This window comes from Pocillopora damicornis, chromosome 8, assembly GCF_964200805.1.
Source record: "Pocillopora damicornis chromosome 8, jaPocDami1.2, whole genome shotgun sequence".
Classification (NCBI taxonomy): domain Eukaryota; kingdom Metazoa; phylum Cnidaria; class Anthozoa; order Scleractinia; family Pocilloporidae; genus Pocillopora; species Pocillopora damicornis.
In genome coordinates, this window is record NC_142677.1 from 21,673,526 (window position 1) to 21,743,089 (window position 69,564).

General features: G+C 37.1%; 6 protein-coding genes across 8 annotated transcripts in view; 2 read left to right on the top strand and 4 right to left on the bottom strand.

Moving 5' to 3' along the window:
* LOC113668577 (uncharacterized) overlaps positions 1–6,201 on the top strand; it is an 8,088-nt gene extending 1,887 nt beyond the window's left edge. The window contains exons 3-15 of the mRNA XM_089213997.1: positions 1–71; positions 282–440; positions 598–693; positions 818–935; positions 1,383–1,567; positions 1,747–1,875; positions 2,624–2,689; positions 3,468–3,577; positions 3,851–3,914; positions 4,180–4,261; positions 4,758–4,869; positions 5,434–5,494; positions 5,838–6,201. The exon at positions 1–71 is cut by the window's left edge and continues 112 nt beyond it. Of these exons, the coding sequence (XP_089070123.1) occupies positions 1–71; positions 282–440; positions 598–693; positions 818–935; positions 1,383–1,567; positions 1,747–1,875; positions 2,624–2,689; positions 3,468–3,577; positions 3,851–3,914; positions 4,180–4,261; positions 4,758–4,869; positions 5,434–5,494; positions 5,838–5,936 (1,352 nt within the window). The 3' untranslated portion in view covers positions 5,937–6,201. The remainder of the gene's footprint in view (positions 72–281; positions 441–597; positions 694–817; positions 936–1,382; positions 1,568–1,746; positions 1,876–2,623; positions 2,690–3,467; positions 3,578–3,850; positions 3,915–4,179; positions 4,262–4,757; positions 4,870–5,433; positions 5,495–5,837) is intronic.
* Positions 6,202–7,421: 1,220 nt separating this feature from the next.
* Positions 7,422–22,689, top strand: LOC113668573 (cAMP and cAMP-inhibited cGMP 3',5'-cyclic phosphodiesterase 10A). 3 transcript variants are annotated; one of them, XM_027184501.2, is made up of 27 exons: positions 7,422–7,441; positions 8,000–8,165; positions 9,991–10,134; positions 10,623–10,651; positions 10,778–10,889; positions 11,287–11,336; positions 11,952–11,983; positions 12,113–12,212; positions 12,664–12,697; positions 13,497–13,556; positions 14,066–14,124; positions 14,529–14,579; positions 14,942–15,000; positions 15,381–15,432; positions 15,560–15,702; positions 16,311–16,472; positions 16,704–16,759; positions 17,286–17,344; positions 17,695–17,837; positions 18,298–18,387; positions 18,885–19,035; positions 19,250–19,405; positions 20,500–20,672; positions 20,775–20,886; positions 21,014–21,094; positions 21,515–21,603; positions 21,884–22,689. In XM_027184501.2, the coding sequence occupies exons 2-27, from the start codon at positions 8,003–8,005 to the stop codon at positions 22,005–22,007; spliced, it is 2,484 nt and encodes an 827-aa protein (XP_027040302.2). In that variant the 5' UTR covers positions 7,422–7,441; positions 8,000–8,002; the 3' UTR covers positions 22,008–22,689. The 3 variants fall into 3 exon arrangements, 2 of the variants coding, with proteins under 2 accessions (XP_027040302.2, XP_089070122.1); XR_016188981.1 differs by lacking the exon at positions 7,422–7,441 and having other exon boundaries at positions 7,536–8,165; positions 20,753–20,886; XM_089213996.1 differs by lacking the exons at positions 7,422–7,441; positions 18,298–18,387 and having other exon boundaries at positions 7,536–8,165.
* A 262-nt stretch (positions 22,690–22,951) lies between these two features.
* LOC113668575 (uncharacterized) lies at positions 22,952–32,347 on the bottom strand. Its single transcript, XM_027184504.2, has 11 exons — positions 32,060–32,347; positions 30,369–30,535; positions 29,694–29,754; positions 28,919–29,062; positions 28,216–28,293; positions 27,768–27,863; positions 27,140–27,256; positions 26,137–26,262; positions 25,754–25,791; positions 24,195–24,255; positions 22,952–23,352 (listed from the first exon to the last, which is right to left on the bottom strand). The coding sequence occupies exons 1-11, from the start codon at positions 32,178–32,180 to the stop codon at positions 23,057–23,059; spliced, it is 1,305 nt and encodes a 434-aa protein (XP_027040305.2). The 5' UTR covers positions 32,181–32,347; the 3' UTR covers positions 22,952–23,056.
* A 1,654-nt stretch (positions 32,348–34,001) lies between these two features.
* Positions 34,002–42,341, bottom strand: LOC113668574 (uncharacterized). Its single transcript, XM_027184503.2, has 12 exons — positions 42,151–42,341; positions 40,173–40,376; positions 39,842–39,902; positions 39,245–39,384; positions 38,865–38,954; positions 38,323–38,445; positions 37,647–37,766; positions 37,107–37,205; positions 36,166–36,203; positions 35,645–35,705; positions 34,588–34,778; positions 34,002–34,321 (listed from the first exon to the last, which is right to left on the bottom strand). Exons 4-11 carry the CDS (start codon positions 39,306–39,308, stop codon positions 34,615–34,617), a joined length of 759 nt encoding a protein of 252 aa, XP_027040304.2. The 5' UTR covers positions 39,309–39,384; positions 39,842–39,902; positions 40,173–40,376; positions 42,151–42,341; the 3' UTR covers positions 34,002–34,321; positions 34,588–34,614.
* Positions 42,342–44,852: 2,511 nt separating this feature from the next.
* Positions 44,853–50,876, bottom strand: LOC113668623 (uncharacterized). The gene is made up of 11 exons (XM_089214001.1): positions 50,732–50,876; positions 49,694–49,872; positions 49,137–49,197; positions 48,633–48,776; positions 48,200–48,286; positions 47,648–47,770; positions 47,051–47,167; positions 46,569–46,646; positions 46,127–46,164; positions 45,668–45,728; positions 44,853–45,260 (listed from the first exon to the last, which is right to left on the bottom strand). Exons 1-11 carry the CDS (start codon positions 50,838–50,840, stop codon positions 44,974–44,976), a joined length of 1,284 nt encoding a protein of 427 aa, XP_089070127.1. The 5' UTR covers positions 50,841–50,876; the 3' UTR covers positions 44,853–44,973.
* Positions 50,877–59,847: 8,971 nt separating this feature from the next.
* Positions 59,848–64,208, bottom strand: LOC113668678 (GPN-loop GTPase 2). Its single transcript, XM_027184630.2, has 5 exons — positions 63,719–64,208; positions 62,784–62,940; positions 61,775–61,935; positions 61,362–61,498; positions 59,848–60,823 (listed from the first exon to the last, which is right to left on the bottom strand). The coding sequence occupies exons 1-5, from the start codon at positions 64,109–64,111 to the stop codon at positions 60,772–60,774; spliced, it is 900 nt and encodes a 299-aa protein (XP_027040431.2). The 5' UTR covers positions 64,112–64,208; the 3' UTR covers positions 59,848–60,771.
* Positions 64,209–69,564: the final 5,356 nt, after the last annotated feature.

A 69,564-nucleotide genomic window follows, 5' to 3' on the forward strand; every position in this document is an offset into this window, starting at 1 on the left:
CAGTGCAGGATGAAGAGGAAGAAGAAGTGGACGAGGAGGAGCAGGAAAATATCAGAAAGATGAAAGAAAAGGTAATCGCTTGAAATAAACTGTCATTGACTGTATTAATTGATATTGTAATTTTAATTAATTAAAATAATTAAAAATAAAATAATTAATATAATCAATATTAAAATAATTACATTAATTTATATTACATTACTGTGTATTGGCTCATAAAGTTATTGGGACTTTCAAGAAATGTGCATATGTGGTGATTACAGTTGCCTTTACATTTTCAGGAGCATGATGAATTAGTACAAGGTCTTCTGTTATTACGTGACTATTACAAAGCAGAATACAAAAAAGCGTTGCAGGATAAAGTGGATCAGCAAAGAAAAAGCCAACAACAAAGGAAGCTTAAACATGACGAAGAAATAAAAGCTGCAGAACATCAACAGGTACAGCTGTACATGTATGTAAGATTAACTACATGTGGTTCAAATTCCATATGATGTTAACTTTACATTACCACCCAGATTGTTTATGATACTGTGGAATTCCACGAAAAACAGTATATGTATGTATAATTCAACTGCATTCAAATTCTATCCACAGGAAGAAATGCAGCATAAAGTTGTTCGTAAGCTTCCAAGATCCATTGTCATCAATGATGTCCAATTCAATAAGGGTTTACAAACAGACTTTTACAAAGTAAGTAAATCCAGCAAATACTACAAATACAGCAAAGTGATGGAGCGGGCATAAGCTCAGAGAGTAACAGACGTCAGTCTATTTTCAAAACTCTTCATGCCGTTGGTTTTTTGTTTTTTTCCAGATGATCAGTCTTGAAAATCAAATGAAGAAGGAAGGATTGCTAAACAAGAACCATGAAATCAAAGAATTCTGGGACTTTATCACTGTACCAGAAAATTTAGAAGAAGTCCTTGAAGATGGTAAATGTTTGATATGAAGTTCTCACATATGAATATGGTTAATCTTATTTAGTTTCTAGACATTTCTCAGATGCCACTGTTACACATTACTGTATATAAGGGAATTTGAATTCTATAAAATGTACTTTTAACCTTTGACCCCCAAGAGTGACCAACATCTAATTTCTCCTTTCTTCATCACCCCTGATTCATCCATTAAGGTCATGAGAATGAAGAAAATGATCACCAAACTAATAAGCTCTTGATTGTGAAACAAATTCTCCTTTTCAGCACTTGAGGAAATGTATAGAGAACAGTAGGGAGAATATGTATACTGATCTTAGGGTCTGTAAAAGGTTAAATCTGTAATTTAGAATGCAATTGTTTAGAGCATAAAAACCATACTACAGCTTGACATGTTTTAGTGTTCAAAGGATCGTTTGATTTTAAATATACATTATTTTGCAGGTCAACTTTCGTGGGAAAGGATAAGAAACTACCACAAAGAACACAACAAAATAGCATTGCTGACTCAAGATGAAGAAATTGCATCATCTCAACAGGCAAAGAAGACAAGTAAGAAAAAATTTAAAGGTGCAACTGCTGTGTCGACTTGGAGGAGTACTACTCATGGAATTCGTACAATACTTACTGTAAGTGCCATTAGTGAATTATCTTACTAACAGTTTTCAGTCTCAGTTTCTCAACTAACTGTAATTTTCAAACTTGTGTACTAACAAAACAGAACTGGTCAGTTACACTGTACATTCCCAAAGAGCCCCTTTTTCCAATTGCTTTATTGATTTACTTTCTTCTAACTTTTTACTTCAAGCCCTCCACTCCCTGCTCAGGTGTTACTAGAGGAAGCAGGAAGTCAAGTGCACATGTTTCCAGTGGTAAACAGAAAGCAAAGAAGACTCCAACCCCAACAATAATACCAATTGAACAAAAATTCCCCAAGGTAAGTTGAAGGGAATGATTGCTTTTCAGGTAGATATAAAGTAAGTTTTTTTATGAACTGTCAACAGAGAGAGTGGTACATACCATGCTAAGGGAGGAAAGGGCAGATTAAGTTATGGGAAAACACATTATGTATATGCAAGAACGTGACTTTTGGTAGAGAAAAAGACCTCTTCTCCCTGGCCTCCCTACTTCCCCCCCTAGCCATAGTTTCTCATACCAAGACTAGTAATAAGATAATCTATCGATCGAATTGATAAATGTACATTGGCCACCGTAAAAAGTTTCTGAAGCCAACGTTTTGAGCGTTAGACCTTCTCTTCGCACTGACGAAGGTGTTGACGCTCGAAACGTCGGTTTTAGAAACTCTGGACGGTGTCTAATTTCCGTAATCAACTCAGTTAATGTACATAACCAAATTATCTTTTTATGTTTCTTGTATGGACTGCCTGTTGTATTGGCCGTAAGCATGCTCAGTAATTTCTAGCTGTTTATGCCTATTGGAACATTTACGCTAGTTTTCTCAGATCCACGAGAAAACCAGCGTAAAATTTGGGTTGGAAAATACAATTGTTTAATCTTTGCTTTTTTCCTGTCGTGTTTCTTGAACATTTCATTTTCCTTTTCATACTCAAAAGAATTGTTAGTGCGGCTAAATATTTCATGCACGAGTTAAAACAGTACCGACGGAAAATCCGCCATGAATATTGTCGTATGTTCAACATGTGTATCTTCGACTACCTCTCCAGGTTGAGTTCCCTCCATTGGCAGCCTACAGATTGGAGTTTGGTGAGCCAGAACCGGACCCCGAAGAGGTACAGAATGACACAGTTCGTGAATTAGCTAACAAACTCTCTACGGTAGTCAATTTACGCTGTCAATTCAGTTGACAAAGCCAAATCATCTTGTTATAATCCCCACCGGCGCATCACCACAGTTTCTTTAAAAATTTACTCCTTCTATTCATTTGTCCGTCTTAATTTTAGTTGCGAACTCCGCCGACAAAAGTTGTGCTGTAAAATTCCCTACAGCTATACATCGTAGGAGTTCGATTGACTTAGCCGCACATGTCGGTTTTCGTCCTCTTAATTTTTGTTTTATTTTTTTTGTGTTTGCTACGGCACAGAAAAAATGGGAACTGTGTCAGTAGTTTGGGCACATACCCTACCCCTAACTTAATCCAGTTGACTGTTGTTGAGGTAAAGGAGGGCACATTTCTGAAGGTACGCAGTTGCTCAGATACTGACAAAACAATGGTCCTAATTTTAGTTCCTCTGGAACGACTGGACAAAGAGCCTCTTGGTGAATGTACCACTTCCAAATACAATTTCTTTATTTCAGAATTTGTTTTATTTTGCATAAGAACAATGCTCCTAAAACCTGGCTAACTTACAACGGTTTTTTGACAAGTTCGTGTCGTTTGGTCAAGGGCGTGCATCTTGCCGATCTCGGACTGCACCAATAGGGTGAACACAGACCAGTAGCGCCAAACATGGATGTTTTAACAAGTCTTAGGGTGAATTACATGTAGCAAGAAGCTCTGTAAGTTAGAATATTGTTTAGTTCCTATACATTTTTCCTCGTTTTTAACAGGTACGAAAGCAAGAAGAAGTTTATAAAAGGTTACAGGCAAGAAATAGTCTTAAAAGAACGCTAAACACGATGTTCTCACATGCCTTGGCGAACAGAGCTGCTACTCAGAGGTAAACACGAATCACTTTAATTTGATAACGTTCAGCCGTGAAGTTGTATTCAAATCAAATCCTTTTTATGAACCTTTAAATTCCTAAGTTCTCATTGTTAATTCTCTTATCTGGCTGCTCCAAATTTTCTAGCAAATCAGTTACGAGAGTTTGGTACTAGATCAAGATAACCACTTCCACCTGTTAAGTTTGAGTAATCTCATCACCTGTGTGTTGGATAATGTATAGATGATGTAGATTGCGTTTATGAAATGATTTGTTAATTTTTACCAGACTGATGGACAAGAATGAAGACTATAATTTTGAAAACCTTTCTGGAACTTCAAATCTCGATGAAGTAAGTAAAGTTACCCCTTCCTCTTACTTCGTTGTAAACTTTTATGTCATCATATGTAATCTCAAGGCCTGGGGACCAGTCAAGGTAATTGACGTAATGTTTTCCGATTGATTAAGCAGTTCCCTCGAATTCCTCAACCAATCATGGAACGCCGGAAGCAAAATAAAGCCAAACCAAATTTGGTTTGTTCAAAGAACTATTAAAAATGTTAGTGGTTACTTTGGCTGCAGTATCTAACAATTTGTTATTTTTTTTCAAACTTAAGTTTCACGACTTGGCTGGTGTTCAGGTAAAACCCAGAACAAGCTCCGAAACGAAACAGTCGGCAAGGATATCCAGTGGCAAAGGTAAAGCTGACTTAACGAAATGAAGAACATATTGCTTGACTGAGATTTGGTAGTTTTTTTTTTGGTTTTTTTTGTGTACCATCATCACGGTCAGCGAGATTAGATTCGCTAGGTCGTGTGGTTCAAGAAACTATAACCATTGAAAGCGCTTTGTATTAGGCGGATTATTTCAATTTTTTATCTACCCTCCAAAAAAGATAAACAGTTACGAACCAGAAAAAGATATTTTGTTGTCTTGTCATCAGCGTGGGACAAAGAAAAAATTCTGAGTCCCTATGAGGAATCAAACCTCAGACCTGTAGAGATTAGAAGGTCTGAGGTTCGATTTTTTATGGGTACTCAAAATTTTTCTTTGTCCCACGCTGGTGACAAGACGAAAAAAACATCTTTCTCTATTTCTTTACCGAGCTCAAAACTGACCATCTCTCTTATCTTAGTTACGAACCAGTTGCATCTTTTTCTTCCTTTTCGTTACTCTCTTTGGATTTTCTTTCAGGGGATAAGTGTAAATCCGGAAACAGTAAGAGAGCCAGCAGGAAAGCCAAGAGTCCAGAAAGTGATAATCCAGACGGAAGTGAACCCAGAGGTTCTCTCTCTCCTAAACAAGAGTAAGTTTTGCATTTTGTTTTCAATGGGTCAAAGTTTATATGCAAAGAAATAGGAAATCTGAAACATTTATTGCTGCTCGGAACAAAGATTAGATTCTCGTTGAGAAAGTTCGAACGTCAGTTATGCTCGATTTCGTGTTTGGAAGTTCCATAAAACTTAAACGGAATTCGTTGGTGAGCCAGGCCTTGTACGATGTTCTTACTGTGTAGGCACAGACAGACCATCCTATGAATTAGAGCCCAGGTAACATCAATTATTTGATTTTGTTACTGATCCCAAACGTTCCTTGCACAGGTCAATCTCGACTTGATTCAAGTGATTGCTGAAAACTACCATTCGTTACCCATCATCCCCTAAACTCACCCTAAATATAATCAGTTCACTCGCTTTGTTTGGTGGGTTTTTGGGCAGGTTAATTACTGACCTCTTCACTGATGCTCCTCCAGAAACAACAATTTTGAAAGTGTCCTGAGTGGAAATGTTTAATTTTAGATTGTCCCACGTAAAGCAATTTTATCATTTCATTATTTCTTTTTTTTTTTTTTCATTTTTTATTTTCAAAGCTTGGTAGTGGAGCTACCGCCGCTCACTTTAGATCAGCTTTCCACTCGCTGCACCGTCAAGGTAAGTGTGTTTTCAAACAATATAATCTCCATTGATTGAACTTACCTGGTCTATCACTGGATACCTTAAGAAGGTCGACAACGAGTAAATAGAGTCGGCGATCGCCTTGCTAGCCTGTAGAAAAAAGGTTTTACTCGTTCATCGCTTCTTTTCCGTGCATAGCACAGCCTTTGCGGCGCCTCTTTTAGCTCCACGCTCGTGTAGGAATAAACTTAAAAAAAAGAAGGCCATATTCTGCAAACTGACTTTGACGTGAAGAGCTTTTAACTTGCGCTGGTTTAAACGTTTGATGACGCGTAATTCTAACCTCATAACCTATTTGATGTTGTATGTTCTCCCGTAGGAAGCCAAATGTCTGAGTGCGTTTTGGGTCAACCCAACAGCGAAAAAAAAAAACTTGAACAGCCATGAAAATCAGAATTACACAGAGGCTGTGTCGTAACTAGTCTCGGAGAGCAGAGATATTGACAACCTCAGAATGAAAGAGCAGAAATTGTGACTGTAGGTTTACAAATGTACACACTCTGTCACCAACTGTCCAATATACCTTCATGGAGCATCTGAATGACAGGACACTGGAATCGTTTTTGCCGAATGGAATGCCAAGATCCTTTTGGCACCAGCCTCACCCGTTCTATATTCCATATGTATGGACTTGTATGAATAAGTATCGAATGAGAACGAATTAAAAAATATTTTATTTTAAACTGTTTTTCGAATGTGTGTATCTCTCTACCGCCAATTGCATTTTCCAAAGCATGTTCGAGCATATCCAAGGTGAATCATGATAAGGAGTATGCACCCTAATATCGAAAAAAATGGGAAAAAAAGGAGAAGATTTTCATTGTTAGTTTAGACTTGGTTACGAGCATGTACCAATGTATGGTGATTTGGCTTTTTAAAACTAAAAATATGAACCTACGATTTGTAAAGTTAGCGTCGGTTTTTAAAAACGATTCTTTTCTTCTTGGAAAAAAAATAATGTTTGAAAGAGCAATTCTCATCATGCTCGGTCCCAACTTGGCCCACGTAAAAGTTTACACAAGCCTATTAAAGGTAGTTTGATTGCATTTTCGCATTACTTCTTCGATTTTATGTATGATGCGTAGGAAGAGGACGTAAAAACCGTGAAAGATAAGGAAATCTTTAAGTTTTACATAGCTGCATTTTAAAGTCTACTCTCTTTGTAATCTTTATGTACACTGACACGAATTCAATTACGCGGGTGTTAATGGCTTAGCCTTTAGCGCCATAATTTTCGTCAGCTGTTCAAATTAACACAATTGTCAGCATCTTCTAGAATGCTAACGACAATTTGGATTGACCTGTTTGACAAAGAACTTTAATATTCAATATTTTGTCAATCGCACGGAAGCTTTGTACGAGTCGCCTCCAAGAAACCCATTTGTGATTAAGTAACTTTGTCGTGTAATGCCACTTTCTCATTCTCTGTTTTTTTTTTTTTGGTCGTTTTTTGCTTTTTCTCATGAAACCTGTTTATTCTCCATTTCTTTACCTTTCGTTTGGTCAAACATTTTGTTTTCATTGAAAAAAACAAAAAACAAAAGCAAAACAAACGAAGCAAAACAAAAACATTCAAAAAAGCTTTTTTTTTCTAGTCTGGCAAAACCACTGAAAATGCTAAAAGTGGTTGCGATCTTTCAGACCGAGTTTCAAACCAAAGCCAAGACTAGATCTGTCTTGAGAGCTAGCATTATTAACTTTCAGTTTATCGCCCAGTTAAAAATACGATTGAGTAAGGAAACATACATGCAAACATGCTAAAAACACTGGATACCATGAAAACCAATTAATCTTGGATGATAAAGAATACCTTTAGGGTCAGTAAACCCAGGATTCTCTGCGATGAGTCACGTTTTTTACCTCACTGCGAATTAACAGTTTCCGAAAGTAATCAGGGCCGGACACCAAAATTGCTTTCATACAGTGAGTTTCGAATCTGACATAAATTATTTAGGATACTTCATTTAAAATCATATGACAAGTTATTACCTTCGAGAGGGGCACAATTTGCACAACTGTGAGTTTTTGGATGCGTTTCAAAAACAATTTCGGCCGAAATGACTAACGCAAAATATTAATCAGCGCTGAGATGACTGTTTGTCTAAAACGAAACTCGACATGATTCCTGTTGACCATTAGCAAAAGAAATTGGTCAAGAAATCAGAAATCTTTAATTTGCTTCTAGACTTTTTTAGATCTTGTTTCAATCCCGAACAGACCTTGCACTGTTATTTCAGGTTTTCGCAGTATTCGAAATTAATCAAACAACGGTGCAGTACCCTTGTTACTTTTTTCTTCAGTTTGCATCATCTCTCGGTTTAAAACCGGAAATATCTCACCGCATCGCGAGAATCAGCACGCGCGCGCACGCCGTAGTCTAAATTTCCGTCAGATGACGATTCGTGCGACGTAAACAGTGGATGGTAGAGGGAATGGCTTTGGAGCGCGTTTCAGTTGCGGTGTTTTTTTATCATTTCCCAGCAAATGTTCAAGCTTGGAAGGACAATGTCGTCGCCTACAAAGCAAGTTAGTATCCGAAGGTTGCCGCCGCTTCCGAATCAGTTAACACAGAGGAACATAAGAGAAACTGTCAACTCGAATAATGAAAATCACGCCGGAGGCAGCATTAAAACAAAACCTTCCGGAGGTAAACCTGAGAAAGATTTATTCTTTAAATTTTCTTTAGTTTTCCCCAGTATTAAGCAAGGAATAATTTTTTGTACAGTTCTTAATTTTGCCTCTATTAGGGTTTGGGTATTTGTTCATTATTTGTTGTGACACGATAAGCACTCTGTTTGAATATAAATAGATGAAAGTACTCCGAAAAAATTAAAGCCGTCGCCTAGGCCTTACTTTTGATGATAATCGAGTCTCTCCCGGCGGTAAGGTCTTAAATTTCGTCTTTCCTGACGCATAATCCTGGTGAGTACTTATAGGTTTAAGGCAAATAATGCGCCTTTACTTCCGAATAGTGCGTTCAGTGCTTCCTGCATACAGAATGTCGAGATAAACCCAATCATTTCGGATGAGATATGACCTGATATTAATAACAGGAACTTTCTAAAATTATCTTTGAAGACCCCAACTGAAATTAAGCTTTTCAAAATACTGTTGATCAGATGACTAGAAAGTAAACCATTCTGTGTAAACATTTACCGCTAAGCGCGCGTTTTTACATTTTGTTCTGCGTGAAGTTTCTCTGTTTGGACGTGTGCAAATAACGATTTTTTAGTTTATTTTTATTATTACAGTTTCCTGGCCCATTTTTAACGCTTTTTCTTTTTTTCTTCGTCTGTAACCTTATTCATTTATTTTCGTGCAAGCGCCGTTTCTTTCCCTTAACAGGGAGACACAGATCATAGTGTGAATGCAAATCAATTTTGTTTTTCTTCAACTCGAATACGCGACAAATTAACCAAAGGAACGGTTTCATCATTTGTCTGCAGCTCAATTTTCTTATATCTAATATTAATACACCAAAAAGAGGAGAAAACATTATTTACGATCCCTAAAGGTTATTATCATTTTTTTTTAACAACAAATATGAATGTTATTTGCTATGGCTGTTATGTCTTGGGCCGCCAGGAGCTGTCGATCGAAAATAAGCTTAATTAAGGCATATTTTCATTTAAAGCCAGACTATTCATAGAGACAGAATCATTCATTATTTATAAAAAACGTATCAGCTTGAGCACTAAATCTTTTAAAGCTCTCATGATATAAAACAAAACCCGCCACAGGGAGATAACGATAAAGAAATTCTGTAATCAACCACACCAGGTGACGCTAAGATTGAAATTTGACATTTTAGTATAATTATAAGACGGAAGGATGTCAATGTTTTATTCATGTAATTCGGAAAGCTTTTTGAAGCCCTGTGAAGAAAAAAGTTTATTGACACCCCATGGTGTTTTTTTCTTTTCTTTTTTTTATTTGTTCTGTCATTTCTAGTTTTTAGTTGAGCCCTCATCATAAAGGAAGATGGCTTTTAAAAATTTCTTAATTACCAACCACCAACCATGTTTTAAGCAAAATGTGTGCATTTCAAGTTTAATCTCTGAATCATTTTTACCCTTTTTTTTTAACTATTTGCTTAGCTATTTATCGAGTTTTTATCATCGATCAGTTTTCAAATCAAAAAGGGTTCTTTTATTTAAATATTTGTCTTGCTTTTTAGTATTTACGTTTTCGTTATTTTCGTTTAATGATTTATTTATATCAGTTATTCTACAAATTTTGGTGACCTTCTTCAACTTAAACGCACGGATTTATGTGGGATTTCCTTGCAGGATTAGAAACCATCTCTTACCCTGTAAAGTAAACAATAAACAAAACAATAGGAAACTACCAGTTTTATCTTTTGCTTAGGGTTTTTGTAGGTTGTTAAGTACAACAGTTCTTTCTGAAAATTTTTTAACTTTTTCTAACTCCACACAGTTACACTTATTCAGAATGTATTTTTCTCATAATAGTTCTCTCCGAAATGCGTGTCAAAGAATACCTTTTAGCCAACCCACAAGTGTTGGAGGATTTTATCATGACAGATATAAGCCAAGAGCAGCTCGAGAGATGGCTGATCCGAAAGACACAATCCACAGAACACATTAAAGGGGAAGGTAGTATTGGAATGACAATTTTATTTACACGGCCTAATACTCATTCACACCAGAGAAACATGTGAAGTTAAATCAGGTTTAACTGGATGAAAATCGAAAACAGAGAACTGAAAAACTGAATTTCCTTAGGTTTCAAGTTGTCACTTATTTTCCCATTTACTGAATGAATTATAAGTCGAACAAACATCGGTATGAGCAGCTTTTAGTGAAGAAGACAATTTTAAACCGTATTTAACAAAACAGCTTTAAAATGTGTTAAAGCTTTAGTGTTAGCCGGGTATGATTCTTTTATCTTTGTTAAGTTTTAGCCCTTTCAAATGCCTCCTATGGCCTTTTTCTATAAAGACTTTAGGCCTGTAGTCTATAAGATTTTGCTCTTGGCTGTGAATGAAACCCAAAGTCTGGTTTTTTTCTCTCCTTGAGGGTAATTGCGTAGAATTAAAAGTTGTTTAATTTCTCTTCGATACATTTCTTCTCCATTTTCCTAGCTGTGAGAACATCTCTCTCCAAATGGAAGGTAGGAATATTGATTATGTACACATACGCTGATAAATTGAACTTCTACATCGTCATCTGTTCATTTGATCGCACGACGATTTTCATTAATAATAGATTTATGTTTTCTTGTTTTTGGCGTGAGTAGTTTTGTGTTCATACCGACAAGCGCAAAATGCTCCAGCAACTGACGAAAGACATCAATCAACAGCCAAAAAAAGTCAGAGTTATGCAAGAGCTCGTCAAAAGCGTAGCTGCAGGTAATAAAGAATTCTGTCGTGTTTGACTTGCGATGATTTAAAACTACATGTATTGTCATTCCATTTTACTTTTCCTTTCCTTTATTGGAGAGGAAAATTATCTCTAGATAATCACAAGTTGTAATATTGATTCTTCTCCGTCAACGAGATTGATTTTTGCTCATCACTACGCACAGTTTCTGATGTTATTGGAATTTGAGATGTTTCGCACGACTTCTCTAAGAATCGAAGAAAACAAAAACAGCTTCAATGCAAAATAGGAAAAACAAGGATGCTGTTTATCAAGAATGGATGAAAGCCTTCATAATTACATCAGGATGTAGGAATGATTAAAAGACGATAATTATACCAAATGAACCCTTTGTCTATCAACAATTGTCAATATTGTGTTTCCTAGCCACTCATGCAAACGTACATTCACTTTACCTGGTGGACAAAAATGGAAGGGTGAGCTCTTATTGATCTTACTTTCAAAAATCTAACTTCATTATGTTTATCATCTGACATTCATGTACAATCTTGAGTCTAACTACATTTTTGTATATAAACAACAACAACAACAAGAACAGAAAAAGAAATAATCAAAACAGACAAAAAAAACTCACTTCAAGTTTTGCAAACTTCTGATGAAATGGTTTTCCAAATTCATCGGATTTTTTAACGATAAGGTGCATTTAGTACTTTGTGCTGCACGAAAAAACGTGAATCGTTTGTTAGGGTATAAAACTTAAAAAATCATTCATTATTTTCGATATTTCCTGACTGGTTAGGAGCCGGTAAGAGCATAAGGCAAGAATATATTTTTTTACTACTGTCTTTCAATCGTTTGCTCTAAAATATTGGCATACGTTTAGAATGGGAGACATTGTACAATTTTGTTTTTTAAATTTACTAAAAGAAACTGGCAAAGTTCATGTTCACGTTTGCACTAAATCTGTTTTTAGACATAACTTTTATAACGTTTATATAGTTTAATTTAAACTGAAGCACAAAGAGTTATTATGTTTCTCTAAAGTGTTAATGGGATAAAAACCATATTCTTATATTCTCTCAATCTCACAGGACATTTATCTGTATTCAGAGAACAAGCCGAGGTAAAGCAAAGGCGTTCCTGGTTCTCTTAATTAAGTGTATTTATATCGATTCAAATTTATGTACGAACAGCTTTACACTTTCTTCAGCGGTGAATCTGATTTTTTGTTTTTCTTGATTTGGTTTTGTAGATCCCGGTCTCTTTGTCGTCAGAAAATTGGATGTGGTGGCACGATTGCGGCTTATGTCGCTGAGACGGGTCAAAGGCTTTATGTTAAAGATATTCTCGGGGTAAACCTTTTATCAAAGTTTGTTATTGTGCAAAACAAAGACACATTTTGCAGAGACAAATGTAAACTCTGATGTTCTAACCTTATCCAAACTGACTTAGCTTATATTATGGCCTTTTCGTGTAGCTAATGACCTAACCATTTTAAAACTTGACTTAGATTAACCAAATCGAGAAAGCTTTGTCCAACTCAGCCAGCTCCACGTGAGGTGGTGAGGAATTTGATCAATATTAATTCATTTTTTTCGTTGTGCGTTTTCTATTAACCTTTGCGTACTGAATCTGTTGTGAAAGAGCAATAGAGCTAACTCAAGCAAAATCAATGACGACTCGTTACGAGGAATAAGTTTTTTGTGCGAAGTAAACCGACACAACACCTTGTGATTTAAGATTGCCAATTTGACTGCAATCAGACATTAGTACTTAAAGTTATTATCTATTATTTTGTCATAGGACGAGAGATTTCCCAAAGGAATTGGTATTGAAGGTTAGTTGCGCCCAGATTCTTTTAGAGTGATTTTCAATTGAGTTTCGAAAGAAAATAGGGATTGAATTTGTTTTGCTTTACTTTGCACTGCGATTGGTCTACAAAAACTCCAGCCGCTCTCTCTGCCAATCAAATTCAGACGTAAAGAAAATCGCGTCTTAATTATACACGTTTTCTCGCGCTTCAAACCGCTGGGTTGTTTTTACCCTAAGTTCTGATTGGCTCCTTGAGATGTCGCACTTTGTTTTGATTGGCCGTGAAGTTGTTAGATTTTGTTTCTTTGACACTGAATCCAGATGCCCTCAATAAATTAAGTGAGACGTTCCTTAGCATCCTACGGAACAACGAACTATCTTTCTCTCTCTCTTGCAGCAAAATACATAGACGAACATTTAGGATTCTTTTTTCTTTAGTTTTTGGCTATAGCAATTATTTCTTTCCAAACTAAACTAAATTAAACCCCTCTCGAAGTCGGTAGAAGCGTTACCAAAAACCAAACGTAACATTACCAAATATGAGCAAAGCTAATCACAAATAAACTTTCTTCGATTGACTATCTCTGAATTTGATCGCTGCATAGGAGAAATGAAAAAGGGTCGCTGCTTTATTGTTCTCCCAAGTTGCCTTTGTGTCGCGGATATCTTCCAGAAATTGTTTCATATAAGCAGCAATACGTAAGCCACCATTCACGAGTGTACTTATATAAACGATTCAGTCCTCCCCGTGAAATCATTCCCACTCTGTAGAAATGACGGTTATAACTGATAGTCTCTTGGAATTGAGTTTCTTTGTGTTTCAGACAGCACAGCCCAGTCTGTATTGTGTCAGCCTATCGTACAAGCCGATGGAACTATAGTTGGTACGAAAATGGTTCTTTTTCTAATTTTACGCCATTTATGCCAAAGACAAAATTAAATCTAAAGGCCGGGTTGTTCCAAAGGTGTATAACGCTATCCACTGGATAAATCTTTATCCAGTAGATTATGATACACGTTGCCTTAGGAGTAAAGAAATAGGTAACAAATAAATAAAACGAGAGTGATAAAAGTTCAAGGGAACAAATTTTAAGAAAAAATAAGGAACTCAAAGAAGATAATTTCTGCTTAGACCCTGAGAATGAAAGAACTCGATTAATGATGCACACTACGCACTTATGATGGAGCCAGCTCAAAGGATATTTGCTGTAGAAAAAGTTTTGTTCAAAGGCAGCAATTAAATCAATCAGGTTTACAGACCCTTCCATCAAAATTCAGCCTGCACCACGGGAAGGAAACAAATTAAGGAATTCCTTGGTAGAATCACTCTTTATTGTTCATGGCGTGACAAATTTTTGTAGCAAATAGCACGGTATTCTGGTTTTTATTCCAGGTATTGTCGAATTGGTAAAAAAACTTGGCAACCCATCATTTGAACGGGAAGACGAGGAGGTGAGTAACGTAATTGCTTCGTGTTGCAGCATTTTGCCAATTGCGTATAGAAAATGGAAAGAGCTGGAAATCATGGATAAACCAGTTTCTCACTGCAAATAAGTTCAGGGGAGTAAACTCCAAGGGATAAATAAGTCACATTAGACTCGCTCCAGTTTGCTGCGCGCATTCTTCACTGCGCATGCACTAACGAGAAAAATTAGGAGACTGAGAACTACCCGCATGGGAGGAGAGTTTTTCTCACACCATACCAAAGCGCATCAATGACCAAAACGATCATGGAGAGCGAGATTCAGCGAGATTCAGCGGGATTCAGTTCATCATTTCTTCGGCGCTCAGTCATTTTTGCCATTCTTAAACAGCTTCTTGTTTGTTTATCTGTTTTTATTTGTTTGCTCTGTCAGATCGTTAATAGTTATCTTGCCTGGGGTAGTATAGCTATTCATCATGCTGAGGTAAGTACAAGTATAAGTAACAGCTGTGATCTTTTGGGGGAAGGGGAGGTGCATGGTAGAGAAGAGAAACTCAGGGTACTAGGTTGAGTAACAAGGCGCGCCCTCCTTCCATCCAAAGACTCTCATGGGTTACTTTTCTAGCTAAATTATCAGTTATTCTATGCCATTAACATAGACCAGCTATGTAGAACTGAGTTGCATTAAGAATTTAAGCGGCTTTTCTGTCGATGTTCTTGTTTTAAGAGCTACTGGGTTTTCATTAAAACATACAGAGTGCACAAAGCAAAATGCATTCATCGTGAAGCTTACACATGCTGTTTCGAATAATTTACCAATAATTTTTCGTTTGCAATCCCCTCTAGATTTCAAAACAAATGCAAAAGCAAAAAGATCTAAATAGTTTCCTGTTGAATGTTGTAAGGTAAGAGTGTAAAAGAAAATACTTATGATGCATGTCTGTTAATCCTCATGAAATTAGACTGTCACGATTTTTGAAAAGAACATTATCACTCAAGATCCCCTTATGCGAGCCTCGGCCTGTTATCTGAACAAAAGATCTCATTTGTTGGTCGACGACATACCAAGAGCCCTCGACTACAAACGTCTTAATTAAGAACGTTTTCAGGAATAAGACATTGGGGTCTGTGTATAATTCACTCATGGTAACTTTCATTGGAAATAAACAGACAAAGTTTACTTGAGAAAATCGGCGAAAAAAGAGCTAACCTCTACTATTAAATTAAAAGCAGCTGTCCTTTCCGTGAACAAAGAAATGAATAGTGTGACGGTTTCATCTTTCAGATCCATTTTTGACGAAGTTAGTACTATGGATGTGGTAATTGAAAAAATAATGGTGAGTGCATAGTAGAGAGATTTTCCGACAGCTGCTTGCTTTCCGCCCTGATAAGAATTGTGAAAGAAAGTGCACATTTCATTTCCTTTTGACTGTCTTTTGTTACTACTGTCTCTATCACATGCAGGCTTTTGCCAAGCGGTTAGTTAATGCTGATCGCTGCGCGCTCTTCATGGTGGACGCCAAATCCAATGAGTTATACGCCAATCTGTTCGACGAGGGCGACGAGGATGGTTTAGGGTACAAATTTAGAAACGGAGCAGAAATAAGGTATTAAAACAAAGACAAAGACAGACAGGCAAAAAATGCTGAAAATTCTATTAATGCGACCTCTTCAATTCTAATGCACTTATAAGGATCTTTTCATCATTCGCTATAATATACAGGTCAAAATATAACTTACTCCATTCATTTGTAATCAGATTCCTTAACATAGAACAAAAACTTTTAAAATTTGCTTGTTGCTAAATGCTGGATTCCTAACTCTGGGAAGGTAAAGTTTGAATAGAGTGGGTACGCTTCTTAAAGAAACTGCAGTGTTGCGTCAGTGGGAGAGTATATAAATCTTATTAGGCGTTTTGGTGAACGAGTCAACATGCAAACAACGAGTAGATTTGGGTCAGATCTCGACCAAAACCTCCCTTGGTTTTTTCACTTCTCCGCTTCTATCACGCCTCTAATTATCGCGCTTCGTTTTACGGACTGAAAAACTTGAACAGCCTTAGGTTGGAATCCTTTTGGAGCTTGAATTTGGATTGAATTTTCTTTTGGAATTGAATTTTCCAGGCCTAAGTTTCTGCAATATCTTCAGTTACAGTTCATCTGTGAGAATATCTATCTTTCTTATCTTAATGCTTCTTTTAAATTTTATTTTCTAGATTTCCTATCAATAAAGGCATCGCCGGCTTCGCCGCTAGTACATCAGAAACTGTGAACATCAGCGACCCATACCGTGATACGAGATTCAACCGTGAAGTGGACATTAAGACGGGTTATATAACAAAATCCATTCTGTGTGTCCCCGTTAGTTGCAAAGGAAGGCAAGAAATCCTTAACTTGGTCGCTTTTGAGAGTAAATACAAATGTAAAAGTCGCAAACTAGAGAGAAACTTCATTCCTAACATAAGTAAACAAAGAAGATTCGAAGGAAATCTCTTTCATTGAGTTTGAAATCCCATATATCCAGAGAAGAGGCGAACATAGCTTGCAGTGATGCAATATGTTCCTCCAAAATTTTAACACCTTATTCAAATTTGTTCTTTGTTCCGTAGTGTAATTGGTGTCGTTCAGATGGTAAACAGTAAAAGAGGATTTTTCTCAACTGAAGGTAAATGAGAATGTATGCTTACCTCTTAAGGAAAACAGCTCAGCTGTAAAAACTGAAACTGAAACTGAAATTAACTAACTGAAACAATACGAAGGATATCACAGACAAGCAAGTAAAATTTAATTGTCCTAATTATATGACCTATACGGTCCCGCGTGCTCTTATAAAAAGGCATAAAAAAATCTCCCTGTAAGGGCTGTGCACAAATTCTCAAGCAGGGCCTTAGAGAGCCACACGGCTTCACGAACGGTACTGCAACATGCGGAAGGAACGAAGAAAGAAAGAAAGACAAATAACGGGGGTCATATAATGAAATGCCTTTTGACTGAGTTAGGTCGGGCCACGCAAGAAAATTTGTGGCTCTCGCCCATGCTTTAAGACCTTGTTGAGCTCCGTCCTTTTATCATGACCTCATGGCAAACGATTTTCCGGCCGGCGCTCCCACACAGTTGCTAAGTAGATCAGTATTGCGTTAGCATTCTTTCATGCATGTGGAGTCCATTTTTTGTCTGTGATCTCTGTTTAGATGCCAGAGCATTTGAGTTATTTGCTGGTTACTGTGGACTGGCTCTGCATTACAGTCAGGTGGGTCGTATTTAAAAATTTTCATTTTTCGTCGTATCCTATCTCTGAATTAAATGAGTCAGATCTAAGAGTTGAACCGGCCGAAGTCGCTGGTCGACTGTGTAGGTGTCCCACTCAAGTAAACAACGTAATGACCCCGGCAGCATGGCAAGATTCGTTCCTTGACCTATCGATCAGGGTTCCAACTCAAGTCTGCCGGTGGTAATTACACTCTTTAGCCCTCTCTCTCCTCCCCCCCTCCAATAATTCTTCAAATTTCTCAATCACATCGCCGAAAGTTGCGATTGGAAAGGGGAGCCATGAAAGCCAGTTTCCGCTGTCACAAAAAATTTTAATTCTTATGCTACCAGATGTACGGTCAGCTCTTCAGAGGGCAACAGAAGCACCAAGTGGCACTAGAAGTTCTTACATATCACTGCTGCGTATCAGAAAAAGAAACTGAACTATGGCTTGCCTCAGCGACCTCCTGCAGTTTGCCAAATGATTTTTATAGGTAAGGTTGCAAAAAACATCTTGAATCATGAATACATAAATGCTAACAGATATGGTTAATTTTAAAACCGTAGAGTTTATTGTAAAATTTCCATGCAAGATTCGATGATGCCTTTTAAAAATGAGACAAAGTGTAAAGTAAGCTAAAAAATTTTCGTGTATCTTACTCTTCCTTGTTGACTGGTACTTTTGTGTTTTTTTTTTTTTACATATTTCTGAGCACAGATTTTGTATTTTCTCACGGTGATATAAATTTTCTAATCAGAAAATTTCATTGAATCTCTCCAACTACTGAATCCCCCACGCAACCTCCACCACAAAGAGAAAGAAAAACCCTGAGCGCCTATCGGAATAAAGACCCAAAGATAAGTAAGAAACTGTGGTGCAGATTTTATCTGCAAAAACGAGTCTTTTTCTTTCGCAGTTGAAACAAACCTTTACGTTTCTCCTTCCTCTTTCAGCAATGAATTCAATGTATATCAAAATGACGACGAATTAACAAACTATTTCATTATTATGACAAACGAGTTCTTCCAAGAGTGCAATGTCAGGTAACAACTAAAAATGTACGGATATTTTATATAGGTTCAGGAAAGATCGCTGGCACGAATTCAGGGTGTATCATTGGGGCAGAAAGCTGTATTGTTATGTCAAGTGTAACCAGGCCTAACCAATGGAATAAAGGGGGGGGGGGAGGGAGTTTTTAGAGAAACTGTGGTGTTGCGTCGATGGGGGATATAAAAAGATAATTTGGTTTAATTTTATCGACTGAGTTGAGTCGCCTAGTCGTCTTCCTGTTTCCCCCCTATATATACCTTTTTCAATAAGTGCAAGTTATGCAATGGATGACATTGGAAGATTATATTAAGCTTAGGGATTGATTAAGCTAGGAGATTGACAAAAGGGTGTCTTTCCAAATATAAACTCGGGTTGGAGTCGATTTTTAGATTCAGGGTAAAATTACGTAATATGTACTTACCGTCTCGTGTTGCTCGAATGTTTTACGGGACAAAATTCTCGACTGTGGACTTTTCGGCTATCTTTTTAGACTTGATATGGAGACACTCGTTCGTTTTACCTTGACTGTGAGGAAGGGTTATCGTGGTGTGGCATACCACAACTGGGGGCATGCGTTTGCTGTGGCTCACAGCATGTGTGTCCTCATGAAAATGGCCTCCGAGGTGTTTACTTGGGAAGAGGTATTTGTTTATTTATCTATTTTATTTTGTAATTATGCGTTTTGTGGAGGTTTACACTGAAGTTAGTCTTTTTGTAAGGTCTGATCAAAGTTTTTTGTTCTTTTCCTTCGTTCACGAGACATTTACTCATTTTACTATGCAGACCCGCATATAGGATAACGATAACCTAAATGAATAACAAACTGAATGGAACATTCATCTCATTTTATTGCAGAAAATTGCGTTGTATCTTGCGAGTATCATACACGACATCGATCATCGTGGTTACAACAATGCTTTCATGATCAAGAACAAATCCCCGCTCAGTCATCTGTACTCAACTTCAACCATGGAATGGCATCATTTTAAACAAGGAGTTTTCATCTTGGAGGTGAGTGCAATTTCAGTTTCCTCTAATATTTAGTAGGCAAAGAGTTGTTATTCATTCGGAGCAAACAGCTCGCGCTGATATTGGTTTTACGTAGTAGGAATAGAATGTAGGGTACATTTTTATAGATATGGGGCTTCGCTGCGCGCGCTTCGAGCTCTGCTTTCATCATCTTACTCTAAATATGCTTCATTCAAAGATTCATTGTCATTCTGGTTGGCGCCATTGACTCTATTCGAAAGGTCAGGGTTTGAGCCTTTGTCAGAGTTTGCGCCGGAGTCCGTGGGTTCTTTGTCAAGAAACTTAAATCGCAAATTATCTTTCCACAACCTGGGCCAGGTTATTTAAGCACGATTAAGCTAACCTAGGGTTAGCCTACAATCCTTTATTCAATTTTTTTGTCGCTTTACAGACAGTCTTAATCGGATACATTTTTCCGTTCGTTTTTCTGCGACGCTAAGATAAAACCCCTTTTAAAACGTAAGCCCTAATACACACTATATTTTAAGAGAAACCAAAGACAAGTTGAAATTTTAATCCTGAATTATCGCTTACTGCCTTTTGAACAACCGAGCCCAGGAATATTGATGGGAACCAAGAGGCTGTCAAGTAACACCAAACAAACTCTGAGGACACGTTGCGACAGACCAGGATATAACCAATCCTTCACGCTGCAGAAATCGAGCCTCGATATCGCTGCGAGTGAATTGCAACCGCATGCGCACTTTAGCTATTTTGATGACCGCATACTTATTCAGTACAACTTTCCAGACAGTGTTTTGTTACCCAGTCTACTTGATAATGTATTGCACCATCATAAAAATTAGCTCCTCACTGGCCATGGTCCAGCTAAAATCTTAAGACTCCTGGGCCCAGTTGTATAAAGAACGGATAACGCTATTCAACGGATAAATCGCTATCCGGCGGATAAGTGATGGCTTAACATATAGCGTTATCCACCGGATAGAGTTTTATCCAGTGGATAGCGCTATCCAGTCTTCGAACAAACGGGGCCAGAGTTGTTTATTTTTCATTGCGTTGCAATTTTACTGCGTTGTGTCACTTTTGAATCGTACAAATCTTAATTCTATCGACAGACGGCTGGTCATAATATTTTAAATGCACTCTCCGCGAAGCAGTACAAGTATATGTTGGAACTTATGGAGGACGCGATCTTGGCAACGGACCTAATGCTGTTTTTCGATAACAGAGCAAAACTCGACGACATTGTCACGAATGGAAAATTCTCTTGGAGTATACCAGATCACAAGTACTGTTGCTATTTATGGAAAAATTATTGATTTGTTTGCAGTGTCTTTTTAGGGCATTATGTCCAACAATTCATGTAAGCTTACATTGATTGTTGTTGCAGGCGGCTTGTTCGTAGGCTGTTGATGACCGCGTGTGACTTGTCTGCCGCTGCCAAGCCATGGTACATTCACATCAATTCAGTCAAGAGGGTGTTTGAAGAATTCTATCAACAAGTGAGTTTCTTTGCCAAACAGGTCTGTTTATAATTCAGATCCTGCGACTGCTTGCCTGCGGTTTAGGATTCTATAGAATTACTACCTAGATCTTGAGAGTCAAATTATTAAATGTATTTTTCGACAGGGAGATGAAGAAAAGCTTATGGGACTGACTCCTGTGCCAATGATGGATCGAGCAAGAAAGAGCGAACTTCCTGAAAATCAGGTAAGTTTGTGTGGACTATAAAAGCTGTATTCATTCAGTACAGCAGGACAACTAAAATTCTTTTTTGCTTCAGATATTGCGGTAGATTTTCTTAAATCCATCGAACAGAGTGAATAAAAATTTGATTAATTATTTCTATAAATGAAATAATTCGCGTCACGTGGAAGCTATTCCCACTTCTACCTAACGCAGGGTGAAACAGGGGCCTAGCTTGGCTTAGTCGATCATTACGATGTTGAAAGGGTGGTGAATCTGAAGATAACGACATGCATCTTGGGAGAAGCACGTTCTCCTGAAACTCTCTGCTAAGAAAAACCAGGATTGAATGACCACTTATATTCACATTCAGAGGACTAAGGAGGCTAAAATGTAGTTCACTCTAAATTTCTTCTTAATAATTTATGTCTTTTAATCGAACAGGTCTCGTTTCTCAAGGGCATCGTTAAACCCTGTTATTCAACACTTATTAGTGTCCTTCCTATGATGGAATCAATAATGGCCTCCATTGAGTAAGTTGGAAAAATTGGCACTGGTGTAGTACCCACGTCTACCTGAGACCATTAATTTGCTAACAGATCTGTGCGTTTGTCTATTTCTCTATTTGTCGGTGCACCTCATGATCAGTTCATCAGTTCGTCTGCTCGTCAGCTCGTCTGTTCGTCTGTTCGTCTGTTCGTCAGTTCGTCTATTCGTTTGTTCGTCAGTTCGTCCCAGGCTGTTCGTTTGACAATTATATCTACCTAAGTGTGAGTTTTGTGCTTTCTTTGAAACACTGTTTTCCTTTTCCAGTTTAAATTTGACCTCATGGGAAAATCGTCTAAGACAAAAACAGATGCACCCGCCTGGTTCCGGTGGACGTCAACTGCCTGATGGAACAGACGTGAGGGAGTCTGTATCTTTCTTTGATTACTAATCATAAATCCTTTCAAAAGTATTTGTTAATTAAATTCCAAAAAAAATATCAGTGAAAAGATTTAATACTTTTCTTGGTTCTGGTTTTTTTTCTTTTAATCTTTTCATTTCTTTAAATTTTAACTTATGTTCAATCATCAACGGAGGTATTTCGTAAATATTTGAGTTGATCAGCAATCTCCCAACCGTTATGCATTTTACTGATAACGTCAGCTTTTCATGACATCTTATGTTGTTTTTATATATGTGCACATTACAAGTTATCCCAAGTTGATTTAGCCCCATTTCAAATAAATTGACTTTTCTCTTTCGATTTCCTTCCAAAAAAACTACTCCAAGGTATTGCTTTTGCTATCCGAAATGTTATTTGATGATGAGCCCCAAAACCAGATGAAAATTTCAAAGAGGTTAAAATGATCAGAATAAATTTTTATGCGTAAGACAATTTTCGACTGGTCTGAACTGAAGTTACGCAAAGTTTTGTGATATTAAGCTTGACGATGTCAAATTGTCTTGATGGAAACCTACAAGTAGATTCAGCAAGCAATTTTTAACAATTGATTTGACGGAAATTGTACAACTGACATTATCCACGAATGAAATGTCCTTTTTTTTATCAACTATTGTAAATATACTTAGTTTTGTTGTGCCAAACGGAGAAATAAAACAAAATTTTGAAACAGCAGTTGTTTTGAGAAAAGAGTATACAACAACGGTCCCTCAAAATGCTATATTTTGCTGTGCCTGTTTAACAAAAAGTTCAGACCCGCAGCTGAAAATCTACATATACTGAAAATGAATTTTGTATTTAACTTTTCTCGGACCGGAATATGCTGAAACTGATCTTATCAGGTTTACACGTGCTCCAAAGGAATCAAAATTGATGTATATTCGTGTAAAGCTTATTAGCTACATTACGCAACTCAGTAAACCAAAACATAAAAATAACATACGAAGAGCTTTATTCATAATCCTTTATATTTCATAAAGAATAGGAAAAAGCAAACACAGACCCAAGGACAAAATTAAAAGTGCCGCAAGAAAGTACGCTTACGTCCCCTTCCTTTCGGTCCTCCTTTCGGTCCTTCTTTCGGCTCCCCTTTTGGCCCCCCTTTTTGGTCCCCTTTTTGGCCCCCTTTTTGGCCCCTTAATTTTAGGCTCCTTTTCAGGTTCCTTTTCAGGCCCCTTTTCAGGCTCCTTAGAAGTATTCTCAAGGCCATTTTTTTCGATAACGTGACTGACTACCAAGGTTCCTCTCACGATGCTGACCATGTAATTGCCCACAGCTCTGCGGGCTTGAGCCACGAGTCCATTTTGCATGAGGGACGCAACATCCGTGATCAGTGCTAAAATAAGAAAGATAAGGAAAAGTTACTTTCACTCGAGCCCTAATAACAAATTCAATAGTCACCTTTAGGGTTTTTCCCTCTTAGCACCACGAAAATTTTTATTAAAAGAAACCACAATTTTTTTTGCAACATACGGGAGCACAGTCCACACAAATCTAAATAGCCACTAGGGTTACTAGGCCCCATGACTTCCTGAAATAGCCAAAATTTATATGCGATAGATCACTTCAATCAGAATTGTAGTAAAAAATACTCAGGTTTGAAATATTACTGCAATGCGATCATAAGCATCCTCTGAGAGACCTAAGTCAAGGTTGATGCATCTTCAAAAGTTTCGGTTAGCAGAAACTCTTTCACGTTTTTCATTTGCAATCTGTTTTAATCGATCTTTTCGATCCTTATTCATTATTGGTTTATTGGAGCGATGTTTAACTGATGGTAGAAAGTGATCCGGGATTTTTTTGTATTTACTTCGCCCTTTCATTGGTCTAACAAAACTCGTGCCACTCCCCTAACCAATAAAAAGATAAAAACCATTAACGACTTGATCGCACGTGCTTTCCCGCGCTTCAGACAGTTTAGTCGGACTTACTTGAGTTCTCATTGGCTCTTGATGGTATTTTCCTTCATTCTGATTGGCCACTGTGATTGCTTTGGTTTTGATTTTATGTCACTCAATCCAAAAGCGCTTTAATTTATGCTTTGCGATTTTGTTTAATAACCAAATCGAGATATGTTCATTTGTCTCTTTCAAGTTGAAAGAAACCTTGTTAGCAAAAATTGGTTAACGATTTTTCATCTAGCTCTTTTGATTATCTTGTAATCATAATCAAATTTACCTTCTTGTGCTTCTTTCAGGGCGCTGAGGTTTTCTGCCCAGCTGTGTTGAAGGGTGATAGACTGAAAAGAATAAAAAATGTTTCATTTGTGGCATGCAGCGACGTAGTTAGCTTTTGAAGCACAGAAGTGGTTGTTGGGAACCAGTCATTATTTATCCCGGGTGGGGAGGGGGGGGAAGGGTTGAGGGGGGATGGAGGACTCTTTCGGTGACCACATGGTTTTCAAGGGTAATGGAGGGAGGATCAATCATGACCAGAAGGGTACTAAGGGGGGACTAGAAATATTATAGAGAGGAATCAGGTAAAATTTATCGTGGCACAACCCTTAAACCCCCCTCCCCCACTCCCAACAGAAACCCAAATGATAAATACTGACCGGTCCTTTACTCATTTCAAAAAGAAACTGCTTCCTTTGCCTCTACCACAGGCAGACCACACTAAATATGTAAATACCTAAACACCCGTTTGTTAGTGTCTTTTGTTTTTGCCCTTTGGGATTTTTGTAGGTTAGTTCGTCGTGCGTGCGGAATGTATTCTAGCGTGTTAGACGAGTAATTTATTGTAATATATTCGTTAGTATCTAAAGGTCGTGTAAGCCTTTTCGGGTCAGGTTTTTCGCTTGCTATTTCCAAGTGGTCATTTTTCGCCCTACAGCATCCAGCGCAGTTTTTTCCCAGCTCCTAACAAAGTGTCGCTTTGGTCCATCTTTCCGTTGCGTTCACTTGTAGTTCACTTTGTAACGTCCTTTTCTTTGCTTGTATTTTAGTTTTAACGAACCGCAACTACAACATTGTTTCTTAAATAAAGCGCGTTAACACAATGCTGGAGTGTTTGGAGTGTTTAGTCCATTGTTGGAAGTTATAAAATGTTCGTGGTTATTAATTGTTGACATGAGACGAACAAAATCTATGAGGGTTATATATGAATAAAACTCTGAAGTTTGCATATCTAAATTACTTCTCGGTCTGAATATCTCAGTAAAGTTAAATGAAATGTTAATCGATGCATCTGTGTTATTTTTTCGCCCTCACGGGCCGTTTGAAGTGTCTTTTTACGAATTTGCTTTTAGCCGGAGGCCTTTAAGAGAGAAATGGGAGTCTCCCTTAGTGTGGTCTTCCTGTGCCTCAACAACAGAAATTTTCCGCGGTATGCCTAATGCTGTACTCTATCATTGCAAACCTTAAATTTAAAGTTGCATTCTACACAGAGAAGTCGTGATATCCGATTCATATCTGCTTCTTGCCACGGAAACTCTTTAAAATCTGGTAATTAGAGGGCTAAACAATTATAGAGTTTATACGGCTATTGCGATTCCGATGAAACCGGACTCTGAGCTGATATTTCGAAAAAATTTAAACTGCCTTTTTCTTTGCTTTTAGAACCATGACGAGAAGGGTTCCTCGTGTTGATATAGAAGCAAGTAGCATCTTTTTTTATCCCAATAATTCGTTAATCATAAAATCATGAATAGGGATATTGGTAAATACTTCCCAAATTCACATCTGTAATTATATTTATTGCCCCTACTAAATGGATACAAGGACGATAAGACTACTTACTCCTTTAATCACGTCTACAGCCTTCTTGTAGATTTTCACTGAAACAAATGAAATTCAGAAATTATTCTTTTATGATCATATCAGTATAACGGTGGCGCACATCACATGTAGACATCCCTCTGATCGAAGTACGTGTACAAATTCAAAACTCTCCTTGCCAGGAAGAATTAACTTTTTCACTTCTAAGATTTTATAAGTAATTTTCCTCACAGTCTGTGATACAATTCTTACGATGTTAGTTAGCATTGGATCAGCTAATAATCCCTAAATGGATATTTATCGCTATTCTCATCACTTGTTTGCTTGAAATTGTGTTGATATTGTGAGGAGAAATTATGTCTTGGTCACCAATGAGGTCGTATGGTTTGGATGGAAATACACACCTTCGATGCAGTTCCCTGCATGGGGATTCTCAAACACTATATCAATGATTCTTTTTCCGACGTCACCAGCTTCAGATGGTGCAGACTCCTGTATGGCACGTTTGGTAAGAAGATCTTTCCATGGAACTGAAAACGTTGAAAATACGATAAGTCAGCTGAAAAGAGAGATCTTAGTGCTATCGACCTGATACGGATTAGGTTTACAGAACTGTGATAGGGAAGGAAAAGTGCATGAAATGCTTGTATTTTACAAATTTTCAAGACTCGAACACCGCTGATATTCCTTTATCTTGCCCGAAGGTTCTATATGTTTCAAATATGTTCCCTGTAAAGGTTAGATTATCCAAAGGTTGTTCCAATCAGGATGCTATATTGGAAGGTTGCTTGATGAACATGGTCCAGGTGTGTAGGCGTTGTTTGGTTTATAAAGAAGGGACACATCCACAATCAGCGTCAGATTTACTTGACACATCAAGTTTTAGGAGTCCTATTTATGTGTAGAATAACACGCATGTCTTTACCACACTCTAATTCATTGGCAAGACACCTTTCCACTTTCCATTTTATGTAGCTAAAAGATCATGAATCACCATATAAAATTTATTTAGCGGGAAGGGGGGCGAGTAGGTTGACTTAACAAGGACAAAAGAGACAAAATGGAGGTAATATGGGGCTGAAATAGTCGAAGTCAACAATTTCGTCGCCGATTGTAGATCTTTTAAGAGTAGAATGCTGTTCCTGATGAAAAGAGCTGGATGGTGTTCACTTCTACACACCAACTTGTTGGCAGATGTAGTCTTAAAATGCTCAAGCAAACGGTTGTAGAACGAAAGCAATAGATAGACATAATTATTCACGTTGTGTAATAGAAGAGGTGCTTGTAAGAGGAGTATCAGAGGCGCTTATCATTCAAAGATTTTCGGCAGGTCGATTCATTTAATGATGTGGTGAAAAATTGATTGCAGATAGGAGTATCTGGCTCCTGATAAATTACTTAACGTACTTCTTTCACAAAGAGCAACAAGGGTTGCATCAGTATACGGCTCTATTCTGTTTGAAAGATCAAACGTTCCATTTGGATCCTGTTTCTCGATAATCTCGCCAATCTTTTCAATCAGACCTGAACGAAATTTTGAATAAAAATAGATAAATAACAAGAAATACAGTTTTAATAAATTTAGTAGTCAAAAATTTACGTATTTTATCTCATAATGATAAGGTGCCTTCCACGGCAGAGTAATTTTACACTCCTTGAAATTACACAATGATTTAGAAAAATCCCATAGATTGCACAACATATCATTATAAAGTGTTAGCCACCCAAAGTCAATGAAAGCAGCTTATTATAACTACCTGATGGCGTTAAAATTATACGTCTCCTCAGGGATGCCATTTTATTTCTTTAAGAGTACAAACTAGTAAGCTTGCGTACCATTCTGATCAAATAATCAACTGATGAAAATAGGTATCCTCATTGATCACATGAATGGCCTGTTTTTCTTTTTCATGAAATTCTGATTAAGGTTGAAGTGAGTGCAAAGGAAAAGTCTGCAACTGGAAGAGTATTTCCTAGTTATTTATTAATATTGAAGACTAAAAGCTACACAGCTATTGCAGATTGTAATACTTACCATCCACGTTCTTGTCACATGCTGAATCAACCAGCAATTGTCCCATTTTACCCTTCACTCCAAAGTGATTGAAGTGGGCAAGTGCCCCATGAGCGTCTTAAATAAACGTAATGACATATACAAATCACGATCGTAGATACTCACATGTATTGCAATCAGAAATAAAAGAATTTTCATGAACGAAAGTTCCTTGTTTAACTCGCAATAAAAGGCACAATCAGTGTTACGGCTGACCAGCTGAGAATAACGAAGAGCAAAAATTGACAGTACTGCTCTAGTTATTGTTTGAGATAGTCTTATTTGCTACGACGCAGAAGTGACTTTTTGTTTTTCTGCAAGTTTACATAGAGTCCCTTAAGAAAGCTCTCGGTTAGGCCACCCGAATTAAAAAAAAAAGCCTTGAATTTCAAGAGTTTGAAAGCATTTACGTTTCAGTTGGATTTCTTACCGAGGTCAGCTTCTTCGAGAGCCTCACCAGTTTCTTCCACAAAGTCTAACTCGTCAACTTTTAATTTTTGGAGTAATGCTGTGAAAAATAAAACGCAACGTTTAAATCTTTACCCAGACTCAAGGTCCGTCCATTCCAGTCCTTACCCTCCCCTCCCCCCCTTTCCTGTGAAACGACGTGACACCCTGTATCGACCATTATGATCTGCTCTTGATACGAGGTTCGTAATCAAGATAAAGAGTCTAAATAATTAACATACAAAGATAAAGTACAATTTTAACTAAGGGAAATGAAACTTTCTATCAAATAAAGAACTACAAATTAAATTAAAAATTGGGAAGAAGTGATAACGTAATTATGAACCCCTCAAATTTAAAGCAATTGAGCTTCGCAAATAATCCTAAATTCCGGTTAGCTTTAATTTTAATTTACTTTGCTCAATGATTGCTCCAGAAAATTTGTACCACCATTTTATCTGATCAGATTCAAATTAAAACCAATCGCGACTCTGTTACTCGCGTTTTCCCGCGCTTTAAGCGGTTTATTTGTTTTCATTAGCTCCTTGTGATATTTTGCTCTGTTCTGATTGGCTATTGCTTTTACTTTGGTTTTGGGTTTTGCGACACTCAATTGCTGCTTCTTTCCACGGAATTGAGATTGCCCGTAATTGATCTCGTATTACGAATAACTTATGAATATCAACCTTTAGAACGCAGAAACGAGACGAACTCCTCTTTGATTTTTTCACATTTTTCGTGGTCGTCAACAACATGGCGTCCCAGTAATGTCTTTACCGCTTCATTTGAGGGTTCGAATTGTAGAGCATGTATCATTTCCTGAGCTTTTTCTGAAATTTAAAACGAAACAAACTGTCATTTTTAAACCTTTGTTTACACACTAACTGACACTTTCACTAAGTCCTATCGATGGGGAGGCGTATCCTGTTAGATGCTGCAGTATACCCATAAAGTTCAATGGCGAATTTTAATTTTTGTTTTGTTCTAAGTTGCTGTTGTTTATTCTTTTCTCTTTTGCTTGTTTTTTTGTTTCCTGGTAAGATGTCGTATACATTTTTAATACGCTCTAATATTTTTGATTGGTTTGTGCCTTGGGAAATTCTAGACCAGATCTATGTGTCAGTGTCGACAATAATTTAGCGTTAAGGTCTAATATGTGAATGAACTGTCTGCAGTTCCAATTTAATTCTCCCGGATTTAATTCTGATAAAAACTTCAAGCGAGGGTTTCTTCTTCATTCCCTCGTAGGTCCAAGAGTTAATAATGATCTTGTAATATCTTATCTCTACTCCTAAGAGACAAAAATGGAAAAAAAAAGGTCGTTGGTCAATGGGCGATGAAATATCGTCTTCGAACTCGACAGGAAAAAACCGGTAAAGCTTGAAACTTGGGGACAATTGCTACAAAAGCTATTTTATCAAAATGAGAACAAAATGAAAGTAGAAGAGTATGTATGATTACGTTGATTCCTTCTGTCTTTAGCTTCTTTTAGCGTCTCCAAAGCCGGTACGATCTCATTCAACTAGGAAAATATATTTCTGTTAGAATTATCATAGATAATGCAATTAGACTCGAGCAGATCAGGCTCGATTATATACAGGCATAATAATCTCGAAAAGCATAGGGAATCATTGGATTCTTTCATTCAGAGGATAATATTTATAAAATATTCTAAAACAGAGAATAGCGTTGAAGGTGCGCTCTTTTTGGGTACCCAACTCCGAATAGTCTTTGCTATTCACCTCCGAGAAATTCACTCAGGATTTGCGCCCAAAAACATGAAGTCGTTGCTGAAATAAATGAGTTAAAGATCATCTTTTTGTGCCGTATTATCTCACTTTTTTAGTATATAATAAAACAACTATTTACCTCAGTGTCGGTGTCTCGCAGTGGATATTAACCTCACCGTTTCGCTGCCTGGTAAATATCCACTAATAGCCGCCTCCACTTCAGTGAATAGTTGTTAAGTATTAAAATGATCTTTTCAGGTATAAGAACTTTGCTTTGATCAAGGCCGACAAAAGTAGAGCACTCTTTCAAAAGAGCAAATGAACTCAAAGTTATCAAAACAATTTTCTAAAATGAAAATAATGATAATAAAAAAGATAATTCAAAGGCCATCAATAAAACACTTACCGAATCAGCCAATTCTGCCACCGCCTCCTCCACGGACATCACCCCCTCATCCTGTTCATGTTCATGGTGATCATTCATCTGATCACCTGTTTTCAAGAGATGAGCAAAGCGAGCTGTGGTCTCAGTCATCAAGGGATGCCTGAGTTTATTGACATCCACCGGTCCATCTGCGAAAAACAGTGATTGACATTTTTTTTTTAATTGTGTATTTGAACAATCAAATTAAAGCCATGGAAACTAACACAAGCAACCAATGAGTCATTGAGAATTAATATAAATGCCCGCTCGAGAAAAAGACTGGGTCTGAGACTGATTAGCTGAGATGGTGGTACGATAACTGTGGACCAGTAATATAGCATGGCAGTCAGCTAATCCTTTATTCATTTCCACAAAGATTCTCAATGTGGAAAGTGTTGATTCAGTTCCTTTATTTTCTGAGGTACAGCATATGATCTGCACGTAAAGAAAAACCCAAGTAGAACATAGACTGTTGACATTAACAGTCTAAAGCACATTGTAATTGAAAAACTCAATCTGCTTAAGGAATCCTTCTGCGATGTGCAACATAGAAAGCATATCGTGAATAATTATGAAACAACTTAGTTGAAAAGCGAAGTGGTTTAATGACCGCGTTAAGTTCTGAAATCTGGAACAAGGATGCTGTAGACTTAAAGTTTTCGAAGCTGTTTTGTAGCGCAGCTAATTATGAGTCAATTGGGAGTGTCTTCATTTTGCTTTTTACCTCTTATACGATCCCGGATTTGATCACTGCAAAGAGTGGTGCAAATTAATACAAAGTACACGTACGAATCTGGGTTGCGAGTGTTTGCTAGTATGTGGTTTGCATTGAGACAAATTTAGGTTAGTCCTGCTACCAAACTAAGCAAAGAACGAGAAGAGATTCAGAATAATGAAAAAGGAAAATACTTTTTTTTGTTATTCGAGTTTTATTGTCATATTGCCATGACAACACTTGTCAATCTTTCGCGAAATGCGGAAAATGCAAAATTCAACGTGACTAGCATATCACGAGACAGAATTTAATTACAGTCCATTCAATTCGTTTTAGCTTTGCATGACCAACTTTTTAATTAACAATTTTCATTTTGATGATTAGTTGGTGGCTTATAGTCCTCTTAGGATTGCGGAAAAAAACTATGCTAATTGACGAGTAAGTGTGTTGATGTTTTGATCAATGCATATGGAATAACTATTTCACCAAAAAATATATATATGTTTCTTATCATTTGCAGCTGCTCATTGTGCATTTTGTTTTGGAAAGGAGAACTGATTTATAACATGTACGATTTGTCAATAGATTGCACACAATGCTGGCAAAGAGGAATTTCTCTTTAGCCGTATTCTAGAATATACAAACTGTTTTTTTATGTGTGTTTAATTTCATCTCTTGGCCAGAACTCAGAACTCACGGCTGAGTGATTCCTCATGATTTAAAAGCTTTAGAACATCTAATACCAAGTCGGGATTTTTACGGGTTCAATGTCCCCTTTCAAGTCTTAGCTCATCTTTTTTTTTTATCCCATTTCCTATAATTCAAAATTTTTTCCAATGATATTCCGAATTAAGAAAGCAGGCGCTCTACAGTGACTTGGGAACATTCTATAACCATTAGTTCGAGACGTTACGATCAATGAATGACTGATAAAAAGTTTCATAAAGGAAATATTTACCTTGCAGGTAGCGATCTAGCTCAGTTAGTTTGTTGCGGACCGTATTCTCAGGAAGATGAACCTGGCTCTGAAATGCCTCAGCAGCACAGACGAAAAGCAAAGTCACAAGGATATACTTCATCTTCTGTCCTTCACTTAGAAATGATTTGCACGCGATGGCTGACCTGGTAGACAACTGAGATTAATGATATCGCGTCGGGTTGTTGTGTGGGAGTCATCCATTCATCACAAAGCGTTGCATCGAAGTTCAATTTCTCCCAACGCTGTTTCTATATTTAGTCATGTGGTGGATAGGATTGTGAATGATGAACACTTAAATTCTCTCGACTACCTTCCATGTTATTGCTCTGTATTGGGAGAATTTTGATCTTGAACTTGTGGTCAAACAATAGACATGTTGATCTCTAACCATTGTTTTTATTAATATAGGCATTGAATTAAATCCTTTAAATCATTTGTAAATGATCCCCGAGGGAATACAAATGAAATACATTGCGGAAAATGCTAAAATTACGCGATTCAAGTTAAAAGGAAATTTTGCAGATTCATGAAACGGACATGATAATTTCACTTTTTTAATTGGGTACTTATTTGAAACATCTTCGGTAGCTACACTTAAGACCCTCACAGCTGTAAATAGGTATTCGCTTCATTTGCCATAGAGTTTAAAACCTCCCTCATAATTTTATATATTTACACCAATAAGCGAATTAAATATTTTAAGCATTGATACAAAATGATGACAACGCGGAAAACTGAACTAATTGCTTCCAATCATTTTAATTGAAAATGGTCAAATGAATTGTTGTTTTTTTTTTTTTAGTAAAAACAAAATCTTTATTTGAGATGTCACCAAGATGTCTGCGTGAATCATCGGTTATTCACAATATTTATAATATTTACTGACATTTATGAAAGTGTGTTTGAATTAAGAAACAAAATGTTAAAGATTAATTCAGGTACTGATCATCAGATCAGGGGGCTGAGCTGCATGTGAAAATGCCATGGAATATAACTTGCGAAGAAAACTCAAACTTGCGACTCCAGTTGCATTTCATTTGGTTCCTAAATTCTTATTTTAATAAGACCTTGTCTGTAAATGTAAGTCATTGTATTTTTATCCTCTTTGACCCAGGGTTCACCAATCATTCACAAAACAGAATAATAAATGACATTCTCTACCAATGAACTAGATGCATCAAAAGACAGAAATGGAAAACAGAGCTCTATCGACAGATTTCTGCTTGCGGAAAGTGTTATCGTGTAGTTAGCCCTTAATTAATTGACCGTGATGCCATCAATCGCTAATCCTAAAAAATGTTGGGAGTTATGTGCCGGAAATAAGAGATAGAGAGGTGATCTTTACCGCTGGTGTTCTGCCTCTTATCGGTCTAACTCCTCCTATTTGCGAAGTGACTCCCATTCATCTCAGTTAACTAACTGAACTATTTAACAGTCCAAGCCATCGCTTTAAGTAATTAAAGCAATTGACCCAGTTATTCTTGCTAGTTATGTGTGACTTTATCACGCTTTAATACTGGGACTCGGGCGCACAAGCTATCTGGCTGACATCCACAACATGAAAAAAAAAAAAAAAAAAAAAAGGAGGGGGGAAGGGGTAAGGAGGAGGGGGGGGTTTGAATTTCTCCGTAGTTTATGTTGAGTTCAGTCTTAGATTTTGAGGTTTTACGTGCATCAAATACTCTGCTACGGACCAAGCTATCATTCAAAATAGTTTTTCTTATATTCATTTTTTTCTTATTTACTTTTGGGGTGTTACTAGTCGACTTCAATACTATTTACTCAGTTTTGTTGCTCGTTTTTTTGGTTACTGAGTCAATATCAGTTTATTATCAGCTACCATGGTTTGAAATGAAAAAAAGGTACTATATCTTCGTGAAGTTCACAGTTATTTCATTCACGACAGTAAACACACAGTCAATAGTTTCTCCCTCGGATTTTATTTGCTTCAAAGAGAAAATTACAACACAAGAGAACTTAGATATCAAAAATACTGTGGGAGTAGCACAATACGGTAAGGCGCAACCAGTTTGTTGAATAAAAACGGTACGACAAATTAAAGAACTTTGTAAGTGAGATTTTTTTGCTAAAGTTATTCCATGTCCCAAAGAGGAAATGACCATAGCCTTTTAAATGAAACAAATGAATCTACATTTTTTTCTTTCGTTATTGTTTTCGATGCAAACTGACTGTTGTATATCCAGAGGGGAAAAAAAGTAAATGTGGCTCTCCATACCAGCCCTACAAGAGAGAAAAAGCAACATTTTATTATCTATCAAAAATTTTTACACGAGGTTGCTTCACATGGGCCGACCGTTTCGAAACGGGCCTTGTCTGTTAGAAGTTAAAACCAAAGACTTTCAGCTTTGCCAGCGAATCTCACCTTTATTTTGTTATCTATAATAGTTTGATCACTAAAGTACGGTAAATACAATTTCCTCCCAGATTACTTCGAGAACGGTTACAGTTTTCATAAACATAGCAAGATTTAAAATTCCTTTACTTACACTTCGTTACGGAGGAGCTTGGGAAGATTAGGCAGATGCTTGTGGAGGAGCCGCTTCCTTCAAATATTTCTCGATAACTGTACCGATTATGATGGCCCCTCTCATGTTATCTACTACGAACTGACCCACAGTAAGAAAGGCCTTGTCCACCTGACCTTCTTCCATAAACTTTTTAACTTTCGCTTTCATTCCTTTGAAAAAGGAACACGTTTTCTTTTAGCATATCAGTTATTATTGTTTTAGCTATTTATCTCCCAAAAGTTATTAACACGTTACTTCTCCCTATAATATCAATAATGCATCTAGCAGACAGAGAATGAGAATACTCAAACTTATGAGGTAGAATTTGTTGTCTTGATCTAACATTAAACATTTTGTAATTGATTTGTTAGGAAATGTGTAGCAGCTGTAGAGGAGAATCAACAATTACATCTTGGGAGTTAAAGGGTTTTAGTGAACCTTTTTGTACAAGCACTTTTGTAAATCTAATTGAAGAAAGACGCGAGACACTCTGAATACAGTTAAACTACACTTGAACTCATCCAAATGAGTTTTCTGCTCGTGATGCCTTTTTTCTGGGAATTTGTGAGATTTTTCTGTGGTCGCTTTACTTGGGATTGTAATTATGTTCCAGGAAAGACGTTGTCAATAAATGAAAGAGAATACGGAAGTGTTTGACGATTGCCTTGTTGTTCAGTATTCGGATTTAAAAGCTTCCTTCTCCACCAGTTTTTTTCTGCTATTTTGTAACATCATTATTATTGCTGTTTATTCTCTGTTCTTAAAAAATTCTTCTGGAGACAACTGAGTACCAGAAAGTTACAAACCATAAATCGCTATGTCCAGCTGGACTCTCGTAAATACTAAAGATTTGTAACTTCAGAAGGCTTTCAAAGCTTATAAAAGAAGAGGCGCATATTCGAGGGAACACGTTAGCAGGTATCTTGTTTGGGGTACATGTAGATGGGTCCACAACTGGAAAAGAGGAAAGTGTGTGTGTAAGGGTGGGGCGGGGGGGGGGGACTTTGACGGACAGTTCATGGCGTTAGGTACATACCATCTTCAAATATCTGAGTAATATACTGTAGCTCTGCAGACTTTTTGTGAACCTTTACACCCTAAAAAATGGAACAAAATATGATTAGGTCTTACTAAAGTACAGATCATAAACCTTCCCAGACGACTAGCATTACCATAACTTATTAAAAATTAAATGTGAGAATACATGTCTACCTCTGAACATAATTATCTAGCTATATGCAGATTATTGGTGGTAATTTTGGACAGTTAAAAAATATCCAAAGTACCACTAACATCAGGAGGGAGGGGAAGACAAAAGACAAGCCCCGTGGTGGATTTTCCCAATCAAAATTAAACATTTTGAAGCTAATTTTAATTTATCCACAAATAAGTTCAGCGAGTGAGAAGCTATAGCTGTATAGAATAAGGTTACGGCATATGAGTTGCGAAGCACCTAACGGGTAATGTGATTGATACGAGATAAGTTCATTTTTCCAACAGCCATCCCTACACCATAGAAAACATTGTAACAATACAGAAATTGGGATGAGTACTTACCTCATGGATGAGTCGTACAATTGACCGTATGAGTTTCACTAAAAAAGAGAAAAACCATTCCATATTGGTAAAAAAAAATAACTTTGGAAACAACAAAGTGGGGCTTGGATCTGAAAAGACAAAATGACTTGACAGGCTCCCCTCAGGGGTATGATATCAGTTTCATATGCCGGCATTCTTTTCCCTTTTTTTCTTTTGACTCCAAAACTGTGCCAGCGTTATATAGATCCAATAATTATTCCGTGAGTGTGGGTTGGGTATGAGATGGTAAATATCCAACGAGGAGAGTAGGGCCGAATTGGCTTTAACCAGTTTCGTATCCAACAAGCGCGAATAGAATAATTCTTTCATTAAATCTCATTAAAACCTTCAGCTCCGCAACAGTTGGTGCAATGCATTTCCAGATGACTCAAACTAAAAGGCAAGTAAACTCTGATTGACACATATTTGATGGAGATAGAATTCAACGCAGATATGGATTATGTTTGCTTAACAGACCACAGAGCAAAAGCACAAAACAAGGAAAAACAAAACCGATCTCACACTCATCGGAAAAACGCACCCAGAAAAAAAGGCTGGTAAACCAAAATATTGGCTCTCGTTCTTCATTGCAGTCTTCTCACAGGTTTTAAATTGAAATCAGGGAAGTTCTTTTGTTCGGTTCAATTATAAAACCTACAGAAATACTTTTTCACTTCGTCATCGCTTCGTTTTTGCTCCTCTGAAATATTAATGGACGTAATTTGCTCCTCAGACAGAATAACTAACGAAATTTCGTAGAAAATTACGAGGAAATAATTGTCACTGTGGTCATTGTATGGTGAAATAGTCCTAACTTTCGTCTTAGACTTCATGCATGGAAGAAAAAACTAAGCAAAAATGCTAAAAACACGAGGCTTGTGAAAGTAAGGAAAAGTTTTACCTCAAAAGCTCGTACGCACCTTCACCGCAGTCGTTGTTGTTGTGATTCTCAAACACTAGGTCTAGTGCTTTTTCCTTGAGGCTTTTTTTTCTTTTTGGTCCTGCTCCTCTGAACAGACCTTGAAATCGAAATAATGAGAAAAATGATAAAAAAGAAAGGTGGAAATGGGATTACTACGGATTGGAGGGTATCAAAGAATGCCATAACAATCTATGAAACAGAACATGTTCACATGGTTCATGTCCGTAATTTAATATTTTTTATAGGCTGTTAGTGTGAGGCAGCCCTTCCTTCCTCTCTCCCACTGACGCGACAAAAATTTCTCTTTTCGTTAGTAACGACACGGATTTTGACAATGATGGTCATAATTGTGATCGTGGTAGAAAAAATAAAGAAAGAGGAACAGAACACAGACGAACGATGAAACCGAAAGAAAAAGCCCAATACGTCAATGATCGTAAAATGAAGCTTCCTTTAACAACCCTAGGCACTGCTTTGATTGATTGTGCTGTTGGGTGTATTCCTGGTTAAAATTTTACAACGTCGTTACCTGACTTACCTCTCTTCATACACTGTCCACTGTTCACTGCATAAACGTATGGATTTATTTTCTTGGAGACATCAAATTTGCCACGAGGATCAGAATGGTCAACGTAATGGATTATCAAGTTAGCCAAACCTTAAAAACAACAAATGCCGATATCAAAACAAAAATACAATTGCAATGACGACAGAAAAAACATATATTTCTAGTGATTGCTAGAAAAGTTTTCTAACCTGTGGTTTATACAGATATGCAAAAAAGGTTAAAATGCAAAAAGCAGGCAAGCCAGAGAAAGAGACTTTCTCAGGAAACTAGAAATAGCAAAAGAGATTAACAAACCAAGAGAATTGACAAAGATTACCTCGATAGATATTTTCCACACTTTGATAACAACAACAAAAAAAAAATAAAGCTTCTTAACCCTTTACACCCTAAGATCAGTATGCATATTCTCCATACTGTTCTCTATACATTTCCTGTGGAGCTGAAAAGGAGAATTTGTTTAACAATGAAGAGGTACTTTATAGTTGGTGATCATATTTGATTCAGGGGGTGGCATTGTGAGGAGAAATTAGATGCTAGTCACTCTTTAGAGGCAAAGGGTCAATGAAGAGGTTTATAAATGAACTAGGTGCTTTATTAGGGAGGGAAGGTTTTAGTTTAGAGAGGGTAAGAAATTTTTCGTATTCACCATCCATGTTAGTGTCACAGTATGTCTCAGCCAGCATCCCACCAATTTCCATTACAGCCTTTACACCAGGATGCTCCAAGAGATCGTGTTCAAAAGCCATGTGGACAAATGCTTCAAAAACGTCTAAAGGAAGGAAAAAGTATCGAATGGATTCATATGTTGAACACCCCAAAGAAATGAAATCCATGGCCGGCCGTTATTTTAAGAAACATTAAGCCTACTCCTCTGACACATACTCACACACGCGCAGAAAAAAATGCTGTGATCTGCTCTCATAGTCTCTTTATTTTAGTGTGACCATGTTGCACTGAGGAACACAAGCAGCAACGTCTAAATACTTAACTTTGCCATGCGTAACACCATCGGCCACAAAACATTAGCTGCTATGCGAAAATTTAATCCCCACCGTTAAATGCACAAGCCCTTTATCCAATAATTATGATATTAGAGATGAAAAAAGAGTTAATAATTATAACAAATACCTTGTTTGTATAGAAGAAGTAAATACACGCGACAGATATTTGCACATTCAACATTCTCACCTGCTTGTTCGTTGAGTTCCGAATCTTTGAGAACCTGGCCCATTCTCTCTTCGAAATTTAAGTTGTCATTAGCCAACAACTTAATTAACTCTACACAAGAAAAGAAATTCAGTCTGTAAGTTGATACAGAACAAATTCTTCCACTCGTAACATGAGTAGCGATGAATCAAACTATTTAGAAGTTTGTCATCTCGAATAGTATTCGCAGAATTATATAAAGTTCGAAAAAGAACACTTAAGTTTTACCCTTTATTTTCAAAACAAAAATGCTTCCATAGTCTATTTAATGAGTGTTTTAAATTTCTATCTCTACAAATTTGAGGGAGTAATAAAAACAAAAGTGGGGTTTTAAAAAGGAAAAAGGACATTTAGTATTTCACCTGTCTTGTGAATGTAATTAGCAAAACCCTTTTTGATATTTTGGCATCTGACGTGCCGTTCCATCGCAGTTGGCCCAAAATCTCCTTGACGTCATTAACGTTTCCGCGCTTCAACACGTTTAGGAAAGCTTCAGCATCAGCTGAAAATTTAAAGCATAAAAGCCTATTATTGAATACGAACTGAAGTACGATAAAGAAAACAAATTTAATAGCTGAAAAATTCTCGTGCAGTGTATTCGAAGTTTTTAAGCCCACATACAAATTAAACACGAACTAAAAAAACAAAACAAAAACACAAAGCAAAGCAAAATAAACCAAAAAAAAATCATTCAAATGCAAAAAATACAAAATATGACACAACCCCCGACATTCACAAATATTTCAAGCTGCTCTTCTGATAAATTCAAATCCTTTAGCTTTGATAGAATGCCTTATATCCCCATGCTTCCATCTGAATTGGGATTCAACCTTAAACCTGACCTGAATGAAAAACATATCTCATCTACAAAAAAAATAGAACAGGCGGGAAAAAAGAAGATTGATCTAACTATCGGTACAGAGCTGCTAACGGTCGCAAATTAAGATGTTGTTAATTACCCTTATCCTGTTTGTCCTTAGCTTCCTTCAATGTTTTCAAAGCTCGCCTGATTTTTTGTATCTGCAATTCAAAAAAGGGAGCTATTATTGGTCCCCAAAGTTTATAAAACTAAATAACGTCACTAAAAAATTTCAGTTTAACAATATTTTGTATTTATCCTAATTTTCATGCGAGTCCCAGACATAGCTGTATATAATTAATATGAAAGCGATCTTCGCAGTTTCTTCACAAATATGTTTTACATATATTTGCAGTTATGCAAACTGTATGTGTTCGAATCAAAAATTATTCATCAAAGACTCCGTCAAATGTTAAAAGTGAATTTCTTACCACATGGGCCAATGCAATCACTGCAGTCAGTTTCGGGGTCCGGTCCCGTTCCCGATCCTGATCCAGATCCCGATCCAAATTCCTCCTCCCCCACCTCGTGATGGTCATTCATTTGTTCTCCTTTCTTCAACAGACGAGCAAGGTGAGCTGTTGTCTCGGTTAGGGAAGGCTTTTCTATTAGTTTCTTGGCATTAATGGGCCCATCTGGGATGAACAAAATATTATGAGGAAATCTAATTAATGGAGAGCAAGTCGAGTTTAGGGACGCGTTTAACAGGGCTTACCATGATCATGATTATCAATTTATGAACCAAAGGCAGTTAAAGATTCAGGGCCCATTTATATGGTCTCAAGTGTTCAAGACAACCCTTCCCTCCAGTTTCCCTGGCCGAGCTAACTTTTTATTGATTTCTTTGGACAATTCAACCAGGTGAGGGAAGAGACTGATGAGGGAACAGCTGTTACAACTCACAACTCCAGATAAACGCTCCATAAAGTAGTCTCGAGGGGGAGGATTGTCTCGGGTACGCGATACCAAATAACTATGGCCGCAGTCGAAACAATTAGCTCTGTAGCTTTTTTTTCGTTGCATGAGCTACTAGCATAAAGTACTACCAATTGCAGTCAGTTTTTACCATCATTCACAAATACAACTATTTTTCTTGATTTTTGTATTCGTCCTGATGTTGTTTCGATTTTGGGTAAAGACCATGGCAGAAGTCGTTGTAGTGTACAAAAAAAGGAAGATTTTACTTAAGGCTTTGATTCCCTTATCAAAATAATTGGTGGCTCTGATCCATAGGTACAGATATTCTTTTTAACTCTCGCGGATTGCATTGCAATTTAAAAAAATGGGATCATGTAAACTGTTTTTGATTTACGGTCCCTAAAGATAAAATAATTGGTGTAATATTATGCCGTGTTAATCTTAAATGAAAAATTGATACAATTTGTCGAGTAATGATTTGAAGAAAATTTTTAAAAACTTAAAAACGATGATAGACTCGCGTAGGATCCATCAAAGAAATGATGTTTAAAATAATTAAATGATTTGATGCACCTTAACAACGACTTGTTGAAGTTTTACATTCGCAATTGATTACTAGTTAACATTTGTCTATCTATTTATAAGCCTGATCAATTCTAAGAACAGTCGACCCTAGAGTCAGAATGTCTATTGTCCGAGCGAAACAAAGGGTTTTCCCTGAAAGCGGAAAATTTGTCAGCCTCAAGGAATCCCGCTCAACAGAAACTCATTCATCCAAAAAGCCTTGATAACCTAAAAGAACCTTGTTTGTCAAAAACTCAGACTGTCCATTGTCGAAGAAAATCAGACGCACTGTCCTAAACGTGGAAAGAATGTTTGCAACCTTAAGCTCGTTATTTCGTATTCTAAAGGGCCCTTAATCTGAAAACACTTGACACTGTTGCCAGGCAACACAAGGAGGCTTTTGTCTGAAGCGGAAAAAATGTCGGCCTCAAGGTAGATTTGGCTTGGAAAGCCTATTGCAAAATATGTTTTGTAACTTGAGATACAATAAAGCTGGTTTTTTTTCACAGAGTCGCAAGGTAAAAGGAATTTTTAAATTAATTTTGTCAATAGGACAAGTGAACCGAAATGAACCGATTTTTTAATTTTTTTTTTTAATTTTTTTTTTTTATCGCGCTGGTAAGTGAGGCACTTTGTGCGCAAAGTTTTCTGGCATATGTAATGAACGGGAAAAAAGCATTAACAGTCCGTTGCAATATGCTGATTGATGAGAAAGTTAAGTACGATGAGATAGTTAAAATAAATACGACTGATTGGGCAGAAAAAAAAATATCTATAAGTTAATCTCTACCGAAAAAAAAAGTTTTGACAAAATGATATCGACTCGTAGCTCATAAATAAGGTAAGAGAGAGATGTATCTTTGGTTAACTTATCGACAAATCAAACAATTATGTTTAAGTGAAAACATGAACATAAATGAAATTTACCTTTAAGCAAATGATGCAGTCTATTGGACCTCGCCGCTGAGAGATCAACCAGGTTCTTCAATGCACCAACAGTTGAGGCAATAAGCAACGTTGTCAGGATGAACTTCATTTTCTTCCACAGCGTGCACGATCAGCCTACCTCATGGAAAACTGATCCACACAATCTCGGATTTTGCTTTTGTGCCCGGTTCATCCATCCATTACATTGCAAAGTGTTACTAAGGTTTAATTTCTCCCAACCGTACCGAGTGTTGCACTCACTCAAGCAGTAAGTTGGCGATTTTTTTTTAATTCTCCCCACTTTCTTCCATAGTGGTTTGTTGCGATGCGACGGGAGAGTCTATTGACACACGATCAAATTATGTCCTGACAATTAATTCTTTCAATTGTTTTTTTGTTTTTGTTTTTGTTTTTTGTTTTTCAACTCCTGAGGGATTTCAATTTTTTTTCAAAGTGGAAAAAACTTCAATTCGTCACGCTAAAGTTTATCTACATTCGCAGCTTGACAGAAAATAATATAAAGCTTGCTTATGCAAATCTAGTTTTTGATTATTGATGTATATTCCAGCAGTTCTGAATGAACAGAGAACTGATTAAGAGCCGTTAGAATGTCTCACTTTGCATATTGTTATCAATCCCACGTAAGATGAGGTAACTGTTGTCTTGTTATGGCGTGACAGTTAGATTTTCGACGTAGATGCTAACTCAGTTCAGTGCATGGGAGGCGTGTGAAAAACTTACCCAGTGAGAGGCCTCATTTTAGTTTTGAAAATGGTTGGCATAAAATTTGATTTTTGCAGACGGCTTAAAGCCGGCTTGGGAGACAGAGTAGGTTGCAGCCCCCCTCCCCCCCAAAAAATATTTCGCGGGTCGAGGGGAGCTCGAGATCTCAAATTTCCATTACTTTAGGATTTGTTAAGCAATTTATTGGTTAGATAAATAGATAGGTCTATGTGTATGTTTTCTCATAAATCGCATTTCTGTCATCAAAGTATTCAAAACAAAGTTCCTAACCCAAATGCGGAAAATATCACGCTGATAAATGACTGTCTCGTGATATCGATCATCATTTTAAAGGGCCGTAGATTTCAAAAAACGCTAAGAACAAAACAGGAAGTTTCCTGAATGCGGAAAAAATGTCCACCTCCGAGTAAATTAAGGGGGAGGGAACAGGTGTATTACAAAGCGGAAAAAACTCAAATTCGTCGAGGTAAAGATATCTTGGTTTTGTTTGAACAAATTTTGTAACTTAACAGAAAATGCACTAATATAAGTGAATTAAATCTCCTGAATGTCGATGTATGTTCCAGCGGAAATGATCGAGAGCATTTTAAGACATTCGTGCTCCTTCGATTCTTGCTGCATCGTTGTTATTACGCTCCCACGTAAGGTGAGGTGATTCGGTAATGTTAGGTTATTGTTTTAAAGTCACAGTAATGACCCTTCTGCAGGCTTCAGTTTACTTTTGAAAGCGGTCGGCTTTTTCCGAGCTGGCCGAAAGCAACATGTCTGGTAAATCTGAGTGTTTGGAAGCACTTTTGAGTTTATAAATGACAAACAAAGTTCTAGACAGACGTAGCTGATGCTAGCAGTATGCAGGACGTGTGTCATACGAATTTCGTAATAGACCTCGCTCACGGTGGAGTCTGTGGCTCAGTGATAGAGGATCGGAGTGCGGAATCCGAAGGTCTGAGGTTCGATTCCTCATGGGGACTCAGAATTTTTCTTTTTCCCTTGCTCGTGACAAGAAGAAAAACATTTTTGTCAATTGTCACCACAAAGTCTTATGTTGGCAAATCAGTATCTAATGCAAAATTTGATGAAATGTTGTCTAAGATTGTTATCTCCCACCGTGATTAATTAATCTTATGGCTTTGTTCAAATTAAATGTAAAGCGCAAACTACTACAAAGTACTTCTAAAATCGAAGCAAGCTAGCGTAACTTTGAGATCGGAGGTAGGGAAATTACCGAAGCAGTTAGTTGGCCAAAAGGATAATTAAAGTTCGCTGTACAATAACAGAACTTTCTCAAATTGTGCGAGGAAAAACAGTTTTTGTTTACGTATGCTGAAAGACTGAAGGCTGCTTTAAGATTAAATCTAGATTACCTTAAAAACCGGGTCGGTTTACAATGTTCCTATCTTAAGATAAGCGATTTAAAGTTTGATTGACAAGTATCACGTACAAGGGAAGATTTGGTAAGTCAAGTGTAGAGAGACGCTTACTTTTAGTTCGCTCGCAAAAAACAGAATTCAGTAATGATACACAACAAAACAAAAGAGTTAGGAAATAATGAAATTTATTAGGATTTCAACCAAGCAATCATGAATTTAAGGCAATAGGTGTGTATTAACAAAATATTTTGAACCCAGCGTATGTTTAATGTTGATAGTGTTTGGTGATTTATCAAAAATGTGATCCAACTTGATAGGCAAACCTGAAAATGAAATAAGAATATCCAAAGGTTTGTGTTATACTAGCAGAAAATACCATTGCCAATGCAAATAAACATTACGCTAATTGTCTATAGGAGTGGACAGGAACTGAAATAAAGTGCGGTTCGAGGTCAAAACAGGCCAAAGGAAGTTGGAAAACAATTGAAGATCCAAAAATAAGTTTTCCTGCTTTAAGGAGTTAATCTAACATGAAAAAAATCGGCAGTATTTTATTAAATGCTGTTGTTATTGCGTTATCTCTTTCTTTATCAAAATAAACGCATCTTTGTGATGAAATTTTTTTATCTATCTTTAGAAATCTCGAAGTAGAGTTGAATACACACTTAAATGAAAATAGGAAACTTTACCTTACTCACACGATTACTAATTAATGACGAGAAGCGGGTTTGAGAGTGTCGGGTAGCTGATCCAGTTCCTCCTCCACGAGATCGGCAAGCCTTTTCAACTTGTCACCTATCGGCTTCTCGCTCTTCTCCTCACCAGGCTCCTCGCTCTTCTCTTCGCCCTTCTCTTCGCCCTTCTTCAGTTCTTTATGCACAGCAAGACCAATCAGAAGCGCTCTTCTCATGTTGTCCACAACATAGTCACCGACGACTAAGAAAGCTTTGTCTTTCTTATTACTTGCCCTATTGGCTGCTACGGCTTTCATCATTCCTGTAGAAGGAAATAGTATTTTTAAATCTACGGTTTTTTTGTCAGAAAAATAATCTTAGCCATTACGAAAGTGGAGAACTTTGAAACAGAATTATGCCTTTCTATAGAGAGTTTGTCCCAATCAAGGGGGTGGGGTATTCCCAAGGATCTTTCACAAGAGAAATGTTACACTAAATGTTCACAAAACTTTTTTGGTGTTTGAACGAATTAGTTTTCAAAGAAACTTATTTTGCGTCCTTTGCTCTGAGCGTGCTCTTTGCCCAAAAAGAGTACAAAGTGGTTGTGTTAATACCAAGATTTTTCAACAATTTTGATGGGTATACCTGTCATTTTGTTTAATAAGTAGTGTCCAAGGTTCTCCAACTTTAAAGTGTCTTTTTAGGGTGTATATTGGGGTAATAACATACCTTGAAAGCGTTTCCCCTCCACCTTATGCAAAATTTGCACTTTTTTGGAGAGCTTGATTGCCTGTAATTGTTTTATGAAAGAGATGAGGTCAGTCATTATTTTCATAATTGTTTGTTTTTGTTATCGTGAAGACCATGTCCTTAATCTCGATATGTATAATTAATATGTCGGAGTTATGTAACGTGTTATTTATTCTCGAAAAAATTATGTATTTGTTTGATATGGTTACGGTATATAATTGTCCGAGACTACAACCAAACCGAGCTGAAGGAGTCTTGTGTCCGAATAAAGCTCTGACAAGCGAGTTAAACAGATACAGGGGGGCATCAATGAGTTCAAACATAGGGGGGGGCGTCTCTACTAACGACTTCTTTATAATATTAAAGAGGTTATTTATATCAATAATCGTTATCATCATCCATATATGGAGACATGCACTGATGAAACAGATTACTTACATCCAACAACGTGCTGACCGCAAATCTGACGAATTTCACTAAAAGGAAAAGACAGCAGTAAAACAGTTTAGGAAAATAAATCTTCCCTTTTTATTTGCTCCAACTGCAGCCCATTTACAACTTTACCTTTCTGTCTGTCCGTAATTAACGTTTATAGATCATGGTAGAGGTTGTAATACAATAAGAACGAGCACTTTCTTTTTACTCTCAAGACCTTTGTATCAATTCTCCTTACTGGCTATCACAATATTCTGATAACGTACGTCTGAAGAAATTGGCATTGGGTGAACCAGTAATATCTTAAATAATGTTTTTCTTTATTCGCATCACTTGTCGGCTTGATATCAGTTGTATTGATTTTTTAAGGAGAAATTCTGTCTGGGTCACTTTATAGGGTTAATAGGAAAGGTAGGGTCAGAGTACGAAAAACGTAAAGACATACCTTCTTTGCAATATGAAAATACGAGCTTGAGAAATCTGGCTTTCATGCTTTTTTCTGGTTTCAAGGACTGGATCAAATCTAGGAGACAAAGTATGGTTGCAAACAAGATGATTGAATGTTATGCAGAGTCCTCCACAGGTAAATAATTCTCTATGCCCTTGTACGAGGCTCTCCGTAGGGATAGCCGATCGCTGCATGTACAACGGTGAAACAATGTAGCCGTTAGGTGCGTGAATTGACAAATCTTAACCGATAATTGTAGAAAAAAGGTGACTGTAAAAAGATTTCGCTTAGTAGAAGTCGAAACTATTATACGTAAGAAAAAATTTTTAAAGGGAATAAAAGAGCTTTGTTGGTTAAAAAAAAAATGTGGAAGATTTCCGGAGAACTGGTAATGAGTTTATAATGGTAGCTGTCTTTAAATAAAATAAAAAGTATGTTTAAATAAGGGAGGGGAAAATGGAGAATGATGTCTGACTTACTTCCTTTGCAAAACTTGCTCTTTTGGCTGTACAGGAATGGAATAAACTTGTCCGAGAGGTCGTAGTCACCGTCCTTGCCCTCCTTCTCTATCATTTTCCCAACCATATTTAAGAGACCTAAGAACGATGAAATCATTTTAACAATTTTAATCATCTGCATGCATAAATCGCGCAGAAAGGACGCTTTGAATTGTTAAACAGACTGGAATGACGCTTAAGGAAACACCAGAGAAAAGAGAAAACATTTCCGTTACTGCAATTTTTTCTACACTTGTAGAAAAACTGTCATTTTGTATTTGTTACCATGGTTGAAAATTAATTGTCACATTACTTTTCTAGCTAAAACTGCAAGTGTTTTTTTTTCATTTCGTGGCTTCAACTACCGTCCATTAATTTGCATTTTATCTTTCTTTCTTCTTAACTTTCCTATTCTAGTCTCGATGATTCTTGTGACAGGTGTGATTTGCTTTGTGCGAAAAACAGTTATAAATGAATAAAAAGTTATTTTAAACCTCCATTATTTTTCAGAAAATGATAATACAGTACCAAAACTAAAAGCAGTAAAGCATAGACCCATACAATCAAATTTATGCTTACCATCTAATTTGGTTTCACATGCTACATCGGCCACCAAACCTCCAACTGCCATGATAGCCCTTGCTCCAGGATGGTTGTGAAGTCCTTTTATGCGTACAATGTACACAAATGCTTGGAACACATCTTAACAAAGAAAAAAACAAACTGAGTCTTGGGTCCTGTCAGTCTCTTTCTTTGGGCAAATTTCTGTAAATCCTCTGTGGAGAGGGAACTTTATCCCTTTTTCATATTTACGATTTGAACAACATTAAGTACCTTTAGTGTTAAAATATCATTAATGCTTATTCTAATACCGATACAGAGCATATCTACGATACCCAAAAATATTGAAATGTTTCCAAAAAAATTCTTGATTGCTAATAGTTTTAGGTTTAACTCCAATTTTATAGAGTTTTTATCTTAAACTTTTATCATATTTATCAAAATTGACTTTGCCTCAATTATACTTTTTTTTTACCATTTTTCTCGTGTTGTTTTTTTATTGTGGAATAGATGAATACTTGAAAGGAAATCATTGCATTTCATAGGAATAAACTTGTATGAATTTCTTACCAAAGCCGTATTTTTCAGCTGCTCCAATGACTTTCCCCATCATCTGGGTGAAATCCAAGTCATCCGAACTCAGGTGGTCCAATAAGCCTGCAGAAAATTTGACACAAATCTAGGCACAAATTCATGAATGGACAATTTTTTTCAATAATATAAACGTTTTAATTTCCATCCATATTTTACGATAAAGTATGCACGACTCAAGTTTAAACTTGTGAACTGAGGGCCCAACCGTGTTCGAAATTATTTACTCGGTGTGTTGTCATAATTTAACGACATAAAGTCCTTGTTTTGTTCATCGAATTCTTGAATCAGAAACAACAACAACAACAGACAAGAACGAAAAACCAAGATAAATACATTTAGATTCTCAACTGAGAACAGCCACAAAATATACAAACACAACTCAAAACGTGGAATGAGAAACCACATTTACCTGATTGATTTGCATGGCGGGCAAACGCCAGTTTGAGGAGATGACAGCGTTCGTGCAGTTTCATTACATGATATCCCAAAAGTTTTTTGATGGATTCATCATCTGCCCCATTCTTGATCGCTTTTACAAGCTCCTGTGCATACTCTGAAAGATTTTATTCATTCCCAGTTAGAGAAATGATCAAGTTATTTCATTGTGCTTTTGAAAATAAAAGCCTGTCCAGTTAGTTTGTCGTCTTGTGCAGAAAGGTTTTTATGTAAAACTTTGAAAATATACTTAATTAGAATGCCGCTGTTATTTACAAAAATTATTGTTTGTGTTTGTTTGTTTGTTTGTTTGCTTGTTTGTTTTTAACTTTTATTTCCGTTCTAACTAATCACTTGCAACGGTATTTTCTCGAAAAAGTGACACAAGTTAACCTTAAATACACAAGTTTTTGTCGATTGTGGCAGAAAGGTCGAAATCTGCACGAAGATACGTGGGATGTTTGAATATAAAGATTACCGTGATTTTTTTTGTCCCTTGCCTCCTTCAGTATTTTCAAAGCTGGTATGATAGTATGAAGCTGCAGTTACAAAGAAAAATATGTAAGTAAACGGTTCAGAAACTTTTGACACCTTTAACCATTGCTGACAAGAAACAGACAAGTTTACGAGGGCAAGAGAAAAAGAAATAAGAAATTCCTTGATGGTACAGGAAAATATGGGTCAGAAATAGGAAACAAAAAATAAAAATTGATCCTTTTTCGGTTGGTTCAGTCAACTGTTAACTTCACCTCTGCCCCTCTGTATCAGACGCACTCCAAACCTATTCCTAGTCGGTTAGACCCAAAGAAAAGAAATATGTGGTTTTTGAATTGAAATGCTGAGTTCAAATGGATTGCCAGGGAGGCGACAGTTCAACAATGGACAAACAATGACTTAAAAATAGTCCACCGAACCAATCATTGAAGAAGACTCGTGTAGTACTCGAGCCAGCTCACGGCTGTATATTCCCAACTCTGTTAGCTCGCCAGTCAGAAGTCATTTAGGTTGCAGTTCTTAACACAATTATCATCTCACCGATTCAACTAAATCCTCGATGGTTTCTTTAAATGGAGGTGGTTTCCCAGCTCCAGAGCCTTCTGGTTCCCCTGACCCTTCTCCACTTCCCTCTTTTTCCTCGCCATCGTCGCTCATGCGCAAATTTCCAAGGCCAGGCTTTAATGACTCGAGCGATCCTTTGCTTGTGAATTTTTCATCTGTCAAATGAAACAAAGAACATTTTTTAACACAATCAAAATTGTTTTGTAAAACTTCAGAAAGCGGTGACTCCCACGAAGCCTTAATTCGATAGAGGAGTGATTCGACGCAAAGGAAACGACACACAAAAAAACGAGCAAAAAAGCATCAAGGCTATATTCATAATAATAAACGGTCACGTGATACTAAAGAATTGTTTTAGCTCTGATAATCCCTTTTGAAAAATTATAAACCTTGGCGCATGCCTGAATTTTTCTGAGCGGTAAATGGATCGTATTGTAATATACGTGCATATCAGAATTTTACTATTCTCAATTTTAAGAAAGTAAAAATTTCTTTCGAAATTGGTGCAGATATTTCGTCGATTATTTGTATTGGGTTCCTTGTGGCTTACTAGATTACTTACGATTAGCTCTAAGGTGAAATAAGATTTAACAAAACCCTCAGGAGATTTAACCATTCACGAACTCAACAGTCGAATTATTCAATCGAAAACATGTTGAAGTTCCTGAGGAATCTTTCGCTGCAGCTGTTGAACCAGAAATTGCAAGTTAGAGCGAGCGAAATCAATAAAAAAAAAGTGGAATTAATTGGGGCGTAACCCTCCGAGACTGATGGGCCGAATTTGTTATTGCTAAGCAATTGATTTTGCCAGCGAAATCTCGCCATTTATAGCTACTAAGCATATGATTTTCAGACCTGACTAGTAAACAGTTTTAGCGTTGCAGCATGTAGCTGTTTGCAGAAAGTACGGGCAAGCGAGAACTATGCCTATAAATGCTTTAGTGAATAGCGAACGAAGATTTGAGGTCTCGCACCAGCAAAATTTAACTCTGAGGTCAATTGCAGAGTGCTCACCGTTCAGCAAGTTATCAAGAAGTTCAAAATTCTGTTCGGGAAGGCCGACCCACTTATAGATATCAGCAGTTGCAAAGGCGAACAGCAAAAACCCAATGAAAACCTTCATCTCTCCAGACTCTTTCCTGCCTGCAGGGTAAGTTAAAAGGATAGCTATCTAGAGCAATAAGTTAGCTTTTATACATCAGTTGATTACGTCATTTTTGCCAGTTTTTTTTAAAAGCTATTGTCACAGAAGTTAAATTAAGTACTTTTCTTTAGGTGTTAATTTATCAGCCAGTCATTAAATCGCGTTTTTAGGAATGAAGTGCATTCTTTAGATTCGATGGAATGGTAGTGTTGCAGACCACGCATATTGGAGCAATACTCTTAGGAAAGGGATGATTTTTAAGTGGCTCTTTCTTTTAATCAGGGGTGGAATGTATTTGGTAAAATTTTTAGTGCACGGAGAGAAACTTGATCAAGGATCTTTTCAGGTACGTGCGAGAAATGACGGATCATTGTTTCAGTTGTTACCTTCTCAGGGGTATTACATCACTTCTTGAAAAGAAAAATGTAATCCTTTGTTGTTTGACAACAACTTTGGCAATATCTATCTGAATATCTCAAATCAGGAATGGACAATGGCAAAGTTTTCTGCAATTTCAAATCTTAAAAATAGACCTTAATTGAAGGAACTATGATAAACTGTTACTTTGATCCAAAAGAGTTCATATGTGCCAGAAATTTCAAAGTTTGATGAGACAATTAAGCCAAAATCGAAAAAAAAATTCCTACTTCTACCTCTCAATATTGTTATGGTAATTGCACCGTATGAAAGAATCTTTGGATTAACACATTCACATCAATTGTTCAAGGCAGGGGTGAAAAAGAGGAAAAAGGGAAAAAAAAGATAAAAGGCACCGAAAATATTTGAACAAAAGCAAGCATTCCGACAAACCCTCCCCCCGGCAACACTTGTAATTACTGAATATGTAGAAAAGCAAACCAAACAGACGAAAGATACAATTGACAACACACCAATCAGGCCTAGATTTTGTAAGGCTATTTTTTCTTACCTTTTCTTGTAGATTATTTATCCACACTGACATCGTATATTCCCGGTATAACCGCACCCGGAGATAAATTTAAGACTCGCCCGTAGAGTCATATCAAGTTGATCTGAAACGAATGAAATACGTCTGGAAAATATTCAGTGTATCTTGAATAGAATTTAAGAGAGCTCAGAATTTACAAAAGGACCGCAACTTGGATATTGTAAAGCGGTTGTTTATTACCGAGTCAGTGATAAAGAAAGAAATGTATTGCACATGGGAAATTTTCTTAGCTCCTAGTAGTTTTCTGTTTCAACTAAAGTACTCTTAGGCGTGGGCTGAATTCATGGATCGCTATGACACAGAAAATTGCCATCCACAAATAGGATAAAGGGAAAAAGCGAACTGGCTGACCGAGATCTAAAATGTTCACTCTACGAAATAAATGACGCACAAATGATTCCTGTTGACGAGAGAAAATAATGGTCCCACCATTTTCTCATGCTGTTAGTAAGGCGAGCTCCACCTTCCTTTTCACGCATTTTATCATGTAAGGGATTTTTAAGAGGAAAAAAAATCGGCCTTGGAAAGCCTGAATGCTTTCAAAATGAACAATTGTTTAACCTTGTGAGAATAAAAGCACTTCCTAATTTCGGTGCGGACACAATTTGTTTAGGTACTTTCACACCCAAAAATAGGCCTGGGAAAGCGCGCAAAGTTTTCCGGCACGTAAGCGCAATTTTTTTATGAGAGGCATAAAGATATGACATAATTCTCAAGGAGATTATGTCATGATAATTCCATTTTCGCAAGATCCAGGATAATTAGTGTTCGCAGAAACCTCGGGAACAAACTGGTGGAAAAAGGAAAAAAAAATTATCACACACCTTTGTAGCTGTACGCTGACAGGAAGGCATTCAATTAAGCGAAAATTTTGAAGTCGAGCAGTCAGTTTTGAAAACTAATAGACGATTGGTTATCTGAAATTAAAAATACCAAAGTGGGTAAATATTTTTTGAAAAGCCTTTTGTCATGATGGTCCAGGAAAGGGATCTTTTCTTTAAATATAAATTTAATTTACAACAAACTTTAATAGGTTTTTACAAACAATGGAGTGCACAGTTATTTTGTTTAATTTCGGCTAGTTCCAATTTAAGTGCAAAAAATGCAATCAAGTGAGAGCTGTTTTAAAAGCGTTTTATTCTCTCTGCATCTTCCTCTCCAACATTGAGTATGAAGTAATGTGAAAAGAACGTCGAAAAGAGAACAGTTATGACTGTTCGCCGTCTTAATTGCTTCTCCAGCCAAGAGCGCTGATTGATAATAATGAGAGGACGCAAAACAATAGCGAAAAAAAAGTATTTTTTTATTTTTTCTTCTTTTTCGCTTTTGCTGTTGTCATAGATTGCATGATTGTATGCGGTTATTAATTTTTTGTTTCCATATGATTGAACACGCCTTTCAAAGTTTACCAAAGGAGACCAGGCTCGAAAAACATTCCTGAACATTCCATGTTGGAGCTGTTTTCAGTTTAAGAAAATTTTGAACTCTTCGTGAATCTTGATTTTATTAATTAGGTTTACAAAGTGACTGACAAAATAAACAAAGGATTATCCGTGTTTGATCTCGGGCGTTTTAAATGTGTTTTGCAAATACAGTTCGCATGCGACAGAGCGCGGTAAATGCAGGAGAGGTTGGGAAAGATTAGACTGTACTGCATTTGGACAAGCTTTGATAACGTTGGCCTGACCTCCCTCGAAGACGAAGAAGTTTTCTGAACTATCATTTGGAACCGGGCCAATCAAAAATGTTAATCATTACGTCATGGTTTACATTCCGACATATAAATGAACTTATGAAAGGTTCATTAGCTACAGTTCTTCCTGACCTGCTCTCGGAAGGAACCAAAGAGCTACTCCCCCAGCATCAAAAATGAAAAGTTTATCTACTCTTTTATTGTTATGCATAGCTGTGGTGCAAATCCACAGTTCGTTTACGCCTTTTGAAGACATCACCGAGATAAAATTGAGAGAATTCACACAGAAATGGAATGAAGGTAGATGCATACCACGAGGATTGATTCCTTCATGAAATTTTAGAGAAAGCATATAATTTGAAAGATTGCTATTTGGATAGAACTGTATTCGCTGTTATAAATGAAAAAGAAGAATATTTATAATTTTTTTCATGAAACCCCAAAATCTTAGTATTAGCCGGAGATCAATCGACGTACGCGGATAACTCAAGCGAAGCTTTCAAAAATTGGTTAAATTTAGCAGATGCTTAGATGATTTCAGATCGATCGTTCAGCTTTCAGAATAAGCACTCAAGATGCATGTATTACGCGCACGCGTTTGGAACCAAACGCGCGTTTCTCGCGCGTGATGAAAAATCGTCACTCTTGGCACTTGTTGAACTTGGCTAAAGGTTTGTTTACTTAAATACTCTATGTTTCCATCTAATAGTTGAGGATTCCAACAACAAGCTAACAACCAAACTAGCAACAGTCCTCGCTGAAGGAAAAAGGGAGGAAAATCACGACAAACCTGATCCAGAAAAAAAGAAAGATTTGAAAGCATTGGAGGATATAGTGGAATCGGTAAGATTAAGTTGCAAAGAATTAATCATGCGGTGAGAAATACTCGCTGACTTCGTGCAGCCAGCTTTTAAGCCACATTGTTCCTCTGGAAAACAAAGGACGCTAATAATTAATTTTATTTAGGTGAGCCACGGAATATTCAACAAATTAAACAATATTCAATACCCCTGGGGACTTAAACTCATTCTGTAAGTTCCATTTTCTAAGACCAGTTTTAATTTGTGATTCATAAAGCAGTTGATTATGTTACAAAGTGACCACTTAAATTCGCAAAGATCAAAGTTTTGTCTGACTACAAAATACTTTTCAATAGCAAGATGCTTCATCGTTAAGTATCAAATGATTTTTCATCACTTACTTACTTTTTTACCTTTTTAATTTCAGCTTCATCTGGTCATTCCTGCACTGAAAAAAATCCGAAAAATTTAAAGAAGAGCAGAGCGAGAGTGAGTAGGCATGTACGTTTCCACTCGCTCGGACCCGGTCTCACGCCCCTATACCATAAGAGAAAACAGTGTCCGGGACTGTCTCAGATAAATTCATATCAAAAGATATGGTTGGCTGCCGGCAATACTCTTTGCCTGCTCGACCCTTTGACCCTTTAAAGTCACCAGCATCTAGTTTCTCCTTACTCCTTACAATATCACCTCTGAATCACACGTTAAGGTCACCAGAATAATGGAAATGATCACCTGTCAAGGAGACTCTCGCTTGTTAAACCAATTCTCTCGGTTAGCACCTAAGAAATGTGTAGAAAACAGTGTAACGAAAATGCATTCCTACATTAGGGTGTACTCAAAGGGTTAAAGCGTGAATTACTTTGTTCATTTTACTTTGAGTCCCAATCAATTCCTTGTGACATTTGCCAACAGTATGTTCTGAATGGCAGTTTTGATTAGTTAGTTTTAGTTCTACAACACTCAATCGAAATGCCTTGTGGTATTTGCTGACAGTTACTGCAATTACTACGTAGGAGCCCACAAAACGCATTTACTTGAGTACGCAAAACTCCCTGCAGTTAGAAGGAAGTGGTGTAAATTGCTGGGTTAATAATAATAATAATAATAATAAAACCGAAATGCACAGAGAAGAAAAACACAGGACTGAGAAAGTTGGACGGATGGAAATGACAAACCGCCGGCTTAGCTTATAGTTTATATTGATGTTTGCATTTAGCGATCAAAAAGGCATATTACTCTCTAATGTAGAATATTTGATTTCTCTTTGTTATATTTTTGTAAGAATACGCCCATGGATTATTTGAGTTGCTCAACGAGGAAGCCGAAGCTAAAAAGTTCAAGGTCGTTCTTGGCAGATCTGTTACGGAACTGTACAGAAAGTGTCATGAGATTCAGGAACAGTTTTTGTCACACGCAAATAAGACAGGTTTGTTATCCTTCGTTAAGACTGGTTCTAGAAAATATAGAATTAATCAAGTCATTCGTTGATTTTTTTTTTGTTAACTCTGACAGAAACGTGTGGTTTGACTATCGTGGCAGGCTGGTTTGGCTGGTCAGCTCTTTGGTAAGGGTGGAATGATGGAATGACGAACTGTAGACTGACTGACCGATAGATCGATTGAATCATGGACTGATTGACTAGCAGACTGACCGACATCTGACTCATAGACATGACTTATGGACTGACTGACTGACTGACTCGCTGATTAGCCGACTGGCCGAATAACCGAGTGACCAACAAATTGATGTATGATTTGAGTGACTGATCGCTTAACCCGAGGTCTGACTAACCGTATGACTGAATTACCAGTTGACCGATCGCATTAAATAGCAAATCGAGAGAAAATTCCATGTCTAAGCAAGTCAACTTTTTTTCTATCCATCAGGGTTGTTTGAAAAATTACGAAAGGCTAAAGGTGACGAAGATGACCTCGATGAAGCTGAAATGTCGGATGAACTTTTGCAGGAAGAAAATGAAAGTGATGCTTTCGGTGAGAATTTTCGTTTACATCAAGCCTCGCACGAAAACCGGTAACGAAGCTCAGTGTAGATATTTATAAATTGAGTACTTTCAACCCGTTCATGAAACGTAACAAAATAGAGAATCTTATTCACTGATACTGGTTCATCAAGTTTTAATACAGCTGTTAGAAAGTTACGAGCAAGAATTGATATGTCAGACAGTTTTGTGTACTTAGGCAAATAGCCTTAACCCTTTCACTCCCAGGATCTAGTAAGTAATTCCCCTCATTGTCTGCCAAACAATTCTTATGATATTAGTTCTGAGAATTTATAATCCCCTAATTGACATGCCTCTTAATTCTCATCACTTGTCTGCTTGACACTGTATTGGTAAGATGAGGAGAAATTCTGTCTTGATCACTTGAGGAAGTTAGAGTTAAGGTGGTAAACTCATGTGTCCAATGCCAACACTTAATTTTCAGCTAATACAAGTTCAGAATATATTCGATCTTATCTGAAAAAAGAAGGAAGAGAAAGATAAGCATCAGATCGTTATCAAAAGAGAGACGATTTAAGGCTAGACACCCAACAAAAAGGGCTTTTAAGGGTTTTTCAGAAAGTGTTATTGCGTTCCCAACACATTATTTCGTGATAGGATCCTTTGTCAACAATAGCACTTAACTACAATTTTTGTTGGGGTTTGATTTTGATAGAGGCCTTGGGTGGAGCAGAGGAGGAACAAGAAAGGAAAGAAAAACCCAGCCTAAAGGACTTCATAGTGCTGAGCAAACTCTTCCAAAAATCCATTTGTGGTAATCCTACTAAAGGTATGTTAGAATGTCTTGTTCTGTTTGGACTGGTTCTTTACAGGTCTTAATTAATAGTCCATTTTACAGTTCTGTGCTTGGTTGCCAAGCCTTTGGACAGGAGTGAGGCTAAGGGTGACCTTGTTATGATACAAACCTTGCTGCTTTTGAAATGCAAATTAATTTGTTATCATGCTAACTAGATTCTGGTCTCTAACACAACAAGGTCACCTTCAGCCTCACTCCAAATCAAAGGCTTGGCAACTAAGTACACAACTGTAAAATGGCCTATTGCATCATATTTTGAGGATCAAATACAAACACATCAAAAAAAAAGAAGCAACAGCTTGCGATGTGCTATTCACTCCCAAATTGCATTGCAACAGAGACGGGCGATTTCCAGTCATTGTTGCTCTAGACTACTTGTGACGAGGGAACAACAAATTTCAAAAAAAGATATTGTCTTACTTTAATAGTTTACTAAAACGCATCAATGAGAACTTTGCGTCAAAAACCAGCGTCTGTAACATCACTTTGGAGAACCTTTTAGTTTCAAGTCAGAGTGATGTTTTCGAAAGTGCGTTAAAAAATAAAAAATTAAGCTTTAGAAAGGATGAGTTTCCCGAACCCTTTTGTTGGCACGAAGGATGGATTTGAGTGTCGGAAAATGAGTTGATTAGCTAATTAACTCGTTACTTTGTTTATTCTCTCAGGAATGATTGAATTACTCGAAAAGATAGTGCATGGAAAAGAACCGAGCGAGAACCCTTTCCCTAAATTAGGAGATAAAGTCATTGAGTTTCTTGGCCTCACTGATGGACCAAATATACCGTGCAAAGAGCGCAAAGGTACACAGCTTTTGGTCAATCATAATTCTGTATCTCTATCTTAGTCCTGTACTAGGTTTAATCCAGGACTTGCTTTTAGCCTTTTTCCATAAAACTTCCAAAGTCTATTTTTTTAAGTTACCATACCTTTTTTAAGCTAAAATATAAATGGGGTCCTATGAGTGATCATTACAGCACCCTCTAGCCTATAAATTTATATATCCCGATCAATAAATTGATTTATTAAGAATAGAAACTGTAGGTCGAAGAAACTCGGACGCATATAGTAATGAGCGCATCCATGTTCCTGAACACTAATGGAATCCAGATGGTGTAAATAGCCCTCTGTGCCACACTAAGAAAAAAAAAACTTTCTATACGCCTACGTTGTTGTTGTTAGTAACAAGTTATCTGTTAATTTGAGTAACAAAATTCGTTAACAGGATAACAGCTAGCAATTTTTTTTTCTGAAAAATACCTGCGAGACTACGTCTTATGTAACTAGCGTTTTCTTACATGTTCACAGGCTTGCTTGAAAACATTGAGAAGCCTCCAAACTCCCTTAAGAAAAAATTCTTGTCAATCGTTCTTAAAACGAGCAAGGTGGAACAGTGCAAAGATGGTAAGTGTACAGAAATCTTTTTTTACTTTCAAAGTTCGTATAGCAATGACAACTACCAGAAAGCTTACAACTTTAAAGTGAAAATGAATATTTCAGAACACTGATCTTTATTCATGAAAAAAAAATTGAAAGTTACCATTGAACTAAATGGAATTGGAGGCATGTACACAGTAAAAGCGAAACAACAAACAAAACAAGAAACAAACAAGCAAAAACAACAACAACAAAAAAACAATTATAAGTCTTAATATTATTCTTCCTTTTCCCTTTTTTTTTCCCTTTTCCCTTTCCGCCCAAACATTTCCATATTTCTCTCCTTTATCCTTTCTGTCTGTAAATATTTTCACCCATTTTTTCCTTTTTCCGTTAACTTGGTATTTCTCTTTGTATGTTTAGTGTCCAGTGTCCTGCTTCAACTGAAAATTATCAAATCGGTAAGCATCTGGAGAATTCCTTATTTAAATGTCATTGAATTACTTGTATATCCCTTCAGCGAAGATTTCTTGATAATGCATTAAGTTGTTAATAAAAGATACGTATTTCAACATTCTGAGAGCAATACTTTGCTCTCCAAATTAAGGAGAAAGAAAGAAAACAAACCTAACACCAGTTTAAATCATCTTATAATTTCATAGGCAATACAGCTAACCGGAAAGTTTCACAAGCTCCTGATGTTGGGTGCCAGACAAAAAATGGGTTTGTATCAGTCTTTTTCATTCGAACAAATGTCTCTTTTAACTGACCGAAACATCGTGGTATTTATGACCTCAGCATGCCACTTAGAACTGGCGCCATGGTGATAAAATGAATCAATAAGAGTAACTCCGTTCTTCACTTGTTACTCTCTTAGATCTTGTTAAACAGATCAAGGCATTGATGGCCCATAAGCAGGATGAATATGCGTTCAAGTTGGTAGGTGATAAAGTCCTTGAAGATCTGAAAAAAGCCTTGCTGATAGAATTATCACTGAAGAAGCAGCTGCCAAAGTAAAAGGGCCAAACGTGACCCAGGGAGTTTACGCCACCTGGCTCTTGGCCTGACGGACGGGTGAACTGACTTTACTGACTTGCTGACGAAGGCAAACGAAACAATTTAGTCAATGAAATAAAACATATATTCATCTACGTCACGTGTAAATGAAAATTTGAAAATTTTTACCCCCTTTTTCCACTTGAGTACTTTTTGCGACGACGCGTATCATTTACCTTCCTCTCATTTTAATAGTAAAAGCGTTTCTTGTTCGTGTGTTGGATATCTTAATCAGTTAGTTAGGAGAGCAGACAAGTAATCTTTGTCATGAAAATAATTTCGTACTTTGGGTGAGGTTTTAATTACGTTTCTCATAAATCTGTATCAAGATCAAAACGATCGCATTTAACAAATAAATAAAATACAGTCAACACCTATGCATCTTGTAGCGCTTTCATTGGGAAACTAGTTTATGGTTTATACTCCTTGGCGTTAAGCAAGAGGAAGGAGATTCTGGGTGCTACAATTTTTAAATCCTTAACAAACAAATCTTATAATTTAGGTATGCTAAAACGCGCGAATCCAAAGAATCAGCCACGTACTGCATTAGACAGTTATTCTCGTCACATGAGTTGGCTAACCCTTAGTCTAACTCTAAATGCAAGGAAAGTGAATGAAAAATTATCGGTTTCGAAAACGAATTTTTCCACCTTTGTGGACCACCTCAGTTTTTTCAGTGCTAATACATTATACGGAGCCTGGGCTGCCCACACTATTTACATAAAAATATTTCGAAGCTAGGAGTCTGTGATGAACTCCACAGTGCTAAAGGACCACATAAAATAGCGAGCAGTCAAGTAATTACTAGCAGCTAACCCTTAGTATGCTTAGCATCAGTATGCATATTCTCCCTACTGTTCTGTATACATTTCCTAAGGTGCTAATAAGGAGAATTTGTTTAACAATCAAGAGCTTCTTTAGGTGGTGATCATTTCCTTTATTCTCCCGACCTTAATGTTTGATTCAGGGATGATATTGTAGGGAAAATGAACTAACTCTTAGGGACTCAAGGGCTATCAGTGTCGCCTCTTCCTTGAAGTTAGATCTAATAGTAAATAGACATTAAAGCGAGTCCATGTCTCGCCCTCATCTCCTCTTTTCACCACATCGAGTTTGTTCGCATCAACACCTTGAGTAATGCCTTCTCTCCAAAGCAGGATATTTTCTTGTCCTTAATGAACACTACTGAGCCATTATTTTTCTAGGAGTTTTCATCCTCATCTTTCATGTACTTCTCTTGAATTGCTGCCGTCCTAAAAAAGTGAACACCATCAAAAAGTTATTTTATTTGGTTGGTGATGAGTCTGTTAAGGCAGATGGGGAACTGGGCTGTTGACACCTATAACCCCTGGGGTGTGCTGCTTCCCTGTGTGCAATGTCCTAGAGTATACCCCCTGGATATTCCTTATTGGGCATTAAGTCAATCTTTCGCTATGGTATTCCAAATAAATGTGACTGATATCATTGAAAATTTTGAAAAATTATTACTTTTCTGTAAAGGAAATTTTTACTAAAGAAGCTTTAAAGTTTTAACGTGACTTAAAAACAACATTTGTTCAGATAATACGACCAAATGTATTAAAACTCTAATTTTAAAAGCTTGGGACATGAAGATGATCTTGACTTTGTCCTTACAAAAGCAAAGTCAAAGACATTTTTAGCATTCTTAAGTTCACTATTTTTCCTTCCCGTCTCAAACCTAATAACGCAAATAAATGAATGAAGGAATGGATAGAGAGAGAAACAAATTATACATATGACACTTGACAGTGCTTAGGTAAATAAACTTACCTAAAAAATTCAAAATCTGTTCCTACAGCTGAAGACATTAGGTTACTGAAATTCCCTCTGTCATCCTCAAGTTCACCAAAAGCAAAACCATTAGCCTGATCAATAGATTTGGTCACCTGATACATACTCTCCTTTGACTAAAACAAAATGAAAATGATCTGAGATTGTAGCACTTTAGGTTTGCAGTGCTCTGTGATTGGTCAAGAAAACTCACACCACTTTTTTCTAACTATCAGGTGCATAAAAAAGCAAGCTTGACATGTTTCCCCCTTGCCACTTCAAGTGAGGTTGCTTTATTCTGCTTGCTCTACAAGCTTTATACTTTGAACAAAGAGATCCTGACAAAAGCAGCAACTAAAAACAAAACTTCAAGTACAAAACAGGCCTATTTCCACTAATATTTCAGCAATCACCTGTATATCCAGTGTTTTAAAAGACACCAGGCCATAGTCCTCAACTAAACCCACTAATGCTTCATTCAGCTTTTTGTACTTTCGAGTAAATGGATCATCTTTGATGTGATCCAGGAGAAAATTCAGATCCAAAACATCTGTATAAAAGTCTAAATTGAATGCTAACAAGAAATCAAAATAACTGAAGTCAACAATAAAATTCCAGCAAAAAAGACTCAAGCGTTGCCAACACACTACTGCCTCAGAGAAAACATATATACATTTCCAATGGCATCTTCCTTAAATCATTAGTTCAAGCAGAAACAAAATCATTTGAATCTAACATCTAATCTACAAATATGATATGTTGGTCCATTGTTCTGGTGGTCATCTTACACTTAACTTTGAATTACAACAGAAAATAAATGCCAGATCAATCTGAGTGTCTTCAGCTCTAAACTCCCTAGACTGAGAGCAATTTTACTAAGAACCCTGTCACAAATCCCATTTTAAATGTTTTTTCTTCAATAATCACAAGTTTTACTGGCCAAGTGGCCTTAAATTGCCAGTGCTTATCCCTTAAGTATTTTTAATTCTCCTGGTTTGAATATTAATCACAGGCTTCCCATCTGCTGTCTCTCACCCGCCACTTGACCACATTACCCAGACAGGTTGGCATTCATTTACATTTATACTCTTGAACAGAGAGATGCATGTAGTGAGAGTACTGTGTCTTGCCTAACAAAGGGTCACAGAATGACCAACATTAATATAGGTAATAACATGATTTTAAGTGCAACACAATGTTAATTAGCACAAGCAAATTTTTCTAAGACAACACTAGTCTTTGAAAAATGAATAAGAGCATATTTACACCATACTGCAGGAGAAATCATGCTGTTACTTGATAATAATTTACATGTAAAAAGAATGACACTTGAGTTAAGTGAAAATGAACTCATTTTAAGCAAATCAAACGTGTGTAATTTTTTCATGTATATCATTATATGTATTATAAATAGTCAATCACCTAGCTTTCCATATTGTTCTACCAGATCAATCTTGGAAAGGACATTAACATGAGGGAGCTCAACATGAATCATGGTTGACAAGGATGTGAGAAGAACAGAAATAAACTTTGTTGGATCACTGCAATGATGTGAATCAACAAGATGGACTGCAGCAAGCTGTAAAGGATAAACATGACGTATTCGATACAAATCACTTAAAAATGATTAGCTTTCTATTCACATAAGTTGTAGAGAGAACCAGTTACCCACACAAGAAGGAACACAAAACTGCACCAAACTGAATAATTATCTAAATTGAAAATAAAAAGAGCCCAGAAAATAGGCCAAACATGACAAGATCTCAAGCATGCAAAAGCGATTTTGAGGTGTAAAACATGTAATACATCTGCCATACTCTGCACAGACAGGGGGTGGGGTGGAGGGCTTTGACTTTGGGGCACATGTTCTTGAATAATGGCAAAATTTGAAGATGTCTGGTAAGATTAAAAATCATCCAACTCAATGCATTAGGTCCAGCATACAACAAAACACTGAGTGAATGAGTGGCTGCTGAAAATTTTGCACAATATGAAGGACTTTGCCAAACATCTGGGTGTCTCAAAAATTAGGATCTAAGACTAAGACCTAGAAAACTAAGACCTCAAAAACCAACACCTTCGAAACTTATGGATAAACTGTCTTTGATTCTCTTTGACACTTAAACGAACTAATCCCAACAAGGAGTGCTGACCTCGAATACCTTCCAGTTTATCAATTTTCCAAGTTTTCAAAGTCTTAGTTTTCGAAGTCTTTACTCTTAGTTTGCATGATACCCCTGAACAACTAACTGTTTGCCAAATCAAACAGATTTAAATTAAGCTCTTCAGCCTTACTAGGCTTCTGGTTTAACGCTTGAGTAGAACAGCATTCGGAACAGGCCTTATCATTCACTTACTCTGAAGTCCCACTTTTCAAGCTGCCTGACCACATTCCTCACAGATGTGTGATGAGTGTATAGTTCAACTTGACCAGGGCAGTCAAACAAGAAGTAATGCCCTTTCAGATCTTTCAGCTTTCTCTCCAGCCAGTCAAGATTCTTTTCGAGATACTCGATGCAGTATACAAGCCCACCATTTGGACCAAGCTTAAGATTCTCCATCACATCATCAAGAGTGATAAGCGTGGAAATGTCTACGGCACATTTGTAACTCAGCGAATCGTTAGCAGGATCAAGATTTACAACAGCCACTTTTCGACCCAAGTTTGTTAAAAATTCACTCATCCCAGCACAAAATGTACTTTTCCCAGAGCCCGGAGGCCCAATGACAATCTGGCCAAACGACGGCATTTTGAAATTTTACCAAAAAATCACTAAAATTAACTATGAACCTACACAAACGTCCGCCATATTTAGCACCCAATTTCTCTCGGTTGCACTTTGTCTCAGTCTCTCTCAATTTCTGAGCCACATATAGGTCCGCTCTTCGTACAAGAAGGTACGCGGAGAACTGTGAATTAGTAATCCGCTTCGAATAGTTAGTTTTTATCACTTCTTTTCCAGCCAGGGAGTCCGAGAGGCAATGCTAACGAAAAAGGAAGTAATAGCGGGTTTATAGATAAGTCAATCTGGTTCAAGTCTTACCTGGCAGCTCGAGCTCGATCTGGAAAAGTCCAAGACTGTATTTTGCCCTAGTACCACAATTGCAGAGCTCAAAAACAGTCAATGGGAGGAGGGGGGAGGAAGGAGATTCCAGAACAAATTATTAGCTTGAGTACCAACTTTTCTCGTTACAGGTTCAATTACTTCATCTTTTAATTTCGTTTTTTGTTACTTAATGATAGTGAAATTTGTGTCCCATTGAGAAATCAGTTCAACATAGTGTGAAAAGTCTGTCCAAGTAAGAGAAATATAATAAAAAATAAAATGTTTTTCACTGTTTTTGTTTGCTTGTTTCCTTAGTTAGTTAGTTTGTTTTTTATAGCATTGCAGTTAAAATCAAGGAGTTTCCTACACCATAAAAGGAAATGACAACGAGATAATCTTAGTATGCGAGCTTATATTGGCTAGCCTTGCAACAATGAAATGAATCTTGGGAAAGATCGTTTCTACTGCGCGAAGATGGAAACATGGTTTCTCTATCGTAGCGTATAAGCGATTTAGCAAACCGTCAATTGTAATAAAGAAAGTAGAGACACTTTTTCTAATTGACATTTCCGACGAAATTTCTGCTCTTGGCGTTAACAGAAAGAACTCTTTTCAGGCCAGATTTCCTTTTCAATGGGAGTTCGGATATCTTTTTGTTAAAAGCTTTCTTGAATTGTGAATTTACCACATCTGCATCATAATTTTAGAATTTGTGACATTCTAATCTTCTTCACTTAGTTTATTTGACAATTCGCTAGTGAAACAATCACGCTGAATTCTCAGTGCTATCCCGTAGGGAATGGCTCGTTTGCAGTGCATTCAACGAAGCCAAATTCCAGTTTAGCTCTCCTTACTGAAAGATGTATTGTCTTGGCTAAAACATAAAATTTTCATCTCGTATACAAATGCGAAGCACAAAATCGCATGAACGAGGTGAGATTCAAAATTAAGGATGTACCGGTGTACGTGAATATTTTGCGCCTTTGATTGCGGTCAACTTCACGAAGTTCCGACAACATTGTCCACTGTCATGCGCAGCTCAGCCGAACTAAGCATTTTTGAATTTTCAACGGTATCTACTAGATGTCCTTTATGCTAACTTCAAGCCTGGTAGCTATTTGTGCCACTGCAGACGCGAGAAAGTGAAGCAACATCGAGCACTTTTTCATGCACAAGATGATTTTTGTCGAGACTTTTCTGGTAGAATTCCCACGAATTTATATTCTACCAGATCATCACTCAGATATCAGCATTTCACAACGTCAAACTACCTTGAAATACGAGTGGTGCAAATTACCTGCTTGAATAAGTGACACAAGAGGAATAAGACTAGGCTTTTCTGCAAAATATCTACACTTCAAAGTTACAACAAGGTAAAAGCAACTATTGATTATTGAAAAGTGGCAGCATGATAAAATATCATCGTAGGAATAGTAAAGATAAAACATGGACAGGAAGAAAGTTCCCTCGCTGGCTTTACGTGGTCCAACTTTCACCAGCTAATGCTCATTAAAAAACTTTTCATAGATCTCGATAATATTACAATTATTACGTTACCTACATCTAATTTTGAATAAAATTTCAAAGATGGTGAGTGACATGAATGACCAAACATTGTGCCTCTACTGATGTCAACAAATCCTCTGCTAACATTTCATAAAAATCCGTGGCAACAATTTGGGTTGACTTAAAATCATTGCTACCTAATTTAAACGATTTTAACTTTCTTTTGATTTTGTTGAAGGCTTTCACAAGTGGGATAAGGCCAGTTCTGTTTAGGATACAGCCATCTTATTTGTGCATCAATACCGAGGCGCACACTCCTCCTATGGAAAGAAAGCGACTGAAGTTTGCGTTCCTGACCATTGGTGGAGGATCAACGAGAGGCTAGATGATTTCTTCTTGGAACAGCTGTGCCAATTTAGTTGCATCGTGGACTGGTGGAGGTTTTGGAAAGCTTGAGACACTGAGATTGAGACTAAATGGAAAGCCTGGAAGCTCCTTAGGAACACAATTAGAGACTCAAAAGTAAGTTTGCCTTTTTCTCTTTTTAGACGGAGAAGTAAGTCGAGTAAGTTTTATCTCTGCCATAATAGATCATATGTTAAAGATCTATTTATTGGTCGTGTTTTAAAATTCGAAATGGTCGCCTATCGTTTTGAAATTTTTCTTCAAATCTGCCAAAAACTCGCCTCTTAAGTTTTGAAATATACGGCTGTAGCCAAGACATCACATGAAGCTGAACTTTTGGAGCTGTAACCGCACACCGGCAGTCAACATTTCTAAAGAAAAACAAAAATTCTAAACATTTTTAGGAAAACATCGTACCAAAAAAATAAGCAAAACAAAATATAACAATAAAAAAGCAAAAAACAAATTAATTAAACATATTTAGTCAGTCTCATAAATCTTGACCGTACTTTACGAATCAAAGCAGCCGTTAGACTGAAACTTGATGTGCTACAAAAATGGCAATGCAGTTTTGCTCTTAAGATATTTCCTCTTTCTTTCCAATTGCTGGAAATTACGTCTTCACCGTTTGTAATGAGAATCCTTCTAATTTGGAATGTTTTTAGCGCGCCGAATACCATCAACACCCGCATGAAAGAACCTAACCATGATTTTTGGATATAGGCTGATGTGTTTCTTATACATCGGGTACCTTAATGAGTAACCAGACTGTCGCTATTCATAAGAGATTCTTAACTTTTTTCTGAAAATAATGTTAATTATAGATTACTGACAAGTTGACACCAGACAAAACTAAACTATGGTGTTTGTATAAATGATGTATTGTACGATGCGTAAAGTGTTTGACACCACCTCTCATAGAAAAGGGATCGCCAGAGGGGAAAAAGGCCACTGTCTTTTAATTTCAATGTTTTTTTTAGTAACTGCCTGCTTAATTTTGGTAGGATGAACAGGTTTTTCACTTTTTGTTAGGTTTTTTTTTCATCTCATTCCCAATTCACCTTGAAGGTTCTAAATCCCCTTGTACATGAATGCAGGTGTTCATTGCAGAGTTTTTCATTCTGTGAAAAAGTCTAACAGCGCGAGGCATTTATATCAATTTCTCTTCTTTTCCAGCGGAAGGAATGTATTTTGTAAAGTAAAGTTTACCCTCAGTGGACAAGTTGAATCCCGAGTGCACTTGGTGCCATATCTCGTATGTTAGGGTAACGAATATGAATTTAAGAATAACTAAACACTACTATTATTATATTATTTTCGAAAAACTTAAAAATATTTACTCGAAAGAAATGAAATAAAAACAACAGAAACAAGAAATAGTTAGTTAAGCACAATCAGCTTACCCTGTGAGGATTCAAACCTCAAGCAGTCAGCCCAAAGAGAGCGATCCCAGCTGGGTGGAAAGTTTCGTGCGTTCCACTCGGTGCTTGTTTACTTTTGCGTCCCGAGGAAAGGTGCAGTCGATGGCCCATACTTCGGTCTCACCCTTTGGTACCTCGGCGTACGCTCGTATTATTTTTGCTTTTTGTTTTTGTTTTTTTGCTTTTGCTTTTGCTTTTGCTTTTGCTTTTGCTTTTGCTTTTGCTTTTGCTTTTGCTTTTGCTTTTGCTTTTGCTTTTGCTTTTGCTTTTGCTTTTGCTTTTGCTTTTGCTTTTGCTTTTGCTTTTGTTTTTGTTTTTGTTTCTGCTTTTTTTTTTTATCAAAACGAGAATAGTCGATACAGGTATTAAACCCGGAGGGTGCTAGATTCACTTCGGTTGTCGTCCGTAACCACCAGAGGACTGTATCTGTACTCAAGCAGGGATTGTATTTTCTCTGTTCTCCGGCACTCTTGGCATTCAAAGTCAAAGTCCAAAAAAATTATATCCGGTTTATAATACTTGGAACTTTCAAAACAAAAAGTAGAGGCGGCTGAAACTTATGGAGCTGAGCGCGGACAAAAATGATTCAAAAAATCATCCAAGGTCTACATATACTAATTATCTTTGCCATCTTAAAATACAAAGATACATTAAGAAAAATTCACATCTCTGGAGTTGGTAAGCAAAAGAAAAAAACTGGGTTGACCTTTGCAAGGATTCAAATCTCACTTCATCGTATTTAACCTGCTCAACCAATTGAGTAGAAAAAGAAAGTGGGTCGACAATCGTGAGGATTCAAACCTCATTCCTTTGAATTATGTTAACAAATGCTCTTACAACTTAGCAGGAAAAGATATTGATTCAAGTCTAGTGAGGATTCAGTGACAGAGAAAGTCGGGGACGATTTAGGATGGTGAATCGCGGCGAAGAGAAAGTGCTACGCGGCACAACATTCATATGTACCCTTACTTTCTCTTCGCCGCGATTCACCATCCTAAATCGTCCCCGACTTTCTCTGTGCGACCTCGTAGCTCAGTCGGCAGAGTAACGGTAGATCTAATCCGGAGGTCGTGGGTTCGATTCCCACCGAGGTCAAAAGATTTTTTCTTTGCCTCGTGTGGTTCCCTGTTTCCCTTTATTAGGGCTAACGCCCTGTGGGTTATTCATGGGTTTAAATAGCACTTTAATTTACACTTCAGAGTTAATTCTCTGTTTCACCATTTGTGTTCCCAGTGCTACGCGGCACAACATTCATATGTACCCTCACTCTATTCAACTTTGCTCTACCTGAGATGAGCTGAAAAAGATAGTGGATTGACTTCTGTGAGGATTCAAACCTCACTCTATTAAATTTGTTCTGTCTCAACTGAGCAGAATAAGATTGTGGATCGACTTCTGTGAGGATTCAAACCTCACTCTATTCAATTTTGCGCCGCCTGAGCTAAGCAGAAAAGGATTGTGGATCGCCTCCTTTGAGGATTCAAACCTCACTTCGTTGAATTTTTCTCTCGTCTGAGCTGAGCAGAAAAAGATATTGGATCGACGCTTGTGAGGATGCAAACCTCACTCTATTCAATTTTTTCTGTCTTAACTGAGCAGAATAAGATGGTGGATCGACTTCGGTGAGGATTCAAACCTCACTCTGTTCAATTTTTCTCTGCCTGAGCTGAGCAGAAAAAGATTGTGGATCGACTTCTGTGAGGATTCAAACCTTACTCTATTCAATTGTTTCTGCTGAGCTGAGCAGAATAAGATAGCTGATCGACTCCTATGATTCAAACCTCCATCTATTCAACTTTGTTCTGCCTGAGCTGAGCAGAAAAA

What these genes read in the sequence shown, in the direction of transcription:
- LOC113668575 (XM_027184504.2), bottom strand. Translation starts at nt 32,180, where the DNA reads ATGAAGTATATCCTTGTGACTTTGCTTTTCGTCTGTGCTGCTGAGGCA. An exon ending in GCTAGATCGCTACCTGCAAG is followed by an intron (nt 30,536 to 32,059) that starts GTAAATATTTCC and finishes TGTTTTTCGCAG; the next exon opens with ATGGACCGGTGGATGTCAAT. An exon ending in CTCGTTTCTGCGTTCTAAAG is followed by an intron (nt 28,294 to 28,918) that starts GTTGATATTCAT and finishes TATTTTTCACAG; the next exon opens with CATTACTCCAAAAATTAAAA.
- LOC113668678 (XM_027184630.2), bottom strand. Translation starts at nt 64,111, where the DNA reads ATGCCGTCGTTTGGCCAGATTGTCATTGGGCCTCCGGGCTCTGGGAAA. An exon ending in TTGAAAAGTGGGACTTCAGA is followed by an intron (nt 62,941 to 63,718) that starts GTAAGTGAATGA and finishes TATCCTTTACAG; the next exon opens with CTTGCTGCAGTCCATCTTGT. An exon ending in ACAGATTTTGAATTTTTTAG is followed by an intron (nt 60,824 to 61,361) that starts GTAAGTTTATTT and finishes TCACTTTTTTAG; the next exon opens with GACGGCAGCAATTCAAGAGA.
- LOC113668623 (XM_089214001.1), bottom strand. Translation starts at nt 50,840, where the DNA reads ATGAAGGTTTTCATTGGGTTTTTGCTGTTCGCCTTTGCAACTGCTGAT. An exon ending in CCGCCATGCAAATCAATCAG is followed by an intron (nt 48,287 to 48,632) that starts GTAAATGTGGTT and finishes AATTTTCTGCAG; the next exon opens with GCTTATTGGACCACCTGAGT. An exon ending in CGGTCAGCACGTTGTTGGAT is followed by an intron (nt 45,729 to 46,126) that starts GTAAGTAATCTG and finishes AAACAATTACAG; the next exon opens with GCAATCAAGCTCTCCAAAAA.
- LOC113668573 (XM_027184501.2), top strand. Translation starts at nt 8,003, where the DNA reads ATGTTCAAGCTTGGAAGGACAATGTCGTCGCCTACAAAGCAAGTTAGT. An exon ending in TGGTGGACAAAAATGGAAGG is followed by an intron (nt 11,337 to 11,951) that starts GTGAGCTCTTAT and finishes TCAATCTCACAG; the next exon opens with GACATTTATCTGTATTCAGA. An exon ending in TGGAGTATACCAGATCACAA is followed by an intron (nt 20,673 to 20,774) that starts GTACTGTTGCTA and finishes TTGTTGTTGCAG; the next exon opens with GCGGCTTGTTCGTAGGCTGT.
- LOC113668574 (XM_027184503.2), bottom strand. Translation starts at nt 39,308, where the DNA reads ATGGAACGGCACGTCAGATGCCAAAATATCAAAAAGGGTTTTGCTAAT. An exon ending in CTGTGACACTAACATGGATG is followed by an intron (nt 37,767 to 38,322) that starts GTGAATACGAAA and finishes GTTGTTTTTAAG; the next exon opens with GTTTGGCTAACTTGATAATC. An exon ending in TTGTACGACTCATCCATGAG is followed by an intron (nt 35,706 to 36,165) that starts GTAAGTACTCAT and finishes TCCATTTTTTAG; the next exon opens with GGTGTAAAGGTTCACAAAAA.